General features: G+C 40.1%; 1 protein-coding gene and 2 non-coding genes across 3 annotated transcripts; 1 reads left to right on the forward strand and 2 right to left on the reverse strand.

Annotated features, from left to right (window-relative positions):
• Window positions 1–5,600: 5,600 nt before the first annotated feature.
• LOC120363371 (U5 spliceosomal RNA) lies at window positions 5,601–5,716 on the reverse strand. Its single transcript, XR_005578929.1, has one exon. It is a non-coding gene; the product is annotated as a U5 spliceosomal RNA (small nuclear RNA).
• Window positions 5,717–12,864: 7,148 nt separating this feature from the next.
• On the forward strand, window positions 12,865–32,017 carry BTNL2 (butyrophilin like 2). Its single transcript, XM_003944307.3, has 9 exons — window positions 12,865–13,140; window positions 16,907–16,990; window positions 19,008–19,355; window positions 21,076–21,357; window positions 22,453–22,473; window positions 27,222–27,569; window positions 29,911–30,192; window positions 31,178–31,271; window positions 31,844–32,017. The coding sequence occupies exons 2-8, from the start codon at window positions 16,912–16,914 to the stop codon at window positions 31,264–31,266; spliced, it is 1,449 nt and encodes a 482-aa protein (XP_003944356.3). The 5' UTR covers window positions 12,865–13,140; window positions 16,907–16,911; the 3' UTR covers window positions 31,267–31,271; window positions 31,844–32,017.
• Window positions 32,018–58,924: 26,907 nt separating this feature from the next.
• On the reverse strand, window positions 58,925–59,031 carry LOC120363439 (U6 spliceosomal RNA). Its single transcript, XR_005578990.1, has one exon. It is a non-coding gene; the product is annotated as a U6 spliceosomal RNA (small nuclear RNA).
• Window positions 59,032–72,089: the final 13,058 nt, after the last annotated feature.

Consider the following 72,089-nt stretch of genomic DNA (forward strand, 5'->3'; position numbering starts at 1 on the left):
CATCTATGACCCAAGGAAGGGGTGTAGATGCCTTTAAGAGAACAGAGGTACATGGGAGTGGATGACGATGGCCACATGGTAGAAAGGCATGTTTTCACATAACTGCCGTTCACCTCGGCTGATCTCATCAACTGAAAAAATAACAACCTTATTGAGAGCCTGTGTCTTATACCAAGAAGCCACAGGCTCTCATTGACCTACTGCAAACTATTATTCAGACTCATAACCCCACTTGGGCTGATGGCCACCAGCTGCTAGTGTATCTTTTTAACATGGACGAAAGGCAGAGAGTACTCCAAGCCACTTCTAATTGGCTGGAGGAGCATGTTCCTGCAGAGTACCAGAACCCCCAAGAGTATGTCAGGGTCCAGTTATCGGGAACTGACCCCCAGTGGGATCCAAACACCCTGGAGGGCATACAGAGGCTAATCCAGTATAGAGAAGCCTTGCTGGAAGGACTTAAAAAGGTGGCCCAGAAAGTTACAAACAGTAATATAGTCTCTGAGGTTATTTAAGGAGAAGAGGAAAGCCCCACCCAATTTTGTGAAAGGCTGTGTGAAGCTTATTGCATGTACACTCCTTTTGATCCTGAGAGCCCTGAAAACCAACACATGATAAATATGACATTAGTCAGTCAGTGTGCAGAAGACATTAGACGAAAATTACAGAAACAGGCAGGATTTGTGGGCATGAATGCTTCACAGTTACTGGAAACGCTAACGAGGTGTTTGTGAAACAACAAGCGGTGAGCCATAGAGAAAGTCATAGAGAAAACGAGTGTCAGCCTTAACAAAATGCTGACTTGATAGCTGCTGCTATTAAAGGAGGGCCCCCAAGAGGGCAGGGAAAGAGGGGTTCCTGGAAAGCCACCCAGTCTTCTCACCCATGCCTGCAACGTGATCAGTGTGCTTACTGTAGAGAAGTGACACATTGGAAAGAAAAATGCCCCCGGTTAACAGGAGAACAGGGCAATCCCAAACACGAGGATTCAAATGAAAGTGGAGGAGCTCTGTTCAGCCTAGTGGAAGGATCACTGGATAAATGGGGGGGCCAGGCTCATATACCCCCCAAAGAGCCCATGGTCTGGACAACAGTCTCTACTCCTGCAGGGTCTCTAGTCCTGTAACCACCCCCATCAAAGGAAACAACCAATATTGTTAGAGCTACTTCAGTGTTAGAAAAACAGACTTTCTTGTACTTGCTGGACTGCCCCATCCCCCTTCTCCAGCAAAACTTGTTATGCAAATTAAGGGCTACAACTATCACATTCAATAATGAGGACTCCTTGCAGCTAAAACTGCCTTAGGCAGGGGTTATCAAGGCTCTCACGGTCCCTTCGGAGGGGGAGTGGTGACCCTCCCTAACCAGGGACTGAAACAGCAGACCAGTACAGGGCTTGCATTTGGTTAATCAGACTGCAGTGACTTTGCACTCAACTCTTGCAAACGATTGGGATTATTGCCAGCAGAGGATAGTTGGTTCACTTGATTGGACTTAAAGAATACTTCTCTAGCATTGGACTGGGCTCAGAGGGTCAGAAACTATTTGTGTTTCAATGGGAAAATCCAGAAACAGCTGTGACCACCTGGTACACCTGGACCCAGCTTCCCAGGGGCTCAAAAACTCTCTCACCATCCTTCGGGAGACACTAGGCTGTGACCCCCCCAATTGAAGTTTCTTGCTAAAGACTTAGGCTGCATGCTGCTCCAATATGCTGGTGACCTTTTATGGGGACCCCCCACAGCAGTCAGATACACTAAAGAAACAGATGCCTTACTTTGGCACTTGGAGGACTGTGGGTATAAAGTGTCTAAAAAGAAAGTCCAGATTTGCCAACAGCAAGTGTGATATCTGGAGTTCACCATCTGGCACGGACAGTGCAGCCTAGGAGCAGAAAGAAAACAAGTCACTCACAACCTGCCAGAGCCGAAACTAAGAGGCAGGCAAGAGGGTTCCTGGGAGCCATGGGTTTTTATACATTGTGGATGCCAAACTTTGCAGTACTGGCCAAACCCTTACACAAAGTGACAGAGTCGGGGAGGAGACAAGGAACCCTTTGAATGGGGCAGGAACTGAAAGTGAAACTTTTGTCAGCCCTGGCTTTGGGGCTACCTGATTTAACAAAGCCTCTCAGGCTGTATGTGTCAGAAAGAGGGGGAGGAAATGGCAATTGAAGTTCTAGCATCAGCTCTGGGAAATATTTAAATATCAAAGCACCCCACACAGTAGTGACTCTAATGGATACCAAAGGACATCATTGGTTAACAAATGCTCGGCCAACCAAATACCCGAGCCTGCTAAAGTGAAAATCCCCGCATCACCACTGGGATCTATGCAGCGCCTTAAACTCTGCCACTTTGTCCCCGGGGCCAGAAGGCCCATGAAATAACCCATGTGCTGCTTCGAGATCTCATCCCTAGTTTGGACTACCACTGTGCATTGGATCAGACAGCAGACCAGCATTTTGCCGAATTCGGTCTGGAAGACAGCCATGGCCTTGGCTATTACTTGGAAACTGCACGCTGCCTATTGACCTCAGAGTTCCGGAAAAGTGGAAAGAATGAACTGGACCTTCAAAAAATAGCTGAGGGAAAGTGTGTCAGGAAACAGGATCAAAGTGGGTGCAGGCACTTCCCTTGTGTTGCTGAGAGGATATTCCCCCTATGAAATCTTATACGCCCACTCCCATACTACGGGCACTCCAGGGAACTCCTCGGGTGTGGGAAAGATTGAGTTAGAACAACAGTTACAAGCCCTAGGGAAAATCACTCAGGATATTTCAACCTGGGTAAATGAGAGCTGTCCTGTAAGCTTATTCTCCCCAGTTCACCCTTTGTCACCAGGTAATTGCATGTGGATAAAGGATTGGAATGTAGTCCCTCTGAAGCCACAGTGGAAGGACCCCAGACCATGATCCCGACCACTCCCATAGCCATAAAGGTAGAGGGAATCCCAGCCTGGATCCACCACAACCACATGAAACCAACAGCAGCTAAAACTTGGGAAGCTAAACCAGACCCAGACAACGACTGCAGAATCACCTTAAGAAGGAGGACAACAAACCCGGCTCCAGCCACATCCCGGAAGCTGGCTGCTCCACGCACAGCCGAAACATGAGGAAATTCATCGTGGGACTTGTTCTTAATATTTGGACTTGTACATTAGGGACATTCACTAATTTTGAAGAATGCTCTCAGTGTGTGCACCAGGTTACTGAGGTAGGACGTAAAGTTACCGCCATTCTTTTGTTCTACAGTAATTATGAGTGCACAGGGACACAGAGGGAACCTGTTTATATAATGATACTCAGCATAAGGTGTGTAATCCAGGGTATGGACAGCCCAATATCTGCTACGATCCAACAGAGCCCCTTACACATACGACTTTTGAAATTAAACTCAAAACAGGGTAATAGGACAGCGCTACCAAGCTAATAGCTAAGACAGAGAATGGAAGCCCAAAACAGGTTACACTAAGGTTTGATGCCTGTGCAGCCATCAATGCCTATCATTCCAGCCAGGGGGGCTGTGGTTCCCTCGAATGGGAACAAAGTTATGCAAAAGAGCATAAGTACATCTGCCAGAAAACCTACTGGTGCAGTAAATGCATTGTTAGGTCATGTGTCATCTGGGCCACTTGGGAAAATAATACAAATAATCCCATTTGTCTTGAAAAAGGGAGAGACACCATTCCAAAGAGCAATGTCCCCTGTGTCTCGGGACATAGTAATCCAGTAGAATTAATAATCACAAACCCCCAAGACTCTAAATGGGAAAATGAGAAGAGTGTAATGCAAGGAATTAATGGGGAAGGGCTTGACCCTGAAGTCAGTATCAAGATTCAGGGGGAAATCCAAAAACCCTCAGCCCGGCCCGTGTACCAGCACTTTCATGGTATATTAAATAAGCCAGTGCCAGAACTTCTGAAAAAGACAAAGAACTTGTTCCTCCAACTTGCTGAAAATGCAGCCCATTCCCTTCATGTCACTTCTTGCCTTGTATGTGGAGGAACTGCTATGGGTGACAGGTGGCCACGGGAAGCCCGGAAGTTACTGTCCTCTGACCCTGTCCCTCACCTGACCTCAGTTTGAAGGATTCAAACCAACAGTTTCTGGGTTTTAAAGGTTTCAGTTATTGGATAGTACTGTTTGTCCAGAGAAGGAACAGACTTCACTGTTCCAGTTGGAAAGCTTAGCTGCTTAGGGCAGAGACTATATAATGAAACAGTGGGCGCTGTAACCTGGTGGAGCTCAAATTATACAGAGAAGGACCCCCTGCTAAGATTTCCAAAATTGCAGAATGCTTGGAATCACTCTGGGTCTGGGAGAGACTCAGCAGCCCCGCCTGGGTTGTACTGCCTATGCGGACATAGAGCATCCATACAGCTGCCTGAACGATGGACAGGTAGCTGTGTCACGGGCATCATTAAGCCTTCTCTTTTCCTATTGTCGCCAAAACAGATGGGCTGTTAAAACATCCAGTCCACTCTGCCTGGGAGAAAAGAAGTCTAAAGCTAGTTAAATGGGAAAATAGTAAGTGGCCACCGGAAAGAATTATTGAGTACTACAGGCTGGCCACGGGGACAGAGGATGGCTCAACGGGACACCAGACTCCTATCTACATGCTAAATCAGACCATCCAGTTGCAGGCTGCCTTGGAAATACTCGTTAATGAAAGAGGCAAAGCTCTGTCCATTTTGGCCGGACAAGAAACTCAAATGAGAAATGCCATTTATCAGAACCGGCTGGCCTTGGATTATTTGCTAGCAGCTGAAGGAGTCTGTAAAAAATTCAAACTAACCAACTGCTGTCTGCACATAAATGACCAAGGTCATGCACTTAAGAACATAACCAAGCTAGCACATGTGCCTGTGCAGGCATGGCATAAACTCAACCCTGAGTTCTTGTTTAAAGGTTGGTCCTCAGCCTTGGGAGGATTAGAAACCCTCATCACAAGTGTGATAACAACAGTGGGTGTTTGTTTACTACTCCCTTGTTTCCCCCCTTATTCCTCTAAATGGCTAAGAATCCTTCACTGCTGTAATAGACCAGAGAACCGCATGACAAATGTTTTATATCCATCATTATCAATCAGTTTCTTCAGGGTGAGTTTCTCAAAGGAGAGGGTGGTGAGGAAGGAGACCCAGGCATCTAGGATCACCTCCCCCTTGACGTCCACACTGCATTTCAATAGAAGAAAAGGCTGGCTGACTGGCGCCTCCTGAATCACCTTCCTGTAGACGGCAGGCTTGGTGTGGGGGGATCTCTCCAGAAGGCATTGGTTTTACTTAAACAAGACCAAACCCCCACCCCACTGCTCCATCAACCAAGACCCTTTCACATGTAGTTTCTAAGACTGTAAACCCAAGACCCTTTCGTGCATAGTATCTAGAGTTGTAAGCCTACATAAAGGCAGAGCTTCTCTTTGTTAAACAAGCTTGGCTGTCAGACAAAACACGCTGCCTTGCTCCCGGCCGAAATAAACCACCTCTTCCTTCATAGTTTGGTGTCTGAGAGGTCTGTTTCTTGCGGCTGCTCCTGCTTCAGTATATAGAATTACAATTGTTTTTTTGTATTTTGTCACTACTTTTTTTTTTTAATCAGCCCCGCAGAAACAGGGCCTCAAAAAATTGGATTAAGACTCAGAATTGTTCCTTTCCACAGAAATCTTTAGTAAAAGGTGAAAGATTTATACAATTTGAAGAGAAACTAGAGTATTATTTTGTCACTGTTAAATTCACACATTCTAGGAATTTTCAATAGCTCTCTTAGGGTTTTATATATAAGCAATCATGCTTTCCAGGCTGCAAGGTTTATTCTTTGTCAAAAGGAGTCTGAAATTATGTAAAATCTGCAAATAAAAAATAGTTTAAAAATAGTTTCCCATGCCCAATTTTATGTTAAAACACAACCAGGCCAGGTGCAGTGGCTCACGCCTGTAATCCCAGCACTTTGGGAGGCTGAGGCAAGTGGATCACCTGAGGTCAGGAGTTCGAGACCAGGCTGCCCAATATGGCAAAACCCATCTCTACCAAACATACAAAAAATTAGCCAGGCGTGGTGATGGATGCCTGTAATCCCAGCTACTCAGAAGGCTGAGGCAGGAGAATCGCTTGAACCTGGGAGGCGGAGCTTGCAGTGAGCCGAAATCGCACCACTGCACTTCAGCCTGGGTGATAAAAGCACAGTTCTGTCTCAAAAACAAAGACAAAAAAAAAAAAAAAAAAAAAAACCGCAACCAGACATAGTTAAATGTTTTATATATGGTCATAAAACTAAATTGTCCCCAATTATTTTCATATTCCAGTTTATATCAATTTCAATGGGTAGGGTATCCTTTAATTATTCCTTTCTATGTAACCACAAAGGTCAGAGGTGTTTAAACGGGAGCAACTCCATCTTGAATAGGGGCTGGTCACAATGAGAGCCTACTGGGCTGCATTCCCAGGAGGTTAAGGCATTCTCAGTCACAGGATGAGACAGGAGGTCTGCACAAGGTATAGGTCAGGAAGGTCTTGCTGATAAAACAGGTTGCAGTTAAGAAGCCGGCCAAAACCCACCAACACCAAGATGGCCACAAGAGTGACCTCTGGTTGTCCTCACTGCTCATTAAAAGCCAATTAAAATGTATTAGCATGCTAAAAGACACTCCCACCAGCGCCATGAAAGTTTACAGATGCCATGGCAACATCCAAAATCACCCTATATGATCTAAAAAGGGGAGAAATTCCCTTAGTCCAGGAATTACCCGCCACCTTCCCAGAAAACTCATGAGTAATCCATCCCATGTTTAGCCTGTAACCAAGAAATGCTAAACCTAAATGAAGTATGAACGATTCCTTACATGCTATCCCACGCACCACATCCTCCGGAAAGATTATCTCGATTCCTTCCTAGTTATTGAATTATTATAATATTAGTGCCTATGTTCTCTGCTCTTAAAGGTGTAAATGACATTAAGAACTGAATGTATAATATTTTCTACTTTGCTTCCTTAAGAGTGCCCGGTATTGAGACGTGATCACAGCGAATTTAAGACCATGAAGCAGTCCCCTCTCCCATCCCCCTCATTTCCTCTGCGGCCCTCTGTCCTCTCCCCCTCCCTCTGTCCTCTCCCCCTCCCTCTGTCCTCTCCCCCTCCCTCTGTCCTCTCCCCCTCCCTCTGTCCTCTCCCCCTCCCTCTTTCTCTCCCCCTCCCTCTTTCTCTCCCCCTCCCGCCTTCTCTCCCCCTCCCTCTTTCTCTCCCCCTCCCTCTCTCCTGCACTCTCCCAGCCTGGTTCAGTGGCAGAACTCAGCAGCAGCTGCAGCAGTTTTCCTACTCCTGCCTCCATCCGCAGCTCTGATCTGAGTTTACCACGATATATAAAAACACAATTTTAGAAAAAAAAAGAAGTTGGCAGTTAAGATTTCGAAGGTTTCTAAAATGGGACTTTCAGTCCTTCCCGCCGCTCTGAAATCGCGGTGCAGTCCGAAATCTTGGACAAACCCGCCATCTACTGGTCACCTGAGGAACTGGCCCAGCCCGGCGGGGGATGCGCTTCTCAGAGATGGAGATCCCCCGTCGGAGGCACCAAGAGGGCCAAGTGGAAGAACCCAGGTATGATGACAGGCTGGATGGGTGCAAATGCAGGCGCCTTAGTAGATCGTTGTGCTTTGTTTGAGCCTTCTTTCTCCCGACACTTGATTGGGTCTCCTATTTCTAGTGTGAGACACGCCCAGATATCCCTGTGAGCGCAACTTCTTTGGGGTCCTTCCAGGAGTGTGATGCTACTAACACATTCTGTACTCTCTCTCCCTGCAATTTCCCAAGGGGGGATCTGCGTTAGTTTAGTAGTCAGCTGAGTTGCGTTTCACCGATGCTTACATCTCCTCCTGGGATTCGTCTTACAGATTCCCACCAGCACTAGCATCAATTTTAGGTAATTTCATCATTTAAAAAAAATAGATGATCACATAAGATAATTGTGATTATCTTAAACTTTTATAACTCTTTCATAAAAGTAAATTTTTTTCTTTTTTTTTTTCTTTTTTTTTTTTTTTTTTTTTTTGGCAGAGTCTTGCTCTGTCACCCAGGCTGGAGTGCAATGGCACAACCTGGGCTCACTGCAACCTCTGCTTCCCGGGTTCAAGTGAGTCTCATAACTCAGCCTCCTGAGTAGCTGGGATTACCATGAGCCACCATGCCTGGCCAAGTTTTGTGTTTTTAGTAGAGATGGGGTTTCACCATGTTGGCCAGGCTGTTCTTGAACTCCAGACCTCAGTTGATACACCTGCCTTGGCCTCTCAAAGTGCTGAGGTTACAGGTGTGAGCCACTGCACCCAGCCTACATTTTTTTTTTAATTAAAAATTTTAGAGAAACTGGTTTGTCAGACACTTTTTGTAAAGTATATGACAGCAATGTATGTAAAGAGCTCAACTTAGACTGTAGGTCAGCCAGAACTAAGAATGCTTCAGTCCTCCGCTCCTAAATGTTTGGATATTTTACTATTCAGAAGTTCTTCTGCCCACCCTTCTTCCCTTCTTGTCTTTCCTTTCTTCTTTTCTTTTCCCTCCCTCCCTTCCTTCCTTCTTTCCTTCCTTCCTTTTTTTTTTTTCTTTTTTTTTTTTTTTTTTTTTTTGGTCAGTCAAGAAAAATGACCAGACAAGTCTCAATCACTTCAGGATGTTTATTTGCCAAAGTTAAGGACGTGCGCCCAGGAGACAGGTCAATGCCTTTCTCGGAATACAATTCTGAGGGCTAAAGGGCAGAATATTGAGAAGTACACCATTTTTATATAAGAGGGAGGTAGAAAAAATAGTCATTCATGCCTTCGTCTGGCTCAGTGAATCTGTATTTCTTACATATGATGACATAAACAAAAGGGGTAGAGGAAAAGTGTGGGGAATCTGCATTTTACATAAGTTAACACAGACCAAATGGGGCAGGAAAACAATCGGATATACATTTATGTCTGGCGGCCCAAGGTCACTGCACCTGTAAAGATAAGCTGTCAATGTGCATTGCCATGGTAAAGTTTTAACAGTTCACCAGGAATTGTCTTGAGTGCAAAATACGGGGGAGGCGTCTAACTTTTTACCTTGTAGCCATCTTATTTAGGAACCAAAAGGGGGAGACAGGTTTGCATGACCCAGTTCCCAGCTTGACTTTTCCCTTTGGCTAAATGATTTTGAAGTCCCAAAATTTAATTAAATTTATTTATTTAATTATTTAATTTCATTCTTTCTGTTCCTCCCTTATTTCTTTTTTCTTTTCTCTGTGTGTGTGTGTGTGTGTGTGTGTGTGTGTGTGGCTTCTGGTGGCAAATCTCTGGGAGATTTTGCTGAGAAGTCTGGGTCTGGGTGAGGGCCCTTGGACGGTTACAGTCACCCCGTTCTTGTGACATGAGCTCTAGTAATCACAACCTTCTTCATTCCCCTTTCAGAGAGTTCTCAGTCCTCAGGATCGCACCTTGTGGCTGATTGCCTTCCTTCCTTGGGCTTTGGCCAGATGGCAATGCTTCACCTCCCTTTGACTTGAAAGAACATTATCAAACCCTAAGACCTAGAGGTCTCAGGAGGAGAAGCCCAATTCCATGTCTGTTGTGTCCCCTGCTGAGGCCAAGCTGACGGTGGGTAGGGAAAGGGTTTGAGGAGGAGGGATACACACCAGGAACACTCCATGCTGTCATCTGACAGTTTGCTCCTTTATCACCTCCATCTTTGTGGCCCTGAGATACCACAGAGGGCCCTCCAGGTAGTGATGGACACAGAGTACCTGGTTTCTGTCCCACAGGACTTGAGCTGATTCCCAGGATATTTGGGTAAGCTGCCTTCTGCACCCAGAGCCCCCTCCAGGATCTGCTTCCAGCCCCTACTGACCCTGTTACGGCCAGCCCGAATCCTTCTCCTTTTCCAGAGCTGGCTATCTGCTATCCTGTGTCAGAAAAATACATATGCAAGAGGAACAGATCCAAGAAATACTGTTTCAAAGAATAATTCAGAGCCTCGTTCTTCTAAATAATGGCAAGTCAGACTTTCTTGTCTGTAGAGGCACTAGGGTGTAAAGGGTGATGAGGAAGGAGTGAAGAAAGAAATAGGATCCTTCCCCGAGGTACAGACTGAACCATGTCCACACTGTGAGGAAAGGCCTCCCTCCCGTGAGCACCACCCTCCCCAGTGCCCTCGGGAACCCCAGGCCCACCACTCGCATCTGGGGGAGGAGCTGAGGGCTTCTGCCCGTGCTCTGTCCTCCAATCAGGCAGCAAACCGAGGGGACCGTGGAGGACAAGCCACCCTGTCTCCAGGAGGTGAATGCTGCTGATTTTTCTTTCCTTTCCCCGAAGAAACACAATACATGTGTAAGTCTCGCTGCTGGGGGACTCCACAAAATTATCATCTTTCTGGGGAGCCGATCTGAGAACTTTCAAAACATCTTTCATCCAAGTCCCCAAGACACAGCTGATGGCATCACCGGAACTTCTCCGTATTCATAACACTCCCGACATTGCTTGGATTGAGCTTGTTTTCTTATCTTCATTTCTAACCTTCTCTATTTTTCTATCCACCTTCTTTCCAAGGACTTCCACTCCCAATAATGACACCTTACAGCTCTGTGGGGATTTTGTATCATGATCATATTCTTACTCTATCCTTACACCAGCACTTTAACGTGAGCCATGCACATACTCGCCCTGTGCAAAAACTAAGAAAACTGAGACCCCTGAAAAGAACAGACTTATCCAAAGTAAAGCTTGCCCAAATGTATAGCAAAGCTAGAATGAAAATCTCAGTCAGCCTAAACTCAGGGCTTCTTTTGTCCAGTGGCCGAGGGAGTTATGAATGTGGGCCGCAGGGGACCGCCGCGTTTGAAGAAGTGAATCGTCTCGCAGAACATGCCTGAAGCCGACCGTGAGCCCGTCTCTGCTGCCCGCTGGTGGCAGGCAGATCCCTGACTCCCCTCCCCGCTGCTCTGCTCTCCGGATGCTTGCTCTTCCCTCTCCTCACTTCTAGCAGCATCAGCTTCGTTTTCCCGCGTCTCCCAGAGGTGGACTCTAGTCAGAATGGCAAAGAGATCGTGACCCTTTTCTTCTTTCCCACTCACCAACATCTTCCTGCACAAAACGGCCTCCCGTAACATGTAGCCTAGTTGAGGATACAGTTCTTATCTCAGCACAGGTGGACCTCTGAGAAAGTGCATGCAGATGATTTGTGAGAAACACGCACACGAGTGTAAACAGAGCTTCTTTACGTGGTCAGATGGCGCTGGTGTGACTGATCATTAAAAAAATTCAAATAATTCCAGCACTGGGTACCATAGAGATGATACTACAGAAGGCATGCAATGGGTGGGATCTTTTCACACATTCAGGTGTATAAAGTAAATTTCTGCATTTTCCTATTACGGATTCTAATTTTTATGCCAAGCACTATTGTGTCTTATAACAGAGGAGTTCATCCGGTAATTTCCAGCTAAATTCGCTGGCTTTCACACAATTAACTTAAAAACAGCCTCTCCCTCTCCCACCCTGTGATTTCTAGGTTCTGAGGTGGGAGGAGGGCAGGGCTGGTGCGGAAGGCTCTCCTCACGTTTGCGTCTTCAGCCCCCGCAATATGTCACTATCCCATCGTATTCCCTGGTCGTCACTGTCCTTCCTACTGGTGGTAATTACTGTTATGTCCTTGACACCACTCTCCTCTTGCTGGAACATTCCATGCCGGCATCTTACGCAGCAAATTTTCATCCCACTCTGGAACTTTCCAGAGTCTGCCACTTCTTGCCTTGGGGAGCTTTTCCCTTGCTGCTACTCTGAGAGGGACATCTGTGGGCATCGCCATCATTCTGGGAACAAGAAGTGCGGTGGGGTGCATTTCCCTCTAATTGAGAGAGAAACAGGGTAAAGAGACTCCTATCCTCATGCATGTTTAATTGTTTCTCTTCTCTCCAAACCTCTCATCCTCTACAGTGAGGAGAGGGTCTTTGTCTCCACTGAAGGATGGAGGGGAAGCCCTTATATTAAGAAGAGTAACCTTAAATTGGGGGGCCCAATTATGGGCTGCTCATAACAGGGGAGGGAAAGAAACTTCAGGAAAAAATTGACTCAAACCTTGTAACACCATAATACTACAAAGTTTACATTGACATAAAAATCTACAATTAAATTAAAAATTATTCTGGAAAACTTTTGAAATCCTGAGTCTCTGAGACCCTCTAGCTCAAGGAACACAGACTTAAGGGGGGTGTAAAAGAAAATCTAGCAGAAACAAACGCACACACACAAAATATGCCTGTAAAATCCCTATACTCTTCGTGCCCAAGTATTATGCTGAGAAGCTTATTAAATTTCTTTGGTAAATATCTGAGAGTAATTAAACCCTTTATCACTCGGCAAAGGGAGATAAAGTACCTGAGTAAAAAGAGCACTAAAGTAGCCCACAAGGGACCTTGCCCTAGTGCTCCGATCCTGGAGAGGGCAGTTCCTTTCTCTGGGCTTCTACTTTTTCATCAGTGGAATAAGGCAAGGCACATTTGACATTCAGTTTTGCTTCCAACTCCAGCCCTATGAGTGCCATGCTCTGGTGGAGACTTGACACTAATCTTTGATGTGTGGCAAGGGGGAGGGAAGTGTGAAGACAGCACCCACACGAGGTGCTGCGGGACGGTGGGGTCTGCGTGAATACCTAACTGGGGGGAAGGTGTGGGGGAGTTGAGGGGCTGCAGATAAGGCTCCCATGAATGCCTTGGCTTTCTGGGGAAGGTGAGAACTGCCAGTGTCGTGATTTGTCTGCGGGTCTGCAGAATTCACAACTGAACCCAGCCAAAGTCCACTTGTGCCCTGAGTTTCACTTTCGAGAGGATTACAGCTGGTAGGAGGTGAATGTGCTATTCTGACTTTCATAATGCAAATTTTTCAGACGGCCTCAGGGACTTGGCTCTGCCTTCAGCTCGGGTGAGACGGTTTACTGTCTCCTTCACCCAGAGTCCTGTGGGGGCTGCAGCCACCTCCACACTCTCTGGCTCTCCCACAGTCCTGCCTTTGCTCTGCACACCTCAGGACTCTGACCTGTCTTTGACCCCCTGCTATATGGATGAAGGATACATCTGGGGCCAAGTGAGAAGACCCAGTAGCACCAGGTGTTCACCCTAAAGGAGAGGGGGAGACACGTGAGTGTTGGAGTCCCTGGTGAAGGATGGCCACGGGAAGCTGGGGACGTTGTCTCAGATTAGAAACTAGGACATGTGGACAGAATCAATGTCCTTGAGGGAAATGCTGCCACTTGCTCCACTGCCTCCCACTTATATGTTACATTTATATCCCACTATGCAGGTCAGAGTTGCCATTGCAGCCCATTTGATCCTCACAGTGTTCTTGTGAAGCAGGCTAAGTGAGGAAGAGGCACTAGATTAAAAATAAGAAAACCAGGATCACATTATTCATTTGTCTTGGGTGGTGTGGGGCTTGTCCCTGAGCCTCGATGTCCTCTTCAGTCACATGGTCATGATACAGCTGGGGAAACGTTAGGATGATTGTCTCCACCAGACAGTTGAGAAAATGGAGGCTCAAGAAAGTAAAGTAAGATGTCCAAGGTCACAAAAAAAATTAATTTAAAAAAATTTTTTTAATTTTCCTTGTCTCCTAGAAATCTTATTTTAGCTTTCTCTACAAAAAGGTATTGTTTTGGCTGGGTGCAGTGGCTCATGCAGTAATCCCAGCACTTTGGGAGGGAGGTGGGTGGATCACCTCAGGTCAGGAGTTCGAGACCAGCCTGACTAATATGGTGAAACCGCAGTCTCTACTTTAAAAAATGCAAAAATTAGCCAGGTATGGTGGGAGGCTGAGGCAGGAGAATCGCTTGAACCCAGGAGGCGGAGGTTGCAGTGAGCCAAGATCATGCCATTGCACTCCAGCCTGGGCAACAAAGCAAGACTCTGTCTTAAAAAACAAAAAAAAAGTATTGTTTTAACATATGATAAACTATAGCTGTTTTTAATGTCTGCATAGATACATAAGTTTCCAACTTCATGAACTGTGAACTAATTTAACTTATTCTCACCACTTAGTTACTATGGTTACTTGGTATTTTGAGGAGTAATATTTGAGACTTTTACTGAAAAAAATTCTAATGACCCGTGATACGTAGTAATTTGCAATTTTCTTTGAAATGAATTTTAGTAGTGCAGGATGGGCCTCGAAATCCAGAATTTTAATCATCTAATGCCTAAACATAAGCTGCCACTTACTGTTACACTTTAACACATACTTTTTATCCAGAAAATTAAATTAAATATGAGTTTATGAGAATTTGATGATACGTTTGCATATTAGATCATATATCTTGACAACACCAAAATTTACTATATTTAATAAGAACAGCATTTTCAGAAGATTCTTGCACTACATCCAAATGGTAAAACAGAGGGTTCAAAGCTTATCATTTTTGATTGCAATTTACGTCTAGTTATCTAATTTCAAAAAAATGTGCCAAAGCTTTTCGGCATCCTGACAGCAAACCCTGTAGCAGGGCTTCTCCTCAGCACCATCGATGTTCTGGGCTAGAGGATCGTTTGTTGTGGGGGCTGCCACGTGCATCATAGAATGTTCAGCAGCATCTCTGGTTGCTACCCAATATATGTCCCCTCCCCCTAGTTGTAACCACTGAAAACGTCCCCAGACATTGCCAAATGTCCTCTAAGGGGCCACCTGTTTCCCCATTAAGAACCCTGGTCCACGGTGGTTATTCTCCCTGATACACTCTCTCACCAGTCTATCTGAGCACTAGAGAAAGTTAGGATGTATTTTCCCAACATTCTTCGAAGGCTTCATTGATTTGAGCAATTTTTTTTGAGAGTTCATTTGTAAGCTTTCCCTCCCACTGCTTTGATATAAAAGACCTGCAGGAATACAAGCCTCTAAAGGGGTCTGTAGCAAGTGTGGGTTCATTTTAGTTCACACAGCTGAGAAATCATGCTTGGCATGGATGTTGTAGGGATGTCTTTGCCCTTACTTGGTGGGAAAAAAAAAGTTCCTGCTTTTCACAAGAGGAGGCAAGGAGGCATCAGCACACCCTTCGGTCTAAGGGAAGTGACTGGTAAGTTTCAGGTGGCAAGAGGCTCATGATCTGCACTGACTGTCTTGTAACACCCAGCCCCATTTTCACATAAATACCACACTGCCCTTTTAGATCTGGGTACTGTGATTGGGCTCATGAAAGTTTCCTTAGAAATAATCTTATATGAACGTACATATTTTTTATAAAGCAAACGGGCAATATTTGAGTAACAATAGTCTCCTGACTCATTTGGTTGTTAATCTCCATTTCAGAATGTTGATTTTTTTTTTCCCTCGTCCCATAAAATCTTACTAATATTAGTTTCTGGGAAAGGAGGAAGCAGTAATTGACTCAACATTGCTCCTGAGCTGGCTTTTCTACTTGGTGTGAAGCATGTTTTCTTTTAATAAGATACTTGACTATCACATGTAATAAATCCTAGAATTCTTTGACTCTGAATTGTGTGTTTTTCAATAGCACAACTAGCCTTCTAGCCTTGTCCCGGTAAGTTTTAAACTTTTTAGCTGTGAAGTGTTTTTGTTATGCGGGTACAGTGGGGTTTTGGGGTTTGCCCATTTCTGGCAGTTGGGCTTTTTTTTTATTCATTCCTGTGTTTTTAAGACCATTCTAAAGGGCCACTTACAGATATTTTCCCGACCACCTTTCTAATACTCTTTCTTTCACTATCCATAGCATCCCTGTGCCCCTGGGTTCTCTGAGTGTGAGCACTGAATGTTGGCTTTCTGGGTGCCGTGTGGGGATGCAGGGTCTTCCTGCCCTTCCCTCCACATGTAGAAAACTGTGGCAAAGAAAGGTTTTGCAGGAGGAATTGGGAAGAGGACAAGAAAAAAAAAATACTGGAATCTATAAGTTTTGCAAGCTCAGAACAGATGAATCTAAGGAATTCTGTTTGGTTTGATTTGGTCTGGGTTTTTTAAAATATTATTGTCCCTTTACCTGAAGTGTTTTTCCATTTCAGTCACAAGACTTCCTTATGCATAAAAACTTGCTTAAAATATTGTCTCCTGCAATTAGGGTTGTTGAGGCAGTAATAATTTGATAAAGATTTATTGGAAGCCAAATGTCAGGATTGATGCAGGAAGACACACCAATGAAGTTGAGGGTGTTCCAAAGTCTGTGACAAGTTGGAAGGCTTTTGTAAGGAAGTTTAGCAGGAGGGATAGGGGCTCTTCACATCGGAGTTTTCTTTTTTCATTGGAGGGTACAATACAGAGGTTACAATCACTGGATACAGATGACAATATATAGGCTAAAATATTTTATGCACAAAATAATCAGTAAAACTTTATGATTCAGAAACAAATCCATATCCTTTTTGATGTCAGTAGGTTACATGTTAATCAGTGCATCAGACTAGCTCAGAAGTTACATTGAACCTGAATTACATCAACGTTTGGATGTATGAGCAAATCTGGTCATAGGTTACAGACGTATCCTTCAATCAGACATTATCTTATGTGTAGGAAAAAGGAAGGACTATGATTGCTTATCTTTTAAGAAGTAGAGTGACTCAGGCAAGAGAGATGGGAGGCCGTGTGTTCAATCTTGTTTGCCTTTAAAGCTTCTTTCCCGAGAGCTGCAGGTATTACAGACTCAGGGGCTGTGTGGAAGCATGCCAGCAAGAAGACATGAGCAAACATGGCTTCTTGCATTTGCTGCTTTGTCTCACAATATAACCCATTAGAAAAAGGGTTGGATGTGAACAGTAATTGCAGAAAAATGGAATCAAGCCCATTTCGTGGACTGTGAAGGGGTTGATGTGGATTCTCTGCTAAGACTGCATAACCAGTGGAAGTCATGGCGTATGCTGGGTTGTCACAGTCTCACTTAGGCACAGTGTTTCCTTGTGTTTGTTCCAGGGAGGATGGTGGATTTCCCAGGGTACAATCTGTCTGGTGTAATCGCCTCCTTCCTCTTCATCCTGCTGACGATGAAACAATCAGGTAGGATTCCTTTCTCCCTTTACTGTATAGTCTAACGTCCCAGGGAGCTAGCCTGGGTCCAGAGGTCTAGAAGAACATCTAAGCGTGTAAGTCTGGGGCCTACGCACCTCCGTAGGTGAGTAGAAGGAGGAACTCCTGACTTTTGAGGAGCTCCTCCACTCCTGGCTGAGTCACCTTTGGAAAGTTACTTGAGCACTTCATGCCTTAGTTCTTTCATCTTTTTAATGAGAATAGCAGTAGTAACTATGTCTCAGAGGCCAGCACAGGCTTTAGGACTAAATGAGACATTAAAAGCACTTGAACCAGTGGTTGCACCACGTTAAATTATTAATTCACTCTCCTGCTTCTAACAGGACAGTACTTTGGGGTCAAGAAATGCAGCTGCTTCTTACTATAAATTAAGCTGCAAAAAAAATAAATAAATAAAAATAAGAAATTAGAAGGAGACCTCGAAGAAATGGACTCGGAAATCTCACTAGCCTAATTTTGTCCGTTAAATGTTGCACCTTGAAAAAGAATTATAAAAATTCAGTGTGCCCATCAGTGATAGACTGGATAAAGAAAATGTGGCACATATACACTGTGGAATACTATGCAGCCATTAAAAAGGATGAGTTTCTGTCCTTTGCAGGGACATGGATGAAGCTGGAAACCATCACTCTCAGCAAACTAACACAAGAACAGAAAACCAGACACCACATGTTCTCACTCATAAGTGGGAGTTGAACAATGACAACGCATGGACACAGAGAGGGAAACATCATACACCACGAATTATCAGGGAGTTGGGGGCTAGAGGAGGAATAGCGTTAGGAGAAATACCTAATGTAGATGACGGGTTGATGGGTGCAGCAAACCACCAAGGCATGTGTATACCTATGTAACAAAACTGTACGCTCTGCACATGTAACCCAGAACTTTAAAGTATAATTTAAAAAAAAATTTTTTTTAATTCAGTGTCAGAGGGAGATGTCAGAGCCCCAAGGAAAATGCAGCATGGCAAAGTGGGAAAAAAAACACTGGCCAGGGCATGAGAGGGCACGGGCTCTGCCGCGGCACTGCAGAGCTGGTGCGGCGCAATGAGGCTGCCGCCTTCTCTGTGCTTCTGCTGCAGCCCCAATCCTGTAACAGTCAATCGGATGGGATGTCTCAGTTCTAGCTTCATAATTCGTCAATGAATAACGCAAGCAGATCTCCACTTAGGCTCTTTAGCCACCTTTTGAGCAGCAGCTATTTGATACCCAGAAGCAGCTAAGTAGGGGGAGGTTCTTCTTAGCAGGACTGGATCTGCACAGAGAAAGAGTCAATGTCCCCAGAGCATTTAGGAGGAGAAAGAAAGTATCATACATGACATAAAATGATCAAACATAATAACATACATAACTGTTAAACATCTCTTCAATTTGGAGATGCATGGAAGAGATCAGACATGTCTTCGAATTTGTTTGGAAGACTCAAAATCTCTAGACAAACCACTGTCCTTAATCCAGCACAAAATGTCCTTGTGAAAACTGCCTTGTACATAGTCCCAGTAATTGGCCTCTTGCCTACTCCAGGCAAAAAAAAAAAAAAAAAAAAAAAAAAAAAAAAAAAGCCCACTTTCATATCTAGGAGAAGAGGAATCCTGACAGGCTAAAAAAGCTAATAATGGATTTACTACCTAAATTTTTGGAAAATAAAATGTTAACAACAAGAATAAGGTTTTCAACTTAAAAGTCAATTTACATGAAGACAAATGACTCAAATAGTAAATAATTTACTTGAGAATTAAAAAAACAGGTATGGTGGTGTTAGTATCTTAAAGATGAAGAAATTAAGACTTCAAATCTCAAAATCTTACCAATAATAATAGATTTGCCCCCAAATCACATAGCTGGTAAGTGACAGACAACAATCTCACTCACATTTCAAACTGCATTTATTTTCAGTACACAAAATGGCTGTCTGGACACCCAAAAGCATGCATATTGATTTTCTGATTGGCATTTCCTCGTCCTCTTTTTCACTCATTTTGTAGATGACTTTAGAGTCATTGGTCCTGCTCATCCTATCCTGGCCAGGGTTGGGGAAGATGTCCTGCTAACCTGCCAGCTGCTCCCCAAGAGGACCGCAATGCACATGGAGGTGAGGTGGTACCGCTCAGAGCCCAGCACACCTGTGTTCATGTACAGGGATGGAGTGGAGGTTACTGAGATGCAGATGGAGGAGTACAAAGGCCGGGTAGAGTGGATAGAGGATGGCATTGCAGAGGGAAGCGTGGCCCTGAAGATATACAACATCCAGCCCTCCGACAATGGACAATACTGGTGTCATTTCCAGGATGGGAACTCTTGTGGAGAAACAAGCTTGCTGCTCAAAGTAGCAGGTGAATATCTGGGGGAAGACACAGGGTCTCAGGAGGCAGAAGTATATTTTGTAGTAAGCTTTCTGTCAGTTGAGGAATTCCCTTTGAATCACCAATGTAATTCCTAATGCTTAGTCCTCTGCCCTGATTGATTTTAAAATAAGTGGTTCTTGAGTCTTCAAAGCAAGCTTAGTGTTAAATTATTTTCCCAAATTTAATTTGCACAGTTTTGACTGTTCTTGAGGATGATTTGAAATCCATGACATGCAGTCATTAGCAATTTTGCTGAGACACACATTTGTGCTGCCTGAGGCTGCTGTGCAAGAGCAAGCCAATTGCTGCATGAGTGAGCCCAGCTGACTGCCCCACATCTGTATCTCAGGGCCTCGGGTGTTCTCTACCCAACCCCGCCTATGAAGAAACTGAGATGTGAAAAGGTTCTTTCTTGGTGACATGCCCTCAGTTAGAAAGCTAGCAATGAGACTGAAGAGGCCAAGAATACTGTGCTTTGGAGATTGCCATGTACTAATGTTCAATGAATTGGGGCCTCACAGATTATTTTGGTCACACCCACTGTGAATGGGAAGGTTCTTCGGATTGCTGTTTTATTAGCTAAGCAGGAAGGCGTGGGGAGAAAGGGGACAACTGAAGAATGCATCTGTCTTATGAAATGTAAACCGTGATATGATTCCCTGGCAGGATTAACTCCTCTATGCTCTAAAGAGAAAATCAAGTAAATCCAATTACTAAGGTAAATGGGAAAAAACAGTTTTCTGGAGATGTTAACGTCTCCAGCTGATACTGCTTCCTTCTTTACTTCCCTGGGAGGCTGTTTCCTAATAACTTTTTTTCCTTAACATTCATTACTTTTATTGTGTTCGAGGTGATTCAAAACAGATGGAAGATTCCATGTATTTCTGAGATGTGGGGGCAGGGAACATAGTGCTATATTTCAATATAAGGAACATTTACAAATAAGTCACAAGTTTTCTAAGGCTCCAAGGTAAGGGAGCAAGTCTCTCCTTTACCAGCAAGTGATTAAGACAGAATTCCCATTTATGGAAAATATAGTCCTCTTAGCTTGGGTTTGGGAGTTTCATACTAGAGGGGAAAAAAATCATGATTTCATAAATTGTTCTAAATTAAGATTTCTCAAAACCATCTTACCCATTGAATAGAATATTTAGCTACAAAAAAAACTCATGGATCTTCACATTTCACATACTCCCATTTATCCACCTGCTTTCCAAGATCACAGCCACCAGCAAAAGATGCAGAAGGCACAGGCCCCAGGGAAGTGATTTCTGACTTTATGTTAAATATTCTGTGTAAATTGGAGTTTCAGACATCATCTAAAATGTCAAACAACGTGCCCAATACAGATAACTTTAAGATGAAAAAGGCAGAGTTCATGGCGCAGAGGAATGAATGAATAAATTACACTACATCTCTGTTTACAGTGCTGGAGGCATTGCAAAATGCCATCATGTCCCCCTTCTCTGATTCCCCTTTCTGGATCTGGAGAAAAATACTTGTCTGATACTAAAATGTAAAGACCCAGACTGGGGAACAAAGTGTATCTGTACTCAAATTTGAATGGGGAGACTTTGGTCAACTTTCTGCTCCTCAGACTCCTGAACTCCGACCATCTCTCCCTGTGAGCACTGTCACCGCGATCTCAGTCTCTGTGATTTCTGCCTCCGTGGACTCTGGGTGTCAGAGCTGTGGCTTCCCTCTGCAGGTCTGGGGTCTGCCCCTAACATTCACATGGAGGGATCTGGGGAAAGTGGAGTCCAGCTTGTGTGCACTACAAGGGGCTGGTTCCCAGAGCCCCAGGTGTATTGGGAAGACATCCAAGGAGAGAAGCTGCTGGCCATGTCTGAGCATCACATCCAAGATGAAGATGGCCTGTTCTATGTGGAAACCACTCTTGTGGTCAAGAACGCCTCTGCAGAGTCCGTGTCCTGCTTCATCTACAACCCCGTCCTCAGTGAGGAGAAGGAGGCAGTTATCAGCATCCCAGGTCAGTGCTCTGCCTCTAGGACCAACATGCTCAGATCAGCAGGAGAGGTCCCAGCGACTGCACCACAGCACCCCATATTTTTATCAAGAGACATAGCTATCATTTAGTAATATGTATTGAAAGCTATAAAACATTTATGACTGGAGATACATGCACTCCATTTTAACTGAATAGCTGTTATGGCACTTCCATTATTTTTGAGTTCTACCTTTTCTTCTTCGGCATTGATTGTTTTTACTCACAAGTATTCATTGCATTGTAAAGAAAGTAAAGCTATATTTCTTCAACTGAAATGCCTTCCTATGCTGCATGTATCACATGAAGATAATAAGATGCAGAGAACTATTTGCATAATAGAATACTAGTTACAGCCTTATTTATAAATAGCAGCAAAACAACCCCCCAATACAATAGTACAGTGTTGAGTCTTGTGTTATATACTTTATAGAATTGATGAAAAAATATATTTTTAAATAATTTCAACGGTTGAAAAAATCCTCATGATGTACTATTCAATGATAAACATGACATCTATCTATAAATAGGCATTTCCAATCACATAAAAGTTGTTGGCTTTAAGTAACTTATAACTGCACTACAACTTTCACGATACCCTCCACATTCGGATGTAAGTATACAGTTATTCATATAAATGGATAGATAAAATACTTTAAAGTAAATGTTAAATTTTAATTTTAAATGAAGCTGATTGTATATTATATATAGTCTCTCCATTTTGTAATTATAAGTGATATAGTTTATGTCCATATAATTTTGTATTTTCTGTATATCTATAAAAGGAACATATGTTATTTTCATAACTGATAGTTAAGTATTTATGCCATAAATATCAGAGGAAACCAACAGAATCATGGAGAGATAGAAGTGAGAGCATTTTTGTTGTGCAGAGAAAAGAAAAAAAGCTGTATCATTGCATAATCTGTGGGAAATAATCCATATTTTTCTGCTTTTCATGTTTTTTCTATAAATTGAGTGTTCCTATATAACATATAACTTGCTTTCTTTTTAAAAAAAAGTTTCTCTCCGTTCCCTTACACCAAATTCCTTAATATGTTATTCTTGTTCCTTTTCCAGAGAAACTTCAGGCTGAGCTGGGTAAGTATGAATGCCGACACACACCTGTGCAGGGAGCTTTTGCCCTCCCCAGCAGAGGGAGGGGCGCTACCATGAGACCATGTGATCAGAGGAGAAACTGAGGCACGACTTTACCAGGTCTTATGTTCATTAAATACCAGAGGGGACCAGCAAAGTGCAGCCTCATTCAAGACGTTTCCACTGTGTAACCTGACACTTTGGGGCCTCATGGGGATTCCGGTGAGCATCAGATGGACACCTAGAAGGAGCACGGCATCGTCTCTACTCTGTGTGTTGAGGGGAAAGGGAGTTACCTTGGAGTGTGTGGGATGACAGCAGACAGCTGGCCAGGGTCTGGAGGCCCTTTGAAAACATTTCAAGTGTGAGCAAGGGCAGCATTATTATGATAACTGGGATTTGCACCCACCACCTCCCCACTCAACCCTGCTGTGAGGTCCTGCACCTGCTTCTCACCACAGCAGGCCCCTAATCTAATCACTATTGGGAAGGAACTGTTACTTTCTGGGTGCAACCTGGGATCCTGTCGCTGTGGCAATAATTTTTGTCTTTATAGTTGAACTGAGGGTATTATTTTACTGTACCTGAGATAAGTGGTTTAAAACATAAACCAGCTCATGTCTGAGCCCCTTTCAGTTTCCCCTTTACCTCCGTACGATCTCCCTCCTTTCTATGGCCTCTTCTCCCAGCCCAAGGCAACCTGCCTGCTCCCTGCCTAGGTGCATAGAACCTGGATCCCTTATGTCCTCCTTCCGTTAATACCCTGCTCTCCATCAAGTCACCTGCTCCAGGAATGCGTGCATGTGTGTGTTTTAGGTGAGCTTAAGCACACCTTTCAGCCCACAAAAGAGTTTTTGAGGAAAATCAGGGTAACAAACACAACCCAATCCCTGCCAGAGTCTAATGTGGCACCTTCAATCCCATCAGGCCATAAACATAAAGGGAAGGGTCTCTGGAAGGCGCAAGGTAACTTCACAATCTGAGGAGAGACACACACCTGTGTACCTTACCCTTCTGAGATTAGGAAGTCAAGCTAGTGTTTGGGGCAGGTTGACACAAGTCTGTCTCTCAAGAAGGTGTTAGGAGAAGAGTCACTCCTCTGAGTTCTCTGAGACCCACTGGAGACCCAACACACAATACGACCCCATGTTGTGTTGCTCCTAAGTCATGCTGACCTTCCGCGGCCACAATTAACCAAGGTGGAAAGATGGAGCTTCCTTTGCTTCCGGTCAGGTGGGAGAGGAGGACTCTGAGCACAGAAGCTCTGCAGGTGAGCTCTGGTGATGGGACACACAGCCCTCTATGGAAATCCTAAGACTGAAATCCCTGCTCATACTCTAGTAATAATGGTTTTCATTTATAAAGATAATGATTAGTTTTCTTGACATATCAATTGTATGCCAGGCACTATGCCAAATGTGACACAGGAATTGTTTCATTTTTTTCTTATAGTTATAAAGTTTAATTGCTTTATCCTGATTTTACAGCTAAGAAACAATCTTAGAGACATACATGGTTTGCCAAAAATCAGGAAGAAATGGTGATGTTTGCCTTCCAATCTACTTCTATCTAACCTAAGAGTGCAAGTCCCTAACTACTTATGTGTGACTTCATCAGCTCATTCATGTCTATTTTTCTCATCTTTAAAGTGAACAGGTTGAATTTCACCTGTAATGTAGTGTCCAGTTCTAAGAGACTAGATATAATTAGCGTATTTGAGAAATGAGGTAGGGCATTAATTGAATACACTGAATGAAAGAGGATTATGTGGTTTGATGATGAAATTATCAGGTTTCAAGGAATCAGTGTATAATTCAGTGTATTTCACACTCCAGAAGGGATTTAATTTTTCAGTGGATATTCAGAAAGCATTTCAGAACATACACACAGTAATCAAAAACAAAACAAAGCAATACATTTCAGCACAAAACCGTCTGGAAGGTTGTGTACAAAACTGCATAGAAAAAGGAGGTTAGCAACTACTGCATGTTCACACTTATAAGTGGGAGCTGATTGATGAGAACACCTGGACACATGGCAGGGAACAACACACACTGGGCACCTGTTGTTGGGTGGAGGGAGGGAGAGGATCAGGAAGAAGAGCTAACGGATGCTGGGCTGAACACCTGGGTGATGGAATGGCCTGTGCAGTAAACCACCACGGCACACGTTCACCTGTGTAACAGACCTGCACTTCCTGCACGCGTACCCCTGAACTTAAAAGGTGAAGAAAAAAAGTTAGTTAGACATAGTGACTCCCAAGCAGCTCATATTCTAGTAGAACATCAATTATTAACAAACAGGGCTGCATAATTTTTCTAATACTTTAAACTTCAGTTTTACTTGGACAAAAGGAATTGTGGCTATATCTATAATGCATCAAATTAATTGAATCTGTATACTTATATTTTGCAATGTAATGGAGTTACAATGGAATTTAGTCTCCATTGAAGTCCATTTTAGCTCTTAATTACCTATGTCAGGCAGGGCAAGCCAGTTTAAGATCTGATATGTGCCACAGGTCACAGACAGGGAATAAAACCCTCATATGAATGAAGAAGATGAGGAAACAGTCTGTTTTATTACGTAATTTACTGTAAGACATGTGGATGGAGAAACAGCCCCAAACTAATCCCTAGTCCATTTTTTCTGATTCTTATCTTCAGACTTTAATAGATACATAGGGGAGGAAGATAATATTGTTTTAGGTAAAATTACAGGACAAAGCAAACAAAATGCTAGAAATAACTGGGAGTCAAATATTACCTGGAATAGAAGGTAATAATCTGAAAATCAGAATTGAGTTAACAGTGATTTTCCTCTGTACAAAGATAGCTGGCAGTTTTCAGCCAATAACATAATGGGATGTTAACGCCTTTGGCCAGTGACTCCATGCAGAGAACCTACAATCTGATGCTTGTGTTTCTATTATAAATGATCACAACTTATGCAAAACCATTTTTATCATTTAATAGAAAAAGACGACACTTAATTTAGAATAGAGAAAAACTGGCATGGGCAGGCCTGATGAGAATGAAAATGTAACATAGCTTGGGTCCAGGAAGGCCCTCAGATAGCATCTTTCCCCACCTTGCACAGTGGGAGAATTAGAACCCTTTTTCACAGTCTTCATTGTTTCTCAATTTGTATTTTGCCAGCCTTCCCAATTCTTGATCTTAAAATGTTCATCTTAATTTTCAAAATTATTCTGAGGACATTCAGTTGGCATGTGTCTGTAACTCCACTATGTAGAACATGGGGAAATAAAATTTAGTGGCTGGACCAGACTTACAAGGTACTACAAAGACTACGTAGATGAAGATTTCTTCAAATATCATTACCAAAAGTCCACATGAGACTCACTTTCAACCCCTCCCTATTACCAAGTCAGAGGGTGGGAGGGGCTCCAATGCCCTCAGGTCTCACAGGTCTGTGCCCCTCTTCTCACACTGAGTGGGTTTCCGGGCACTTTATGGAAACTATTTTGTTCAACTCTAAAACAATGTTACGATTTTGGTAGTTGTATACCAAATTCATAGTTTAAGAAACTGAGGCATTAAGAAGTAGTTTAAAATCATACAGAATTGACGTGTTAGAAGAAAAACTTTAAACAGACTAAATTTAGCAGAGCCTAACTAAGCAAAAGATGGCTCATAAACAAGGCATCCTCCAGAATCAGAATGGTTTCAGCGAATTTAAAGCAGCAATTTGGTCAGACAGCAGTTATAGGCAGAAAATGGAAATGAGGTACAGAAAACAGAAGTGAGGTGCAGAGACGGCTTTACTGGTTGCGGCTTGGTGTTGCTGATTTGAATAAGATTTCAAGAGTTGGCCGCTGCAACTGACTGAAGCGCAGCAGCTGCTCCTCAGTGATTTATTACAAAAGTACACTCCTCAGTTAGGCTTAGCTCCTAAGTTAGGCTTATCCATAAAATAATTTTGCAATTAAAACTCCCAGAGTAAAATGAGCAATTTATAAAGTTGGCCCCAGAACACCTCTGTACCTGAGTGCCTATGTAACAAACTGCAACCTAAGATAGGCCTTCAGTGGCTGATGTGCTAAGTTAGATTGCAGCTCGTCACATGAGGCATCCAGTACAGAGGCATCTGGGCCAAATTCGTAACTGTTCATTTCATTCTGGGAGATTTGTTTGTTTTAGACAGAGTCTCTCCTCTTTGTCACCCAGCCTGGAGTGCAATGGCATCATCTCGGCTCACTGCAAACTCCACCTCCCAGGTTCAAGTCATTCTTCTGCCTCAGCCTCCTGAGTATCTGGGCTACAGGCATTTGAGACCACACCCAGCTAATTTTTGTATTTTTGTAGAGATGGGGTTTCACCATGTTGACCAGGCTGGTTGAACTCCTGACCTCAGGTGATCCGCCCACCTCAGTCTTGCAAAGTGCTGAGATTACAGGCATGAGCCACTGTGCCCAACCTATTCTGGGAGTTTTAATTGTAAAATTGTTTTATTATTGGTCTATAAACTGAAAAAATTACAGGCAGAAGCAGGCAGGGATTCAATTACCATTTTACTCGGACTGACACACATCATGGGCTGATTCCTCCTTAAAGAAGAACAACCTCTATTCTGAGTCTGTGACACCCTCACCTCACCTAAGGATGACCCTGAACCTCACAGCTTCCCTGGGATGCTCATGGTTTCTAAACTCCAATGGAGCTGTTCTTAGAGATGACATTATTGGTTCTATTTTGATTCTTTCATTATGTTTTTTCCACTGTATTTAACAGCTTCTTTAAAAGTAATTGGACCTTCCCAGCCCATCCTTGTCAGAGTGGGAGAAGATATACAGCTAACCTGTTACCTGTCCCCCAAGGCAAATGCATGGAGCATGGAGGTGAGGTGGGTCCGATCCCACCGTTACCCTGCTGTGCATGTGTATAAGGATGGGGACCATGTAGCTGGAGAGCAGATGGCGGAGTACAGAGGGAGGACTGTGCTGGTGAGTGACACCATCGACGAGGGCAGACTGACCCTGCAGATACTCAGTGCCAGACCTTCAGACGACGGGCGGTACCGCTGCCTTTTTGAAAAAGATGATGTCTACCAGGAGGCCAGTTTGGATCTGAAGGTGGTAGGTAAGAAGTCTAGATAGATATTTTGTATTCAATACCTGCTCCTACCCCTTTAATATGCTAGTTCCTGGACAATTTCTCTGACATTTGAAATTTTCTTAATGCTCATTTATCATCAAATTTTTCTTTCTTGATTGGTGTGGGGAAGGGGCACAGGCCAAATCTGTCTATTTCATGAGTAGGAAAAGGAACCCAGAGATATCACTGTCCCATGCATAGATTTTTATTTACTTCTCTCTTTTTTTTTTTGAGAAAAAGAATAATAAGAAAAAGAATAAAGAAGAGGAAGAAAGAGAAAGAGGAAGAGGGAGAGAGAATGGGGGTATTGCTTTGCTGCCTGGGCTAGAATGCAGTCTAAATATGGGTATGCCTATAATTGTCCTTAATGATGGAGACATGAAAGAAAATGAGGGAAGAGAGTAACAAACAAGGAGCCAACCAACATTTCGTTTAAACTTCTAAGTTGATATGATGTGGTACTGATAAGAGTGTATATTTTGTTGAAGTGGAGAGTTCTATAAATGTTAATTACGTTTACTTGTTCCAGATCTGAGTTCAAGTCCTGGATATCGTTGTTAATTTTCTGTCTCATTGATCTGTCTAATATTAATGTTGAAGTCTCCCACTATTATTGTGTGGGAGTCTAAGTCTCTTTATAAGTCTTGTATTCTGGGTATTCCTGTATTGGGTGCATGTATATTTAGGACCTTTAACTCTTCTTGTTGTTGCATTGATTCTTTTATCATTATATAATGTCCTTCTTTGCTTCTTTTGATCTTTGTTGCTTTAAATACTATTTTATCAGAGGCAAAAATTGTAACTTCTGCTTTTTATTTATTTATTTTTGCTCTCTGGTTGGTTGGTAAGTCTCTCTCCATCCTTTGTTTTGAGTCTTTGTGTATCCTTGAATGTGAGATGGGTCTGGATGCAGCATACAGTTTTAGTTTTTTGTCCAAATTGCCTGTCTTTGAATTGAGGAATTTAGTCAATTTGAATTTAGAATTAATAATGATATATGTGAGTTTAATACTGTCATTTAATATTAGCTGGCTATTTTGCCCATTAGTTGATGTAAATTCTTCATTATATCGATGTTCTTTACTTTTTGGTATTTTTTAGAAAGGCTGATACTGTTTGTTCCTTTCTATGTGTAGTGGTTCTTTCAGAAGCTCTTGTAAAGCAGGCCTGGTGGTGATGAATTCTCTAAGTGCTTGCTTGTTCACAAAAAACTTTATTTTTCCTTCACTTATGAAGCTTAGTTTGGCTGGATGTGAAATTCTTGGTTGAAAGTTCTTTTCTTTAAGGATGTTGAATATTGGTCCCCACTCTCTTCCGACTTGTAGGGTTTCTGCTGAGAGATCTGCTGTAAGTCTGATAGGCTTCCCTTTGTGGGTAACCTGACCTTTCTCTCTGGCTGCCCTTAGTATTTTCTCCTTCATATTCAACCCTGGTGAATCTGACAATTATGTGCCTTGGAGTTGCTCTTCTTGAGGAATATCTTTGTGGTGTTCTCTGTATTACCTGGAGTTGAATATTATCCTGCCTTACTAAGTTGGGAAAATTTTCCTGAATAATATCCTGAAGCATATTTTCCAGCTTGGATTCTGAGTATTTCACTACATATTTCACAAAAGATTCATTGTTTTACAGTGTGTTATTAGAATTTGGGGAAATGTGATAAAATTCTAGAAAGTGTAGTTATTTGAAGACTAAACTGGAGCCACTGTGTAAGCAAAAATTATAAAGATTGACAGCTTTGGCAGGGACAGGGGAGGAAAGATGAAGTCATTCCCTGCAGCATCATTTCCACTGTCTATATGTGTGAGAATTGACACGTCCAGTGTTAGCAGATGCCACTGAGCACATATAGGCTGAAGTCTTGGATATGCCACGTGTTTATCCCATGGATTTTGATTCTAAATTAATAAACATGTTTAGGAAATAGCCACAGGAATGCATGTTGAGAAATTACACGAGCCTCATGTTTTCTGCCACTGGACATAGACATTTATAAGGTTTCGATTTTTAAGAATATCCTCCTACTCAATATTTTAATCCTGTCCATGTGACCCAAAAAGTTATTTTGTTCTCAGGGACAGAATAAATGTTGGATTTGAAAACTTACCCTACTTCTTAATCATCCCAGAATGATTTAAGTATACAAAACATAAAAATAAGCAAACAAACAAAATAGGAAAATGCTCCAGCCAGCCTCATCCCTCCCCCTTAAGCTTTTCTCCCTTCTCCAAGCCCCCACACCACCATCTTTTCTCCCAGGGAAATTGCTTTCCACTCAGCCACTTGAAAGGACTCTTTGCTTCGGTTTCTTTTTCTCTGTCCCCAGGTCTGGGTTCTTCCCCACTGATCACTGTGGAAGGGCGAAAAGATGGAGAAATGCAGCTGATGTGCTCTTCAGATGGCTGGTTCCCACAGCCCCACGTAGAGTGGAGGGACATGCAAGGAAAGACGATACCATCATCTTCCGAGGCCCTGACTCAAGGCAGCCATGGGCTGTTCCACGTGGAGACATTGCTATGGGTCACAAACATCTCCACTGTGAACGTCACTTGTTCCATCAGCATCCCCTTTTTGGGTGAGGAGAAAAGAGCAACTTTTTCTCTCTCAGGTTGGTGATTCCGTATGTTCCTTCAGGTTTGGAAAATAAATATGAAGACCAACTCAGACCTACTCACTCTTCTTCCTTTTTGATTTTTATTTGCTTCTCTCTGACGAGGTCTCCTGCTCTCTTCTGCAAAGCTGGTTTTCAGGACACCCAGGGATTGTACTCCTCTGAGTTTCTCCCCGACACCCTGAACTAGAGCCCTGCAATTATATTTATCATTGGATACACACTAAATTCTCATAATTGAACCTGTCTTCACTCTCTCTAAATTCTTTTCTTCTGATGTGAAAACAATTACAACACTTTGTGGTTTTCCCCTCACGGGAGATTTTCTTCTGAGTTAGAAACTGATTTTCATTAGCACCATCTTCATAGTTACGGCTTCAGTAATTTTATCCTTCTCCCCCCAAGTCATTCCAGTGATTGTGTGATGTAGCTGGAAGAGAGAAGGAAGACAACTTGTCTGTGCGTGTGTGCATTTCTTTTTTTTTTTCTTTTTTTTGAGACAGAGTGTCGCTCTTGTTACCCAGGCTGGAGTGCAATGGCGCCATCTCGGCTCACCGCAACCTCCGCCTCCTGGGTTCAGGCAATTCTCCTGCCTCAGCCTCCTGAGTAGCTGGGATTACAGGCACGCGCCACCATGCCCAGCTAATTTTTTGTATTTTTAGTAGAGACGGGGTTTCACCATGTTGATCTGGATGGTCTCGATCTCCTGACCTCGTGATCCACCCGCCTCGGCCTCCCAAAGTGCTGGGATTACAGGCTTGAGCCACCGCGCCCGGCCGCATGTGTGCATTTCTGAGACGAGCAAATACAAATATTTCCAGTCTCTCCTCTGCATCTCCAGAGCAGGGAGGAACAGGCCAACTGTCTCCTGAGATGCCCAGTTCTCTCCCTTCTCTCCAGCCTAGAAGCTGCTCAGATGAAAAGCACAATTTTGATTTTGTTTCTGTTTCAGTTTCATGGGATTCTTGGGTTTCCATTTTAGAGTCCAGGATGACTTTTTTATGGAAGACACTGCTTATTTTGGGATTGCTTCTTGCTGTGGCTGTGGGCCTGCTCAGGAGGAGGAGCTGAAAGAGGTAAGTCACGGAAACAGAAACAGCAGAGCACATGCAGTGGGAACCGTACTGCGCACTTCCCCGGGCCTCCCTTTTCAGAAGTCACCCATGGGAGACGTTCAGTGACTATTCAGTAACTAAGGAAATGTGAGAAACAGGAAAGCACAGGGCTTATTATGCATTACAGGCTAAGTGATGAATGAGGTCAGAGTTTCCACTTGTAACAGAAGCAAAAGGATTAAAAGATAATGATTTGATCCCCTGCTGCCCATTTCCCAGTGATCCAGCTAAGGAGGAAGATGGAAAAAGTTAGTGGTATCGCCATCCTTGTTTTTGAGGCTGAGAGCTGGTGTTCACTGAGACTTGTTGGCATGAACATTGTCCTATGATCTTTAAAAATGTGGTGACCTCCTTGTTGGTGATTTCTGTTTTGCTAGTGATTTCTCATCTGTTAGGGAGGCTGCTTTGGGTGCTCTAGAAAGGGCTTCCACTTTTAATATCTGATGTCCGTGAAACACTTGTGTTCCTGTTTGGCTGTTAATAGCATGAAGTTATATTGATTAATTATCAGAATGGATTCTCTTTCTTTGCAGTGAATGTGACACTGGCTTCAAATACAGCTCATCTGAAACTGATTTCTCCTGAACAAAACAAGAGTGTGATCCATGGACATTCGGGCAGCCAGACATCCCACAGAGATCTGACTGTCTGCTCTATGGGGCAGCCGGAACTCCTGTCAGGGAGCTGGTACTGAGAGGTGGAGGCCAGGGACAGGGTGCAATGGGTCCCGAAAGTTGCCAAGCACATGTTGCAATGAAAGGAGTCATCTCTGTGTCACCTGATAGTGAGTTTTAGGCAAAGGATTGCAAAAGAAAGAAGTACTGGGCCATCACCTCTCTTCCAAGCCTCCTCTCCTTGAAGGTGGCCCCTGAACAAGTCAATCCCCCTGACCTTGCCTCTGAATACCTCTTCTCTTATAATGTGATCGGTAAGTGCCCCATCTACACCTTCCCGAAAACTTCCTTCTCTGGGACTCCACAGCCCTCTTCATTCTTTGGTTCCCTAATGTAGGTTCTCTGGACATTTTTTTTGTACCCACAAGAACATCTCCAACATATCCAAGGAAAATAACAATCTGGGATTCTGGAAACCAAGATGATATTCTGAGTCCTAATCACTTTCTCCTTTCTCTAACTGCTTGAAGGGGGCTCCCATGATCATCAGCATACCAAGTCAAGGGTGCTTTAATTCTACTCAGGAAAATCTGCTAGAGACTGATCCCTTCAGAGACCTATTCTGTCCCATGTTCTCTGGGATTCAGCCTACCAATCGCAATCTGACATCTGATAATCAAGGACCCTTAGAAAATTCCATGAGAAATACAATTTAGCCTATGGGAAGAAATGAAAGAAATAATCAAGAATTTGATCAGTTCCTTTTTTTCTTTTTCTTTTTCTTTTTCTTTTTTTTTTTCTGAGACAGAGTCTTGCTGTTATCACCCAGGCTGAAGTGCAGTGGCGTGATCTTGGCTCACTGCAACCTCCACCTCCCAGGTTCAAGCAATTCTCTTGCCTCAGTCTCAAGAGTAGCTCGGATTACAGGCGTGTGCAACCACGCCCAGACTATTTTTGTATTTTTAGTAGAGATGGAGTTTCACTTTCTTGGCCAGGCTGGTCTCAAACTCCTGGCCTCAAGTGATCCACTTGCCTCAGCCTCCCACAGTGCTGGGATTACAGGCATGGGCCGCCGCCCCTGGCCTGATCAATTTCTTTAAGATAGTGACAATTAATTGTTCACATAGGTGGAACTGAGATAAAAATTTTTTTAAATACAGTTTTAAAAAGTGAGTAAAAATACAGCTGCTTAAGAGGGAGAAAAATCTGATCATTAAAATATAATTTTGGAAATCTTATAAAGTGTTGTAAAATCCCTACTCCAGATTTTTTGAGAAAGTTAATACAAGAAATGGAGTTAGGAAAAAATTTTAGACTTTCCAATCCAGGAGAAACATTATGTATCATCTATATGAACATGTCAATTTTATTGTTAGAACAAAATAAAGTGCACAATTTAGAATTAATAATTACAAAATAAACACATACAAGCAGTACATGTAACACAGTAAAAATATTTTAAAGTCGTGTTTCAAGAACATAAACTATATGTGGAAAAAGGAAGAAGGTCAACGAGAAAGACCCTTGGAAAGAATGTTTTGAGGTGAGAAGAAGAATGCCTGCCGGTGGCACTCTGGCTTCCCAGGACAGCAGACCCCACACAGGCATCGCAGTCCTGTGGATCACTCACGTACAGCACTCTGGACTTGCTCTTCTGGGCCATCATTTTTTATTCTATTTTTAAACTCATAAATTTAAACTCATAAATGTTGGAAACTCTGCCTTCTTCTTCCACAAATGTACACATTTATTTTATTAAACATTTTTTTCAATTGTGGTAAAATACACAGAACATAAAACTTACCCTTAACCATTTTAAAGTGTACACTTCTGTGGTATTTTGTATGTTACATGATTGTGTGATCATTATCATCACTTTCTAGTTCCAGAATATTTTCATCACCCTAAAGGAAACTCCATACTCATGAAACAGTTACTACCCATTTTTCACCCCCGACTCCCAGGTAATCTGCGTTCTGTCCCTATGAACTTTTCTCTTCTGAATATTTTATATAAATGGAATCATAAAATATCTGTCTGTGTGTGTGTGTATGTGTATATGTTTGTGGCATCTTTCACTCAACCTAATATTTTTAAAGTTCTTCCATGTCATAGCATGTACCAGTCCTTCATTCCTTTTTCAAAAAAATTAACAGACATTATTTTTAAGAACAGTTTGAGATTTATAACCAAATAAAATGGAAAATCCAGATAGCTATGTCCCTCCTCTCACTCCCCATATTTCCCGTTACTAACATCTTACATTGGTCTGGCACATTTGTTACAACCCTTGAAAGAATAGTGACACATTATTTTCAACTAAAGTCCACAGTTTACATTAGGTTCACTTTTTGTGTTATGTAGTCTCTGGAGTTTAACAAATGATTTTTACATTTACATTGATATATCTTTATGAAGACTTAAATTTATTAGTAAATATATAAGGTTTACTTGAAAACATTTTAAACATTATTTTGATTTAATGTAATTTAAAATAATTTATTGCACAACATCTAAAGGTTAACTATTATTTTTCACTTACTTTTGAGTCTTCTTTCCTAGTTAATGTAGCTCTTTGCTTGTTAGTCTGTGCTTGTGAAGGCCCTGTGAATAAATAAATTCATTTTCCGGGGAAAAGTCTCATGAAAATTGTTTTTTATCAGTCACGTTCTCTCACTGTATATTAAAAAACATACTTTCCTATAGCTTCCGAAATTGGTGATTAATTTACCTTCTGAGTTCCAATTCCAGTTGGAAAAGCCACAGGAAGGAGAGGGGTTGGTGGCGTGAGGATGATGCCCCAGTTACCGGAAGTCCCTATGGCTGATGGGTGGGTAATTGGGCTGGTGCCTCAGGATGCAGTTCCCTCCCCTCCTGGTGTATAGACACCTGGGTGTAGTCATTAAAGCGGAGCCGCTCTCAGATTAGATGTCCAGATTGGCTGGATCTCAGTTTCAGGGAGAGAATGGGGCGGGGGGGAGGTGGGGAAGCCACAGAGACTAAATTGTTAACCTGCCTGACACTTTCCTCCTTTGTCAGTACAATTTAACTTCCATGAGGACAGTAATTTTTTTCTTCTTTTTTGCCTAGCCCCACAAGCTATAAAAGTGACACATATTGATTGATCAATAAACATTTGTAAAATGCACGAATTGTGTCATAAAGTGATATTTATTGAATATCTTACCTGTTGCATGTGCTGTGCTAGGGCCTGGAGCTGCAATCCTTAATAAGACCTAGTCCCTCCCTCAGGTCTTTCTTTTTGTGACAGTAGAGTCACTTTGTTTTTGGAATGTCTGTGAAATGGAAAGTTTATACCTGCATAAACTTTACTAAAAACCCTAGTACCGAAGTAGTCCAGCAGTAAAGAATTAACTGATGTAGCCACGTGGTGAATTCACTTTTCCAGAAAGGATAGGCTACTTGGAGACCCTACACTACTTATTGATTTGCTCAAAGCTGCAAATGAAAATAAGATAAACACTGTCATACCTAACATTCCTGAAGCTCTGAGTCCAACAGACCACCTACCTTCATCCATTTTCTACCCTGTCTCCCACCAGCCACTGCTCCCCAGTCCCTAAGCTTAGAAGGACAAACACCCATTAAAATGAGTAAAGAAGTGACAAGTGGGAGAATCTTGCTGTAGGAAAAAATATGAATTTAGACTCTGAAGAAGAGATGGTAAAAACTCCTCTTGAGCCTCACACTGAATGTTCTAAGTGTATAAGAAGTAAAATATCTAAGGCTGAACCTGTTACGTTTCTTGTTCTATATCACAGTTCCACCCCATCTGCTCCTGTTTTGTTGTTACCTCATGTTTAGGGTTCACATATCCAGAAGTCCCTCCTCACCCACCATGTCTATTTGATTGTAACGATTAATATTTTATCACTGTTTATTTACCTCTGTCCTGCCTTGATCATTTCTTGATGAATATGTAAGTCTCCCTTTAGGGTCAGTGAAATTAGGTCTAGGCTCTGGGCTGATTCTTCCTGGCTTCAAATACTGGCTTTGCCACTTAGTATGTGCCGGGAAATTTTACCAAGGAAATTTTACCAAGCTTGCAGGAGAGTTTGTTTAGAAGGTCTTGTGGTTTACAGACCTGCAGATACTGTAGAAAAAAATCTAAGGGGATCTCTTCCATCATCAGGAAGAAAGGATTCAACAGGAGAAGCTCGGCCTCAGGGGGTGGCTCACACCTATAATCCCAGCACTTTGGGAGGCTGAGGCAGGTGGATCACGAGGTCAAGAGATCGAGACCACCCAAGCCAACATGGTGAAACCCCGTCTCTACTAAAAATAGAAAAATTAGCTGGGCGTGGTGGTGTGCACCTGTAGTCCCAGCTGCTCGGGAGGCTGAGGCAGGAGAATTCCTTGATCGTGGTAGTCGGAGGTTGCAGTGAGGCGAGATCGTGCCAGTGCACTCCAGCCTGGAAACAGAGAGAGACTTTGTCAAAAAAAAAAAAAAAAACTGGAGAAAACTCATATTCTATATATTTGAAGACAAACTTGGTGATAAACAGCTGGAAAAGTCTTAGATGCAGTAATGACAAGGAAAACCCTCAACAGTGGGTAGAACAGGTGAGGAAGAAGAAGAATGCTGGCCGGGTGCGGTGGCTCACACCTGTAATCCCAGCACTTTGGGAGGCTGAGGTGGGCAGATCACCTGAGGTCAGGAGTTCGAGACCAGCCTGGCCAACAGGGAGAAACCCCATCTCTACTAAAAATACAAAAAAATCAGCCAGGCATTGTGGTGGTCACCTGCTACTTAGGAGGCTGAGGCAAAAGAATTGCTTAAACCCGGGAGTTAGAGGTTGCAGTGAGCCAACTTTGCACCATTGCACTCCAGCCTGGGCAACTGAGAGGGACTCCATCTCAAAGAAAAAAAAAAAAAAAAAAAAGAATTCTAATGTTAGCAATGACTTGCTACAGATGTTTCTTTATTTCTACTTTCCTGCTTTCTCTCCTAAAGTATAAACTGCAACACTGACTCCTCTTTCATTCACATTCTCATGTAGGATGCAATTCTGGACTTGCTGACCAGTGAGAACTTGTAAAAGAAAATGGCTCTTTCCTTCCAGAAGGCTTGGGCTCCTCCTCCAGTGATTTACAGTTATACATGAGCCTTCCCTCTCTCTTGACAAAATCCAAGATTAGGAAGTGATGGTACACTAGAGCTTGAGGAGAAAACACACTGAGCTATTTAAGGACTTGAACAGATTCCTGTGTCTCCAACAGTGGTAACGGAAGTGAGAATTCACTCTATTGCAATAGTTCCCTTCGAACACCACCCTCCTCCATATTGGATAACAAAAACAGCAAGAAGAGATCTTCCCTGTAAATGTAGCTTTAAAAATCATTTACTTCAACACATACTCAGCATGAAATTTAGATGAGAAACCCATGCACTTAATTTGGAGTTTTCTTGTGAGAAATTGTTGCTGCCCACAAACAGTCTGTATTTCCCCAATGGTAGCACTGGAGGAAATCTCCCTAGACATTTTCCAGTTCACTCATTTCACTTTCTGACTCTCCCTCTTTGATAGAGGCTGAAATCACACCCAGTGATATTGACTTACTCGCCATCCAAGGACAGCTTTCCTGACGACGTACTTAGAAGACACTCCAGCGGAGACACAGTGGTGCCAACACTTTGCTGCCTATTATGCTAACAGAAAGTTAGCTTCCCGGGCAACAACTCTATCATGACTCATTAAAGAAATTACAGAGGTAACTGGAAAAGAATCAGGACCATTTTCACCATGATCTAAGCAGAAGAACACAGATGTGTGGGCACCCTGAAGGCTAGAATTAGGATGGAAAATCCCACAGGTGATTCCAGTAAGGGAATAGATGTGGGAATGATCAACTTTGTTGTAAAAGGACACATCTCCAGCCTTGCTGTCCTGGAAACCTTCTTCTATCCTATGGGGAGATAGAGGAGGCTCCTGACAGAGTCTCTGGGCAGGAAGTTAGAGCCATGACCCTTCCTTCTTCACATGCCACCATGCAGAAATTCTTCTCTGGACTTTCTACAAACCACCCCTCTCTCTTCATTGTGCTGAACAAACACCCAGAGTTCATCTTGTTCCTGGTCCAACTTCTCTTCCCATTATTTACTTCTACCTCCCAGTAATGTCTGTCTCCCCTGCGGTAAACCCAGAAAACTGAAGTTTCAGATTCCCCTGGTCCTTAGTGTGGGGAGGGCCTTACAGTTCCGAAGAACATTCTTTATTGAAGAAATGTATCTTCTACCCTCAGATAGGATGAGGTCAGGATGAGCTGCATCTGGATCCAGAGATACAGCCACTGCACATATAGTTGGAAGAAAGGAGGAAAGCTGCAAATACTGGGAAGGCAGGTAGAGAAAAACAAGAAGGAGAAAAGTGAATGGATAGGTCAAACTGTGTTCCATCCTAGGAGACACAAGACGTGTAAGTCCTAGAAGGCTAGGGTTGGACAGAATCTTCAGTAACCATCTATTCCAGACAGGCTGGGACTGTCTGGCCAGGATGACTGTCACATCTTCCAGGGTCAGGTTTTCAGGATGGGGTCCTCCCTATTCTTCAAATGCCTGTTACTTTATTGCTTGTTCTTAAAATTAAATCTTACAGTATCTCCGGTCATGGCGTGTCTGCTGTCATTTGAGCCTCTTCATTTTCATTTTCTGTGGGTTTATGTAATAAGTGGGCCATCCACTTCTCATACACCTTTATTATATTTCTAGTGATTGAAATCCCAGGCCTTGTAGTCAAAAAGATCTGAATCTTGATAATTGCTCTTTCCTTAATAGCTCTGATCTTGGTGACATTATCTTCCTTCTTTCAGGCACACTTAACTCTCATAATGATGCAAATAATTATAATACTCAGGACTATCATGAGAAATAAATGAGATAGTATACACAGAACGTAATACTATGATTTCTCCGTGATGAATACTTGGTTCATTTTAGCTTCCAATATTTATAGTAACACTAACAGCAGAGGAGATCATAGCAATAGTACTAATACTGGTAGTAATAAATCTTTTCAAACCAAACATCCTCAGTAATTAAAATTTTTCTCATCAGAATTTGTATTTGTAAATTAGAATATGTTTGAATTTGAGGAGGATTAAATTAATTAGGAAATGTTTGTAGGTGTGGGGCTATTTAGAGTAAAGTGACATGTATTAGAAATTGATAACCCACAATTCTAGAAAGGTTTTCACTTCACTGAGATGCAACAAGCTCTTCTCCATCTCAGGCTGGTTAAACAATAGACTTCCTTCTGACCAAATTATCTTACAACGTTATTCACATGAATACATCCACCATGTTGCTCAAGTCTCAGCTTAAGTATCACCTCTTTGGGGGAATTCTTTGAATACACTATTTTGTCTCGTGGCGATCTCTTATTCCTTCATAACATTTATCATAATTTGTATGTGCACTTTCCCATAAAGCCAGAAGTCTGATCTGCTTTACTTATTTGACATTGAATAAATGCTTGCACATATTTTTGCTGAATGAACGAATGCTCTCAGAACATAAAAAATGTGCTAACATTCCAACATGAAATAGACAGAGAATGAAAACCATGGAATGAATAACCAATAAACAAATGCAAAATTTTCCCATGTGTATGGAAGAGATTATGTGGGACAAAATAATAAGGTAACTCACCTGCTTCGAACCTTTCTTCAGTCAAAAACAGCAACAACCACAAAATCACATGGGAAATAATGCGAAGAACACATCTTATGTACTACAGGAATACTCTCCTCCTTCCTCCCTGTATCTTTCTGGTCTCCTAGCTTCAAAATAAAATTTCCAGAAGATGACACATCTCTGGAAAATGCCCAGGAAATGCCTCATTAAATCCTGGAGCAGAAAGCTATACTCTGACACTTACTTAAGCTGTAATAATACTCCTAAACATTGTGAGAGTTCTTTAGTGAAGATACTCCTGCTCTGCCACTGTCTGCAATCAGCTTGGAGCAGAGAGCTCGTAATGTGGAAAAATAACAATAGCAGGCAGCGTGTTTAGAGAGGGTGGGAACCCGCAAATGACAACTGTCTATGGGGTGAGTATAGACGACTCAGAGAAAACAATTATCCTGGATAAACTACGTGCAGAGTGGGAAGAGAAAATACCATGACATAAATTAAGGTGTTTTAAAGAAGTATGGGGCATGATTTTATGCAATTGCTAAAGTATAAGAACAGATACATCATTTGGTCTAGTACCAGGAATATTTTCCATCAAGAAATTTTGATATAATCATTTAATATGTGTTCTCTGCCAGTATTCAGATTTTACAGATGACCAACGAGCAAAAGGTAAGACTCTTGTCATTTCAGGAAAGAATATCAATATTAATATCCATAACAATATAGAAGTAAAAGTGTAACTGTTGAAAAGTGGACAGACACTTTTGTGTGGGTGTAGGAAGAAAATGCGGAGGAATGTGAGAAGTGAATATCCGCACAGAACGTGTAAGTCCCAGCAATGCTGATATGAGTTCTACAGGCGATTGTCCTCTATTTGCAAAGTGTACTGCAAGTACATAAGCCTAAGAGTATTAGCTAAGCACATGAAAATGTGTTTCCAGTGTGTTTTAACCTGTTGAGAGATGCTAAGAAAGAACCAACTATTACAGTCATATAAGGATATCTTATATGAATGCATAAATTTAAAATAAATTCACTGTTTTAAACTTACCAATAAAACAGGTGTTACCATGAGGAAGCAGCAGCAGGAAGGAGGGAGCCCTGAGGCTGTTGTGTATGGGAAGGGAATGTCTCATAAGAGACATATGCACACACATATACATATATACATATATACATTTACCACTGGGTTTTATACTTTTTCTGTTTTTATGTTGTTACTTATTATCTTTTTGTGTCAACTCCAAGAACTCCCTTTAACATTTCTTGAAAGCTAGTCTCATGGTGATGAACGCCCTCAACTTTTGTCTTTAAATGTCTTTATCTCTTTATCTCTCCTTCATTTCTCACAGATAGCTTTGCCAAGTATGGCATTCATGGTTGGTATTTCTTTTTCTTTTAGCACTTTAAGTATGTAACCCCACTCCCTCCTGACTTGCAAGGTTTCCATTGAGAAGTCTGCTAATGGGCTTATGGGAGATCTCTTATATGTGATGTTTCTTTCAGAATCCTCTCTTTGTCTTTGACCTTTGACAATTTGATTATAATGTATCTTGGAGTGTGTCTTTTTTTAACTGAACTTGCTTGAGATGCTTTGATCTTCTTCAGTCTGGATGTTCATGTCCCTCTTAGGATTTGGAAAATTTTCAGATGATATTCCATTGATTAAGCTTTCTGCTCCTTCCCCTTTCTCTTCTTCTGGTACTTCCATAATTAATATATTTGTATGTTTGATGGTGTCCTATAAGTATGCATAAAACACTTATGGAAAAATAATCTCAAAAATTTTGAGAATTATTTTTGGCAGGTAGAGCATCCTAAAACTAGAAGGCATCACTTTCCTCTTCAAGTGACTGACTTCTTACCCCAGAAATCACCACCACATGATGCATATAAGACTGAAACAAAATGTGGCTTTGTGAATATAGTACAGGCTTTGGAGTCAGAAACTCTGCCATTTGTTGGCTGGGTAACTCCTAGTGTCTCTCTCCATCTTTAATAATTTTGTAACATTTATTGAGGATTAAACAAGTTTATGCTTACGAGGTACCCACTCTAGAGCCTCGTAGTCAATAGACACTCCGTAAAAGTGTTTGTTACTCTCCCTGTTCTCCGCAGTGGCTTATGAAATCCCATGTACTGACTCACTCTTCCTAGCACCACAGACCTCTGGACTGGGTTCCTTCTTGCTGTCTAACCCCAACGCTTGACTTTTTTGTTCACCTTCATTTGTTTCAAGGCCCTTCTTTTTTTAACTTTTAGGTTTAAGGGTACATGTCATTGTTTGTTATACAGGTAAATTGCATGTTGTGGGGGGTTAGTGAACAGATTCTTCAGTCACCTGGCTAATGAGCATAGCACCCAAGTGATATTTTTTCTCCCTCCTTCTGGCCTCCATCCTCAAGTAGCCCCGGTGTCTGCTGTTCCCCTCTTAGTGTCCGTGTGTTCTTGTTGTTTAGCTTCCACTTGTAAGCGAGAACATATGGTATTTGGTTTTCCGTTCCTGCTTCAGTTTGCTTGGGATAGTGGTCTCCAACCCCATCCATGTTGCTGCGAAAGCACGATCTCATTCTTTTTTATGACTGTGTAGTATTCCATGGTGTATATGTACCGCTTTTTATTTATGCAGTCTACCTCTTTTTAAATATAGACATTTTTCTCATTTTTAATTATCAAACATTTATAAAGTACCTATTCTGTGGAAGGTTCTCTGCCTCAAGAATTACAAAGATTAATGGTATACAATCTCTGGCCTTAAAATCTCTGAAAAAGTAGAAATAATTCTAAAGCCCAGATAGAGTGAGTTCCCTTTTATCCTTAAATCTTCCTAGCCTCTTGATCCTCCTCTGCCTTCTCTCCTGCCTCTCTCATGTTCTAAGCCTCTGTTATGACACAGATTCCAGAACCTTCACAAGCCACACTCCCATAAATGCATAGGTCTGATCAATCTGCTCCACACAATTTCTCAGTGCTCCTCTGCATCTCCGCCTAAAAGGGCCTCCCTGACACCCAAGTTCATACTGCTCAGAAACAGTGAACTTGAGTTATTCATTTTATCTTGATCTCTCTCTGACGAAGAAATCCAGACGATGCAAGACCCGCTGAAGACAATACCTGGAAAATGATAGTCTTGGGTATGGACTAGCTCCATCTTTGAGGCTTCCTTAACTCTAATGGCTCAGGAGTCTCCTCTTAGGGACTTTAGCACAACTGCTTTATCTTCCTTACCTGCTCCTTTCAAATTCAGTATTTTTTCTTTCACTCTCATTGATTCCTCTAGAAGCCTGGGGCAAACAACCCACAGTTAACTAAGCTCTAGGCTGATAGTGGTGGTTTCTCCTTTGGTATCTAGAGTTTAAATTGAACAAAGAAAATAACCATCCTCCATAGCACTAGGAAAATTTCTTCTCCCATTATCTCCCTTCCTATCATATGATCAATCTGCCTCAACTCAGAAATAATGATTTCCTCTTATTTTCCCTGTAAATGGGATGGGCCATCTTCTAACCGCCCTATAGATGGCATTTCAGACACCAGAGGAAGAAAGGGTATAGTATACAGTAGTATACAGTAGTTCTGAGTATACCATCTGGTCATCCTTCCCTCCCCTATGGGTTATTTAACACTAGGAAAAAAATCTGACTCACATGATGGAGTCCATATTGACTGCTTGCTGTTCATTTTAGTGGCACATTAGGAGAATATCTACAAAAGTTGATTTGGAGAATTTTCTCACAGGACCAAACACCTAGAAGACTCAGTAGACAAGTGCCTGATCTGTCCTGATTGGAGGTTTGCTCTTACCTCTTGAGGTGGATTCACCTATTGTTTGTTTGAAGCAGTCTTAATCTGGGCGTAATCTATTTCCTTAGTCTTTCAGAGCTCAATATTCTTCAGAGATTTTACTTTCACCAGCAGATTGGTTGGTTTTTTTCTTCTTTCCTTTCTCTCTCTCTCTCTCTCTCTCTCTCTCTCTCTGTCTGTCTCTCTCTCTCTCTCTCTCTCTCTCTTCATTTTTTCCTCTTCCAGATCCTTCATATCCACTGCCTTTTACAACCATATGATATTGTCTATGATTTTTCTCTACTATAACTGCAAGACTCTATCTTACATCAATTGAATGCAAATTAATGACACATAAACAAACACAAGTTAAGGAATCCCAGCATGTTTTATCTGACCAACCACAATAAAAAGCTCACAAATATCTGTCTTATGAGGGGCATGGTGAGTGATGACTGAAAGGTTTTTCTGTGATAAGAAATTTCTGTCCTTTGCTGCGGCTTTCATTAATAAAACCACCTTCAGACAGCATCCTTCAGTCAGGGTGCTGAAAGTTTTTCAATAATTCACTCATGAAAATGTTTTGAGCATGCATTCCCTATACAAGTATATTTATAAATGTTATAAATTTATAGCTATACGTGTGTGTGTGTGTGTGTGTGTGTGTATATATATATATATATATACACACACACACATATATACAGAAAACCTTGCAACTTTAAATGTATGAGTTTAAATTACACAAAATCTAGAAGTTCTAATATTCTCCCCTGATACCCCAGTGGGTAGCTTTGTGGATTCCCTTCAACATTCTTCCTGCCTGGGGAGTAAAGGGTTCAGTTGATGAGGAAATCTGTTAGATTGCCAACTCTAAACCAAGGGTACACAGTATCTGAGGTTCTTAGTATATGACCAAAGAACCAACATAAGAGCTAAAAATGGGCATGGGCAGGAATGTGAAGATAGTAATATAAAGCAAATAAAAGAATAAAAGAGTTGAAGTAGCAGAAAGGGGGGAAAAGTGTATCTGGTGGATAGTAAGAGGTGATCAGGAGTTGTTTCTGGTAATTACCTGGTCTAAATAAGCTTATCTACAGGTGAGTTTTTGTTTTCAGAAATAACTTTGGCTATCATCCTGACTCTACTGGGACTTGCCATCCTGGCTATTTTGTTAACAAGATGGATACAACGTAAGCAAAGTGGTGAGTAATAATGAGTCAAAATGAAGATTTCTTGTGAAAACTGTGGAGGGAGGGATGCCAAGATTTTCAGTCTAAGTTCATCTCTACTTATCAGACACCTAGAGACTTTGCCAATATTCTGGGAATCTGTTTCAATACTTGAAAAAAACCCGTGACCTATTAGCGATTCTCCCTGCACTTTTAACTCCCAAAGTTTACATTATCAATAATGTCAAACAAAAAAATCACAGATAGGCTGGGTGCAGTGGCTCACACTTGTAATCTCAGCACTTTGCGAGGCTGAGGCAGGCAGATCACGAGGTCAGGAGGTCGAGACTAGCCTGGCCAACATGGTGAAACCCCGTATCTATTAAAAAATACAAAAATTAAAGCAAAAAGAAAAAAAAATACAAAAATTAGATGGGCATGGTGGTGGGCACCTATAATCCCAGCTACTCAGGAGGCTGAGGCAGGAGAATCGTTTGATCCTGGGAGGCTTAGGTTGCTGTGAGCCAAGATCACACCATTGCACTCCAGCCTGGGTGACAGGGTGAGATTCTGCCAAAAAAAAAAAAAAAAATTACAGGTAGAGTTTAGCAAAAGTAATGAGAATACTTTAAAAGAAAATTGCCTGGGCTCTAAGGGAAATTACCAGAGTTAAAAAAAAAAAAATAGAAGTGTGAAGACAGTATGTTGGTAAACTCCAATATCTAGTATTATATAAAGAAAATTGGAGACTTTTAGTGACTTAATTTGGGGAGATGATAAGAAGCGACAAATACAGAGTAGTACTTGTCAGTGAAACAGAGATGGAGCTCGTAAAAGTGAAGACCTATTTCTATGCCATAAGATCACTATTTCCTGGGTTTTTCTGTTTCTCTCCCACAACTTTCCAATCAGCTATATTCCTTCCCTGTTTCCCACCCTCAGTGCCTGTGAGCCCTCAAAGTGTAAGTAGTGTGAAACGATAGATAACACAGGGCTGATGCGAGGTGTGGAAAGCAGGTGAGAACAAAACTGCACTGTATCAGGAGGACCACCTTGGGGGACGAGAAGAACAGCTTAGAGGGAGGAGAGTTGGGTCGGAGCAAGAACACTTCTCACAACTAACTAATAAAAACATTTTGCCTGATTCTTCCACAGAAATGTGTGTCTCCAGTTACTGTTCAGAGCAAAGTAAGTGCTTATAAGAAAAAGAAATATAGTATTTATAGAATTTTCACAAGTCAGGAATGAAATCTTGTTTACAGTTGTGTTTCCAGAACCTTACATAGTGCACCATTGCATGAACTGAACTTCTAAGTGACTGGGAGAAATCTACCAGAGATTTCTCAGTGGTACTGAATGCCAAACCAGAGTTGGAAAGAATTGATTAACACTGGGTAGGCCTGCATAATTTTGAGGCTTTCTTCAGATGTTTCCTGCAGTCTGAGAGCGGCAACAGAGACACTAACCCATAGAAATAACAAACTCCTCAGGAGATGGAACAGATGGTTCATTAAAAAACCAAAATCCATTATTGCAGAGGGTCTAAGTAAGGTGGCTGGACAGAAAAATCTAATGTATCCTAGAATAAAGAGAGTGAACACAGTTAAGGTAATTATACTGAGAAGAGTACCAACTTCAGGAAGTGAAGAGGTGAGGAAGACTTCATGGAAAGGTCTGGAGAGATGCCAAACTTGCTAAGAAAGATAGAACAGGATTGGTACAAGGCAAGAAAAAAAAACAGGAGACTAGTTTCTGAAGTATCAAGACGCAAAAGAAATTTTGAAACTCCTGATTATTTAGCCTGACTATTATTATAAAACCGGTGATTGGCACAGTCACTTATCATCAGCAGCTCCTGCAACTTATGCACAATTCCTAGTTTCTCCAAAGTAAATTAATTCACATCGTTATTCACCATTAGGAGTTCATGTTTACATTAGTTCTCAGAGTCTTAAATAAAGCCTCATTAATAATCATGAAACAAAATCATGGCTCTCCTTTTTTTCTAGGTGCTGGACTTCTGGACTGTGAGGATGGTAGAGGTAAATAAATTAGGAACTACTAGAGAGTTAATGGAGAAATGAAGAGAGTAAATCAACTCATCTCCCTTTGAGTATGATTGTTGAGTCAGGATATATTTCCTAGTTATAATATCCAAATGCTTATCACTCTTCTCTCTCTCAAGAAAAATTGTGCATTTTTCTCAGGGAAGGTAAATAATTTTCCTTCTTAAGACCATCAAAATAATTCATTTCCATTTTCTGTTTACCCCTAAGATGTTAGAAAGGTTAAGGAACCTCTCCAAAATAGTTTCCTGGATGTTTAAAATGTGGATAAAATGAATATGAAATGGAATAGTATATGTAAAAATATACTTTGAAAGCCATACAGCATAATATAAGAAGTAAACAAAGCTTGTCCCCATTTAAGAAACTGAAATTTATGCTCAAAAGATTGAGACTTACTCAAGTTCACCTAGCTGAGGAAGAAGCTGGATATCAAACTCAGGTTTTGAAATGTGATAGTTATGAGAAGACAGCAACGTACTGTCTACTTTTTTGAAGGGACACACCAGTACCACTATTTTCAATATACCGTGGCTACCCTTAACCCTCACACCCCAACACTCAATGCTCTCTTTCAACATCCACTCACTAGGGCTGCGTATAGATGTGCCCTTGGCTCACTCACTCTCTCCCTCTCTTTTTCTCTCTCTCTCTCCTCCCTCTCTCTCTCTCTCTCTCTGACTAGTCCTATCTCCAGAACTCAACAAGAACCACTAGAGCTACCTCTCATTCCTGCTGGAAGTCACTAAAGTTGTCCACACCAGGCCCACCAGCTACACCAGAACTATAAGGTTAAGAGATTGTAGTCTTCCTTCTCGCCGGACGCGGTGGCTCAAGCCTGTAATCCCAGCACTTTGGGAGGCCGAGGCGGGTGGATCATGAGGTCGAGAGATCAAGACCATCCTGGTCAACATGGTGAAACCCCATCTCTACTAAAAATATAAAAAAATCAGCTGGGCATGGTGGCACATGCCTGTCATCCCAGCTACTCAGGAGGCTGAGGCAGGAGAATTGCCTGAACCCAGGAGGCGGAGGTTGCGGTGAGCCGAGATCGCGCCATTGCACTCCAACCTGGGTAACAAGAGTGAAACTCCGTCTCAAAAAAAAAAAAAAAAAAAAAAAAAAAAAGATTGTAGATGTGGATATGTGGATATAATTCACACACACACACACACTACAAACACACAGATCCCTGAGAGTTGAGGAAAGAAAAGAGGAAGCAGCTCAGGCACTTCGCTTGCTGTCCATGCCCCACACTTGAACTCTTGGTCCATCCTTCTCCTTCTTGCCTCTATGACTCATCTATCATGAAGAACGAGAGAGAGGAACAAAGTGCCATGGCATTACCTCTTATTTTCTGAAATAAAACCCAAAGAAAATGGGAATATCTGGGAAATTAGCAAATCTTTTAGTAGTTGGGTTGAGACGAATGATAAACTTATTTTTTAATGAACTGTTGGTAAAGTTAATGTGTTATTTTCTTCCCTAAAAGATTTTTCTTCTCGGAGATCTAAAAGAGGAAGAGGTAAACAGATTTTTATCTAACGAAAAATAATACAGACTTACTTGTTGAGGTAAAATCTCATTACGTTTTTAATCTTCTCTTTTAGGATCCCGACACACATATTCAACAGAAAGTGGTAAATTATTGTATTGCTAAGAAATTAATATAGGATTCTGTTTATGAGAAATTAAGAATATTATAATTTTTCTGCAATTCTCTAGATACTTCATATGATAACCAAGGTAAGTGTATTTAGAGATTTTGGCAAAATTAAAGGAAAATCATTGCTTCTTCCTGCCATAACATGAAAAGATATAAAAACCGACCGAAGTCTTTTAAAAAAAAAAAAAGAAGAAGAAGAAGAGGAAGAAATCAAAGTAGTAAAGTAGTGTACAGAATATCCTGAGAAATGTTCACAAACATTCACCATCACACTATGCGGCACCATTTTCCCCAAAGCTCTGCAATTCCTCTCCTATCCAACTCCTAATCATTTAACAAAAGAAATATGAGAGAATGGCATCAGCAAGATAGTAGAATAGGAGCTTTCTTCCCACACAGAAACAGTTGAGACAACTATCCACAGATGAGAAAATACCCTTGTGGAAGTCCAAGAGTCCAGCAGAGAAGTTCCAGCAGACTGTCAGGTTATAAAATCCTAACAGATGCAATAAAGAGGGTAAGAAGAACAGTTTCACTTTACCCACATCACTCCTCCCCCAAGGTGGCACAACTCATTGCTGAGATAGGTGCACTTGGCCCACAATTCCTTCCACAGCAAAAAAGTGGAAAACATAATGAGTGAGTACCCACATCCCTTGGCCATTCAATTCAGGATACTGTCCAGTAGACCCACTTATTTCTCATTCCACCCAGAACACTGAGATGATCAGCATGGTTGAATGGTTAGGAGAGGCTAGGAGCAGGGAAAAGAGACTGCAGAACTCACTCACACCTCATCAGAAAGTCTGTCATCTGAGATCCCTAACCTATGACCCTTGCACTACTGATCCACAGGCATGTCAAACATTCCACACATTTCACTCTCCCACCCAGGCTGAGTTCCCAAATGAGCCACCATGGACAACAAGTTGAAACATCTCATAGTCAGTTTGACTTTGTGGGACTGGAAAAAAGCACACAAATTTGAGAATTCCAGAGAGCCACCCAAGAGAAAACAAAGGGAAGGTTCTCAGAACCTGAAATGGCTTTGCAGGACTGAGAGAAGACACAATCTTAGAAATCCCATCTAGGCAGGGTGTGGTGGCTCATGCCCGAAATCCCAGCACTTTGCAGGGCCAAGGTAGGAGGACTGCATGAGCCCAGGAGTTTGAGACTGGCCTGGGAAACATAGTGAGACTTCATCTCTAAAAAAAAAAAAAAAAAAACTTGTTAGATGTGGTGGCGCATGCCTATAGTCCCAGCTACTCAGGAAGCTGAGGTTGGAGGACTGTTTGAGCCCAAGAGTTCGGGTGCCACCATGAGCCATGATCATACCACTGCTCCAGTCTGGGCAACAGAATGCAATTTTGTCTCAAAAAAAAAAAAAAAAAAATAAGAATTTCCATCTGTGGAGCAGGCACATCCATAGAAAAGCTTTGAGAGAGTCTCAGCTGGGCTGTTTGGTGAAAGCATTTCTCTCCCAATGGCAGTTAACAAATACTGAAGGGAGCGACCATTTCTGCAAATGTGAAAAAGCAACACAAGACTTCAAGGACATAAAAAACAAGGAAACATGACACCACTGAAAGAACACAATAATTTCAGTAACTAACCACCAAAAATGAAGATTTGCCAAAAATCAATCTTCCAGTTGCCTGAGTAAAAATCCAAAACAATTGTTATAAGAAAGTTCAGTGAGCTACAAGACAACACAGATAAACAATTTAGTGATGTCAGGAAAACAACACAAGAACAAAAGTAGAAGTTCAACAAAGCCATAGAAAAAGATAGAGAGCCAAACAAATTTGGAGCTGAAGAATACAATGACTAAGCTAAAAACAAAAAAGGGAATAGAGTTTCAAAGATGATGGATCAAGTACAAGAAAGAACAAGAGAAGTCAAAGACAATCATTTAAAATTATCCAGTCAGAGTACAAAAAAGAAACACAAAGAAAAGAAATGAATAATGTGTACAAGATTTATTGGACACCTAATAAATTGGAAGCTAACTTTTGCATTATTGGAGTCTCAGAGGAAAAGAGAAAGAAAATAGAATAAATGCTTATTTAAGGCATAATTGCTAACAACTTTCCAAATCTGTGAAGAGATACAAACATCTCGATACATGAAACTCAAAACTCTCCAATCATATTTAACCCAATGAAGACTTCTTTAAGACATTATGTCAAATAGTCAATAATCAACATTAAAGAGAGAATCTTGAAAGAAGATTCTACTGGCCTAGAAAATGTCTGCTTAGAAGTCATAATTATCACTTCTAAGCAGACATTTTCTAGGCCAGTACATGGTGGGAGGACAAATTCAAGTTGCTGAAAGAAAAAAACTGTCAACCAAGAACTCATTACCCTGTAAAGCTGCTTTTCAGATATGAGGAAGAGATAGTCTTTATCAGACAAACAAAAGCTGAGGGGGTTTATCACCCATGAATCTGCCTTACAGGAAATACTAGAGAATGTTCTTCAAGCTGAAATGAAAGGCCAATAATTAGTAAAATGAAAACATGAATGTGTTCCAATATAAAATTCACTAGTAAAGTAAATATACAGTCAATTCAGAATATTCTAATATTGTAATAATGGTGTATAAATCACTTATGATGCTAATATAAAAGTTAAAAGACAAAAATATTTAAAATACATGATTTGTTAATGGATATACAATTTTTTAATGTAAATTTTGACACCGAGAATGTAAAAAGTAGGGAGAATAATGTGTAGAGTTTTGTATGCAATCTATTTCAAGTTATTATTAGCTTAAAATAGACTGTTGAAACCATGTTTTATGTAAGCCTATGGTAACCGCAAACCAAAAACCTATACTAGATACACAAAACCTATACTAGATACACAAAACAGAAAGAGATTAAAGCATACCACTACAGAGAATCAGCAAATCACAAAGAAAGACAGGAAGAAAGGAACAAGGGATATACAAAACAGACAGAACACAACCAAGAATATAGCTATATTAAGTCCTTAACTATCAATAATTACTTGAATGTAAATGGATTAAATTTTTTAATGAAAAGACATACGGTAGCTAAATGTATTTAAAAACAAGTTGCAACTATATGCTGCCTATAGTAAACACACTGTAGCTCTAAGGATACACACAGAACAAAAGCAAAGGGATGGAAAAAGGATGCTCCATGAAAATGGAAAACAAAAGAGTGTAGGGGTGGCTATACTTACATCAGGTGAAATAGGCTTCTAGTCAAAAATTATAACAAGAGACAAAGAAGGTCATTATATAATTATAAAGGGGACCAATTCATCGAGATAGCAAAATTGTAAGTATATATGCACATAACATCAGAGCACTTACTTATATAAAGCAAATATTACCATAACTGAAGGGAGACATAGACAGCACTATAATAATAATAGTAGACTTCAGTAACCCATTATCAACAATGAATAGATCATTCACACAGAAAATTAATGAGGGAGAAAATAAAGTTACTCAAAATACACAAAAGGGAAAGGATAAATGTTATTGGGAAAACTGGATATCCATATGCAGTTGTTCATTATCATACACCATACACAAAGATCAATTTGAAATGAATTAAAGACTTAAATGTAAGACTTGACACTGTAAAACTCCTATAATAAAACAGGGGAAAGCTCCATGATGTTGGTCTTCGCAAGTTTTTTTTATTTATATGACACCAAAAACACAGTAACAAAAGCCGGAAACAATCAACAAAATGAAAGCCACCTCACAGAACGGGAGAAAATATTTGCAAACCATGTATCTGATAAGTGGTTAATATTTGTCTTAATCTGTTTCTGTTGCTTATAACAGAATATCTGAAACTATGTAATTTATAAAGGAAAGAAGCTTATTATTATTTCTTACTGTTATGGAGAATGGAAAGCCCAAGGCTGAGGGGGCACATCTGGTGAGAGCCTTCTTGCCAGTGGGAATTCTCTGCAGATTCCTGAGGTGGTACAGGGCATAACATGGCAAGGTGGCTGACATGCTATGATTAGGTCTTTCTTCCTCTTATGAAGCCACCAGTTCCACTTGCATGACAATTCATTGGTCCATTAATGGATTAATCCATTTATGTGGTTAGAACCCTTATGATATAATCATCTCTTTAAGGCTCACTTCTCAATGCTGTCACATTGAGGATTACGTTTTAGTATGAGTTTTGGAGGGAACATTCAAACCATAGCAATATCCAAAATATATAAGAAACTCATGCAACTCAAAAGCAATATACAACTCAAAATACTCAAACAAGCTGATTTATAAAATGGACTAAGGACCTAAATAGACATTTCTCAGAGAAGACATACAGTCAACTAATAAATAAATATAAAGGTGCCCAACATCACTAATCATCAAGGAAATGCACCTCATGCCAGTTAGGATGCATTCAAAAAGTCAAGGGATAACAAGTGTTGGTAAGGATGTGGAGAAAAGGGAACCCTTGTACACTGTTGTTAGGAATGTAAATTAATACAGCCATTATGGAAAACAGTATTGTGGTTCCTCCAATAAACTAAAAATAGAACTACCATATGATTCAGCAATGCCACTTCTGGGCATATATTCAAAGGAAATAAAAATCATTATCTTGAAGAGATATTTGCATTCCCATATTCATTGCAGCATTTTTTAAAATACCCAAGATACATGAATAAACTAGGTGTCTATCAGTGGATGAATGGATAAAGAAAATGTGATACACAGACACACACAACAAAGAGTATTCAGCCTTAAGAAAAGAAAGAAATCCTGCCATTTGTGATTACCTGAATGAACCTGGAAGACCTCATGCTAAGTAAAATTAGCCAGGCACAGAAAGGCAAATACTGCATGATCTCATATGTATATGAAACCTTAAAAAGCTGAACTCAGAGAGCAGAAAGGTGATTACCAGAGGTTGAAGGTGGAAGAAATGGACAGATGTTGGCCAAAGGATAAAAACTTGCAGTTTTATGACAAATAAGTTATGTAGGCCCAATGTACAGCATGGGAACTATGATGTATTGTATGCTTGAAAGTTACTAAGAGAGTAGATCTTACATATTCTCATCACAAAATGAAAAATAAAAGTAAGTGTGTGAAGTGGTAGATATGTTAATTCATTTGATTGGGGCAATCATTTTACTATGTATACATATATATTAGAATGGCACATTGTACACCTTAAATATATATAATTTTTGTCTATTACACTTCAATAAAGCTAAAGAAAAGAAAAAAATAATCTGAGTAGTCAAGAGAAATTCACCATCCCAAATCTCACAAATGCTAACTACTCATTGCACTTTTCTTAATGGAAATATTAAGAAATCAAGGAATAATCCTAAAAGTTCATCACGTTAAAGCATGACTTATGCAATAAAATTCCAAAGGTACAAAGAAATGCTGCTATTGTCTACTGTTGTCATTTACATCTCATATTTCTGGGGAACAAACCTCTTTACTAACAGTCCATCGGAACACCAGATTTAACCAGTGCAAGATGCTACCTCAATGTTAGGAATTTAAGGGTACACAAATAAGCAAAATAAAGCTTCGCACCATAGGAAGGGAAGATAATTCACATGTACTCAGCACCTACTATGTGTTATTCACTCTAGTGGGCATTTTTTTTTCATTTTCTTAATATTTAGTATCTACAAACACCCTGTCAACCACACAAAGATGAACTACAACAAAAATCCTTCCCTGGCAGTCAAAGTCCTTGGTAGCCCACAGGTTGCTTTGGTGCATATTAAGAAAAGGTGTTCCTTCCTCCAGGTGAATGCAGCCCCGCCCCAGAGACACTGTTGGGGATTTCAGTTCCCTTAACCCTTCGTGCAGTGAACAACCTGTATAATCATAATACACTTGTCCTGAAGATATATGAAAGGCATCTCACTCTTAGCATGTCTAAAACCCAGGCCCTAATCCCTTCTACACACTATCGCTGGCACCTGCATTCACCTAATTGTTCAGACTATCTACCTTGGAGTCATATTTAACTCCTTTCTCACTCTCTTCATCCAACCCACCATCAAGTCCTAACTCTGATGCCTTCAAATTATACTCCAAATCAAACCACTTTCCACCACCATGACACTCTCAGCTTAAGTGCCAACATCTCTTGCCTCCTAACTTGTTTCCTCGTATTCCTCTTGCCTTCTTACAGTCTATTCTCCTCACCACAGTCAGGGAGATCCTTAATAAATAGCTCTTAAATGAATAAAGTAATTTACTATTGTTACCCCTAATTCACAGAAGAGAAACTAATGCTGAAAAAACATTAAATGGCTTGCCCAAGGCCACAGGACTTGCAAGTGACAACCTAAACAGGAATTTAGAATTGTCTTGATTCCAAATTTCAGAAGGTTAGTTTATTCTTATATAATTTAGTAATAACTTAAGTTTTAATTTCCTGTTTGCAGATATTTACTGTACAGCCTACAATCTTAGGATCTTTCTAATCTGGGCTCCCTTGCATTCTTAGGGAAAAACTTAAATCAATAAACATTTTATTGCTGTTTTAATAAGTCACATTTAAAATTCATAAAGCCAAATAACTATTTCTCTGACTTTCCAGTCCCCGTAACATAACCTATAAATCTCAGTCATCCTAAGCTTCTAAGTTCCCAAGCTATACTAGCCTTCCCTGTATTATTTCTAGGCATAGGAATATAAATGTACTGGTCAACTTGAGACTATAGAAATTTTCTGGTAGGAAGATGTTAATATTAGATAAGGTCATTATGTCAGTGTCGGTACATGAAATTCCATACTCAAAGTTCAGTTTAATTTAAATATATCACATATAAAAGCTGCCATGGTTATTCCAAAATTTGTTTGAAATTAAATTTATTCTTAGTATTTTTCTAGCAAACGTCTAAGTGTAGTACATGAAACAAGTAACGTTATTATAAAACAGAGAATGTATTTTGTACTCGATTCCCATCACAATAACTATCAAGTATGGAAGGAGAGTGCTAGTTTTCAGAAAAGAAGCTGAAAAAGAATATTGTTGTCTTTACATTTCTGAGTAGATATTTATACTTTAGTAAAATATCAAGTGATGCTATGATTCGATATAATTTAAATCAACTACAAAGTATCAATATTACTATTTACTTTTACACTGTTATGAAAACAACAGTGATAACATGTCTGGTTTGTCATGTAATTTGCTTTGTCTTCAGATCTTTTAGAAAGTCTGTTTCCATGACACCACTAAGAAACAAGTTTTAGATCATAGGATGCACATTCAGTCACAATCAATATACGCATATGTATTCATTATAATTTGCCATATTTTCATTGAACTTGAATTCTCCATCAGGTGAGGAAATATTTTACCATTCCTTGTTTTATTTGACCTCAACTTATTTTATAACTATATATTCTTCTGTTTTAATGTTTGCATGGATAGTTTGTTATTTCTTTAATGTTTGCATGGATAGTGTATTTATCATAATTGATCTCTGCCTGGTTTTTTATGTCATTTAACTTATAAATTAAGTCATGAGGAGATTTTTGTTTTCAGTTTCTTGTCTAATTGGATATTTGAGGGTGTTGATTGGGTGATCCTCTGAAATGATACCAAAACTACAGAAATAAAATATCCAAATTGATTTTTCTTTCTTTTGTTTGTGTTTTCAGAGGGATCCAAACGAGATTACAGTAAGTACTGTCTTGTTTCTCAACAAAAATTTGCTTCCCCTTAGCAACATTCCCCTAGATTGCGAATGCTTTGGAAGAAAGAGAAATCCTGTCATATGTCAAGTCATATGGATACTAAGTTTTCTAGTGCTAGTCTAGAATGATCTGTCAGTAACAAACAGGTTTTCAAATTGGCTGGGAGAAGAGGAAAGCAGAAGAAGTGATGAGCAAGAGAAAAGGTAAGTAATGAAGATAAAAGGGAGAGAGAGAAGAAAATAGAGAGGGAAATGGAGGGAGGAATTAGGACAATAGGAATGGCCTCTACCTACTGAACGTTAAACCCTTTTTTAGAGATCGAAAGCACATGCAGTGGCTCGTGGGAGTGGCCTTTGGTACCCATCACCAGATCAGTGATGACTCCCTTGGCATAGGTGTCAACTCCTGAGAAGGGGGTGACAGTGACTGAAGCTGATATGCAAAATTAGAGATCCAAATTCTCATGATTCACCCATGTTTTCTGTGTGTGTATTTTAGCACCGTCAGCCAACTCTCTAGGTAAGTGCTTTGTGGTTTTCTTTCAATTCTACTGTCATCTGGTTTCCATCCCTATTTTTTCTATATTTTTTCTCTTTTAAGAAAGTTTTTTAAATTGAGTGTAAAAATAATTAACACTTGTATATCTACGTCTTAGATGTGACAATTTGATTATATTCTTGTCATATTTCTCAAGTTATCATAGACTTATTTCACTCCCTTCTTCCCAGTCTTATTAATATATTTTAAATATTTTAAGTCTATTTACATATATTTATAGTCTCTACCTATCACTGAACAAAATACAGTATCTTTTTTAATGGCATCCGTCTGATAGTATCATTACAGTTTGCATTTTTCTCTCAAAATGTAATATTGAAATCCAGGATATACACTTTAACTATTGAATAATATTCCAATTTATGAATATACTATATTTTTCTATTATTTCTCCTATTGATGAATTCTCAATGTTTCCAATTTCTGCTATCACAAATAATGCTGCAAAGAATGTCCTTAAGTAGATGGAAAAGAGTTTATCCAGGGTGCATACCCTGAAGTAGGATTAATGATCACATTGTATATGAACATTTGTATAATTTATGCATATTTTAAATTTTACTAGCTATTATTTAATCAAGCTCCTTGGTAGTTACATAGAGGTGTACAAAAATATATAAAAGTTTCCCCATTTCTCTGCATTAGTAACAATCCCAGATTTTGTCATATTTTTATATTATTGACACTTGAATACATTTACAATTTTTAAAATCTCCATTTCCCTGCTCACTCCTGAAATTGAGTATCTTCTCATAGGTTTACTAGTTAGGCTTCACCTTATATAAATTGCTTGTTCATTTACTTCACCCATTTATGTATTAGATTATTGATCTGTAGGAATTCTTTATTATTATGAAAGATCAACTTTTATATGTTATGTTAAATATTTGCAATTATCTCCTCCAATTCTGTCTCTTAGCTTTAAATTTTTATGGTGTCTCTTGACTCTTAGAAGGCCTCCACTCGCTCTCCCCCAGCACCACACAGTTTATTGTAACAAAACTTGTCAATCTTTTGTTCTCTTCTAGTTTCTGCTTGTTTGTTTGTTTGCTCGGTCTTATCTGGGTATCAAAAATATATTATCTAATACTTTCTCTTAACAGTTTTAAAGTTTCCCTTTCCACATACAGGCCTTTAATCCAAATGGGGTTTTGTTAATTGTTTTTTGGTTTTAGTGAGTGATTTTAGAAATAATACAGGTGAGATCTAATTTTCCTCTCATCTAGAAAACCAACTAGATGGATTTCTTCTCATGTTGCTCCAACTAGATTTATTAACTTGTGCATTCTTTCTCCACTGATTTGTAATGCCGTCTTCACTACATATTTGTTTTTTCCATGGATTTTATTTTCTGTTCCAGTGATCTTTTGTCTTTCACTGAACCAATACTATATTGCTTTCACTACTAAAACTTTATAACGTTTATTATAAGAAATAGCACATTATCTTCATTCTTTTTCAGAAATGTGTTGGCTATTCTTGGACATTTTCTCTTACACAAGAATTTTATAATTTCTCAAAATCCTTGAGAGTCATATTTGACTCTTGAAACCTCATTGAAATTTCATTGAGTCTGTAATTAATTTTAAAATCGGTTCTTCCCATGCATTAGCATAGTTGCCTACTATTTGAATTTTCTCATATACCCTTCAATAATGTAATATAATTTTCTTCAGAAAAGTCTTGCATGTCTTTTCTTGGATTAATTCCTACACACATACTTGGTTTTTCTTTCTGATGTGAATAGTATCTTTATATGGATTTTACAAATAATTATTGCTGGCATGTAAGTTATATGTTGTATATCTGAGAGTAGATTTTATATCTAGCCACCCTGCTGTGTTCTTTGAGTTCTAATAATTTTTAGATTCTCTTGAATTATACATGTAAAAAATCATGCCATCTGTAAAATCTGATAATTTTGAGTTTGCTTTTCCAATTTTTTTTTTTTTTTTTTTTTTTTTGAGATGGAGTCTCGCTCTGTCACCAGACTGGAGTACAGTGGCAATCTCGGCTCACTGCAACATCCGCCTCCCGGGTTCAAGTGATTCTCCTGCCTCAGGCTCCCGAGTAGCTAGGACTACAGGCGCGTGCCACCACGCCAAGCTAAATTTTGCATTTTTAGTAAAGACAGGGTTTCACCATGTTGGACAGGATGGTCTCAATCTCTTGAACTCGTGATCCATCTGTCTCAGCCCCCCAAAGTGCTGGGATTACAGGCATGAGCCAGCGCTCCTGGCCTCCTTTTCCAATTATTGGAACCATTTTCTTGTCATACCTTGGGCTACGTATATCTATGGCTAAAATTCCTTCTCTTTACTTTTGCTTTATTTTTGTTCCTTTTTACTAGCTTGCCATATGAAACTCTTAATTAATTTCCAGAATTTCTTATCTTCTTTTTTATTTTATTTTTATATGAGACACTTCATGAATTTGCATGTCATCTTTACACATAGGCCACACTAATCTTCTCTGCATCATTTCAATTTTAGTATATGTGCTGGCAAAATGGGCACTCTTATTTCCTAATAGAAGTATCTAAGTAACTTCTAAATGCTGCTGAAACTCATATCCTCATATCCACTCATGTCCTCATGACGGTTTTTTTACTTTAATTCTACACTGTCTGATATTAGCATTGTTCTAACATCTTTGTTTTAATTAGCATTTACCTATTATACATATTTTTCATATTATACATATTTTTCATCGTTTTATTTTGAACCTTAGGAGTTTTTGTCTTGTGTCTTTTTAAATGGCATATTGCTTGACTTTGTTGATATTAACAATGTAAAATTTTCTGTTTCCTAATAGATGAATTGTTAATTGTTATGTGTTTATGTAATTTTGCCAATTTATATTGTGTTTTCAACTTACAGTTCTATGCTTTCTTCTTTTATTTTTTAAATCTTCTTTCCTACCTTCTGCTGCTACATTAGATTTCCTTGTTTCTTTTATTTTACTTACTGTTTTTCTGGATTTTGTTTTACTCATCCTTATATTTGTAATGTGTACTATTTAATTTTTCTTTAAAAATTAAAGATAATCAGCATCTTCTTCCAAGAATAGATAATAACCTTTACTGACTGTCTTCCCTCCAAACTATTCTTTCCACATTCTCCATCTTGTTTATAGCATTCATTTTAAAAATAAAATAATCATTTATTTTTCATGATTAACAATTACTTAGACTTATAACAATCAGCATTGTTTTTGCTTAACATTATTTGCTATATCCTACATCTTTTCTCTTTTATTTCTTGCCCAAATATAATCCTTTAGTAGTTCTTTAAACTCCGCATGTGTGTGAAAATTTTTCTAAGGCTTCATATGACTAAAAACAGATCTACTTCACCCTCAGCCTTAAATGAAAACTTAGCTGAGTATAGAATTGAACATTATTTTTTCTCAGTACTTTGAAGATTTATTCCATTTTCTTGTTGTTTACTATTTATTATTGTTGATAAGAATCTACTACTAGTTTGATGGTTCTTCCTACATAAATATATTTTCAAGATTTTGTCTTTGTTTTTGTGCTGTGCATTTTAATTATAATGTTTATGGGTGTGAGATATACTTGTTATGAGTGTAAGATTACCCTGAGCAGGAAAAATGAAGTGAATCTCAGACCCAGAATGGAAACTCTTGAATGTTTCCATTTACTCTGAGCAGGATAAATGAAGTAATCTCACACTCATAAACATTCAAGAGTTTCTATTTGGTGGACTCAGTCTTTCTCTAAATAGAAAAATTTAACTTTAATTGCTGTGAATTTAGCCCATATTTATATCTATATCTATCTACAAACTGTAGTCTCTACTTCTAAAATTACTATGTATATATATAAAGATTTTCCTTCCATCTTTCAGATCTTGCAACTTCTCTTTTGTATTTCTTACCTGCATTAAGTTAACCCCAGATCTTAAAATCTCAGTGGTTTTACCTAATAGAATTTTATTTCTTACTTATGAGAAGTCCAAAACAGGAATTCCAGATTGGTGGATGGCCCTTCTCTCAACGATGTCTTAGGCACTCAAATTCATCTTATCTAAAGTCTCCACCATCTTCAAATAATGGCTCCTACGTTCATAATGTTTGTCCTCCATACGTGAACAGAAAGAAAAAAGCTTGAAGATCATGAGTAGATGATCTTCCAAGATCATCCACTGGATGACTTTCATATCACTTCTAACAACAGTAGATTGGCTAGAACTCAATCATATAGCCACACCTAACTACAAGGGAATTGGGGGGAAATAGTCTAACCATGTTGCATTAGTTTTCTATAGCTGCTCTAGCAAATTACCACAAATTTAATGGCTTAAAACAACACAAATTTGTTACCTATCAGTTCCATAGGTTATAAATCTGTCACATATGTCTCACTGGACAACAATCAGGTTGTCAGCTAGACTGCATTCTTTCTGGAAGTTCTAGGAACAAATCTGTGTCCTTGCTTTTTCAGCTTCTAGAGGCTGACCACATTCCTTGGTTCATGGCACCCTTCTTCTATCTTCAAAGTGAACAAAAAATAAATCAAGTCCTTGCATCACATCATTCTGGCTTTCTTCCATTGTAACATCTCTTTCTCTTACTCTCTTCTACCTCCCTCTTCCACTCTTAAAAATCTTTGTGATTATATTGGACCTACCCAGATATACCAAGATCATTACCCTACTTTAAGGTGAGCTGATTAGCAATTCTAATTGTATCTGCAACATTAATTCCCTTTTGCCATGTAACCTAACACAGTAAACAGGAAGTTCATCCCAGGTTCTTAACAATGCATGACTGTGGCCTTCTGCTGTTGATCAGGTGTTTAAGACTCAGCCCCTGCAATAAGATATCACATGGGTAGTGAAACTTCCCATTCATTACCAAGCATATGGGTTCCTTCTTGATATACTGTTCTTGAATATATTACTTCTCTTTTTAGTTTTCCAGCACAGCTCTACTTTATAAAGTTTAAAAAATACAGTGTTCAAAGTAATCACTTAAATGAGAGGATGAAATATCCCCCTCAATAGTAATCCCCCTTTCACTTCTTTGACTCTTTAGCTTCTAGCATTATTCAAGAAATTCCTGATTTGATCTCTTGCTATTCATCTCTATAGGGCACAAGTGAATTTTGGAAAGTGGAAACCCCTATTGAAGCAGTTAGGTGGTAATTGTTTGGTGTAACAAAAAATATTTTCAAACAAAGGGAAAAAAGAAAGAAAATTAAGGAGACAGAGGAATAGGTGACAGAAAGGTACAGAAGGAAAGAACAAAGCAGCAGAATCACCAAGGAAAGAAGACACATGAACAGAAAAATGTCCATAGATTGAGAAGCTAGCAATCTCCAAAAATATTTTTATTCTCTTAATCACTGAAATTAAAAGATAGTTTGCATAGATCTTGTAGTCAAAAAAGTACTGCAATCCATATGTAGATATCCAGCTGATCACCACATTGCATTCCAATTGATAACAGAAAATGAAATATGACTCATTTCTATCCTCTTTCCCACAACCTTTCTGCAATATAGTGTCTATGGCATCTAAGTTCTCCCTGGACAACCAGAACTCATTCTTGTTTTGATGTGTTTTATTTTAGCACTGTCTCAATCAAGTGTTGGTAAGTTCCTTTACTTTTCTTCAATTGTGCTAACATTTAGCCCCATTTAATCAAGAGTATATCTTCCTAAACTTCCCAGACTTCTTCACTGAAGCCCAGCAGAAGCTTGAGCTTCACATTTGTCCAATTTCTTTGTTCTCCATAACCAGACATCTCAATAATCAGTCAAAAGTACAGAAAGTAAATGCAAGTTTCTAGTGGTTTATTACGATGACATGAAGAGAGCAATTTCCAAACCTGAAGTGTTGAAAAAAACAGAGTAAATGAAGGATGAGAGCAATAAGCTAGTAAGAAAAATAAGATGAGAATGAAGATAATAAAGAATGAGAGATAAATTATATTAGCTGTGTCCTCAGAATTTCAAAGCTTTGCATGGCTGGCAGGAAAGGCTAGCCTTCCTTGAGGCATCCCCAAGTCAGGCTGGCAGCAATGGAAGAGATGCCTAATTCCCTATCTCCCTGAGCTGTAACCGGCACTAAGGGTTTGGTGCTCCCAGGAGTTCTTTGTTCTGCTACTTATCCCTGCTCTGTCCCTGCAAAAAAGAAAGAAATGGATAGTTTTTTGGCCAGACAACCACAGGAATTTTTTATTTGCATTTCTTTTTAGGAAAGCAAAAAGAAAAATTCAAATTTCCAAATTCTCAGTCTCTTTGGTGTGTCGCAGAGCCAAGGAGCATTCCCTAACTCTGCTGAGCTCTGGTCCTTCGCCTTTTCCTTCCCCATCATTGAGCATTTTGTCTGAAATTAATGAGACCTTTCAAGAATGAGAAGTCCACTGATTAAAGAATAAAGAGATGATTAAAATGGCTTAGCTGGCAATCAGAGTTCCAGCAAAACAGTAATAACTTCATTAACTTAGAAATAGGAAGGAAGAAGAGAGAGGTTTGTGAAGACACCAGGGCATGGGAGTAGGGGACAGGGAGAGGGTTGTAATTAAAGAAAGTCATGTTTCTTGACTATTTACAGATATTACACAGGAGGGAAAAATGAAGTTTAAAGATATTATTTAACTTGACCAAAGCTAGAAAAGGAGTAAAACTGGGGTTCTAAAAACTGGCCTTTGGACTCCAAGTCCTGAGCTTGTCTAACTACTCCCAGGACATTATTAAATATATTTACTTTTCCAATCCAAGGTATTCTTTGGAAATAAAATGTTCCAAGGAATTTAGAAAATCATGCATATGTTAAAAATATATTACTTCAATTTTTCAAATGTAATTTGAAAATCTTAAAATGTAAATTAATATAAAATATCAGAATTATTATGCTAATCCAATACTGCACCATAACCTTATCCCATGAACAAGACTATTTTGTTGTATATATAACTGTTAATAGGTGCCCTTAGAAAGCTGTCAAGCTCAGTATTTTATTACTTTTATAATTAAAACGTGTTTTATCTAGTTTTGCTTCGTTTTCATCTAACTCACAGAAAGGGTAAAATATTTTGGGGTTGAAACATGCTAAACAATAAACTCGAAACTTTAATTTCTCCAGCAAAATCTCCAGAGGACCCATGTGAGACACGCTTGCCACAAAAACCCTCCAAAGGGGAAATCATTTAGAGAGTTGTAACTGCTATGCCTAAGACAATACAGTATTTCATAGACAGCGTAGATTCTAGTGAGGTAAGACAGAAAATAAACACACAAACAAATACAATAATTTCCCCTTCTACATAATTCCTACCATAATTACTAGAGTATCATAGCATCATCACTAGACTTTCATAGTAAATACTATGGAGAAAACTAATTAAGATAATATGATAGAGCAAGACCAAGAAGTGAGGGCCTTCAGCTAGGACATTCGAAGAAATTTCTCTGAGGATATATTGGAACTGACATGAATGGTGAAAAGGTGGCAGCCACATGAGGATCTCAGGGAAGAGTACGCCAAGCAGAAAGAATGCCAAGTTCCTGAGAGGGGAAGAAAAGTGGCATGTACGCGAGATTGCAGGAAGGCTAGTTGTGAATGACGGTGGAGGAGTTTGAAAGGTAGGAGAGGCTAGATCACAAAAAGTCTTTTACTTTTTGGATTAATGGATTGGGGGATTAATGCTGATGCTTTTAAGTAGTTGATGTGCATTTACAGATGTGGCTATTTAGCACAACTCACAAGGGAATTGAGCAAGTTCTTGGTTGTTTCAGATAAACCTTTGTCGTCTAGGGACCTCATCCTCCTTATTTGTCTCTTTCTAGGCAGGCCCTACTTCTAGAATGTCAGCCTTTTTGCTTCTCCCACCAAAACTTATCCTAAGGCTAAAAGGCCCAAGAACACAGGAGTTTAGTTTGTGAATTTAGCCTCATTGAATCATACAAGTTGAGCAGAAGAAAAATTATTAAACCCTGTCATAGATTACTTAAATACAGTTCCAAAAGACGGTGAGAATTATCAAACTTTGCACAGTAATTTAACAACTAATGTAAGACAAATGAGACTAATGCCCAGCCTTTCTCCACTGACTGTAGTGAGAGCTCATTCAATGGTAGCTTGTACAATTTACTATCAAAGTTATATTATTAAAACTTCTACAAGCCTTGCCCTAGAATTTAGATCATTTTACAAAAGAAACATTTTAGGCATGAACAAAAAGAACGGAAAAAAATGCTAGGAAGGGAAGATAGTCAGTATGTTAATGAAAAAAAAAAAAAAAAAAAACATTTTAGGGCCGAGCGCCGTGGCTCACGCTTGTAATCCCAGCCCTTTGGGAGGCCGAGGCGGGTGGATCACGAGGTCAAGAGATCGAGACGATCCTGGCCAACATAGTGAAACCCCGTCTCTACCAAAATATAAAAATTAGCTGGGCATGGTGGTGCACGTCTGTAGTCCCAGCTAGTCGGGAGGCTGAGGCAGGAGAATTGCTTGAACCTGGGAGGTGGAAGTTACAGTGAGCCGAGATCGAGCCACTACACTCCAGCCTGGCGCCTGCCGACAGAACGAGACTCTGTCTCAAAAAAAAAAAAAAAAAAAAAAAAATTAAAGGAATATTCCAGAAAGAAGAGAAAATTGTAAAGAATATGAAGGAAAATGTGCTGAACTTAAAGTCAAGAAAACTGGAGGCTAAAACTGCCTTTAATTTTTTGCATACTCAGGCACCGCCCTTCCCTTTCTTGATGTCGGTTTTCTTATAAAATTAGAACCTTTCTAACATTGCCTTTCTTTGGCTCTTGAGGCTATTACATTGTGGAAAGAAGATTCCAAACTGAAAAGATGAAAGAAACAGGGAGGGCGAAATGGAAAAGACAGGAGAAAGGTGGTGAATGAAATCAGAACATTGGAAATATAGTTAACCTGAATATCCCCCTGAAGCTTTCACTCCTGGATAGTGCCTAAGGGGGAAAAGACATGGGACCATCTGCAAGTGTGGCAACTTTAGGGGCCTACCCACAGGGGAGCGGAAAGTCTAGTAACCTGAGGGAGAACATAATTTCTGGGAAGACTCTTGGGAAATTGATGAATTATTGAAACTATTAACTCTAGACTGACTTGAATACTTGTTATTGTTCTTTAGGTTTACCTCAAGGAGCCATCAGTAAGTTTTTCTTCTGGTTTCAAAATCTGGTGTTGCTGGGCTCCTGCACTAGGCAGAGGACTTCTCCCTGTCTTAACTATTGCCTCTTCCCTGCAATGTCAGGGTGACAGGGCTTAAGACTCATAATTCTCCACCTTGTCCTTCATTAGCCATCTTAACAGGATCATGTCCATTTTCATCACCTTTCCCTCTCTCTAAGACAATGAGACCCCCTCACCTTGCTTAACCAAATTCTTTCATTCTTGCCTTTGACCCTTTCCTCTCACCCCTTATTTCTTCAGAAGTCATTACTTCTCTCTATCTTTAAATATTTTCCTCCTTTAATTGCCTCTCTGTAAGGTATAAACAAGTTTGATTTTCTTCCATCTCAGATAGATCCTCCCTTGACTATGTGCCTCTCTAATCACAGCCTACCTTCAAGAGAGGAATTATGCTGTTCACTCTGACTGTGGGCTTGGTGAAAAGTTATTGCTCACTTCTTACCTAAACGATACATTATTTCTCCATGAATTTAGAGTAACATAATAAAACCTACTAAAAATCTCTTTCTTTTTTTTTTTTTTTTTTTTTTTTTTTTTTTTTTTGAGATAGACTCTTGCTCTGTCACCCAGGCTGGAGTGCAGTGGCTTGATCTCAGCTCACTGCAACCTCCGCCTCCCAGGTTCAAGCGACTCTCCTGCTTCAACCTCCTGAGTAGTTGGGGCTGCAGGTACCTGCTACCATGATCAGCTAATTTTTGTATGTGTGTATTTATTTTTATTTTTATTTATTTATTTTTTTTTTAGTAGAGATGGAGTTTCACCATATTGGCCAGGCTGGTCTCAAACTCCTGACCTTGTGATCCACCCACCTCAGCCTCCCAAAGTGCTGGGATTACAGGTGTGAGCCACTGAGCCCGGCCTAAAAATTACTTTCAAAATAAATTTGCTTGTTAATTAAAAAGTATTTTCAATTTACAGAGAACTATTGCCTAGCAGTTAAGCATGCCGACTCTAGAGCCAGACTAACTGGAGTTGTATTCCAGCTCCCTACTTACTCTTTGTTTGAACATAGGCAAATTATTTAATCTCTCATTAAAATTTCAAGTCAGTTACATAACTAATTTCAACAACCAGTTGAAAATTAATCAAATAAAAGAACAGAGCCGGGTGCAGTGACTCACGCCTGTAATCTCAACAATTTGGGAGGCTCAGGTGGGTGGATCACCTTAGGTCGGGAGTTTGAGACCAGGCTGACCAACATGGAGAAACCCCGTCTTTACTGAAAAAGAAAAATACAAAATCAGCTGGGTGTGGTGGCACATGCTTGTAAGCCCAGCTACTCGGGAGGCTGAGGCAGGAGAATCGCTTGAACCTGGGAGGCAGAGGTTGCGGTTAGCCGAGATCACGCAATTGCACTCCAGACTGGGCAACGAGGGTGAAACTCTGACTTTAAAAAAAAAAAAAAAAAAATGCAGAGACTAGGCCAGGCACGGTGGCTCCTGCCTATAATCACAGCACTTTGGGAGGCCGAGGCAGGTGGATCACCTGAGGTCGGGAGTTTCAGACAAGCCTGGCTAACATGTTGAAACCCTGTCTCTACTAAAAATACAAAATTAGCTGGGTGTGGTGGACCAAGCCTGTAATCCCAGCAACTCGGAGGCTGAGGCAGGAGAATCGCTTGAACCTGGGAGGCGAAGGCTGCAGTGAGCCGGGATCGTGCCACTGCACTCTAGCCTGGGTGACAGAATGAGACTCCATCTCAAAAACACAGAACAGAAAAGTGAGGGAAGCTGGAAAAAATAGAGAAGGGAGGAAAATCAAAGAGGTAAAGTCTAAATAAACCTTTTGGAACTGATTTCAATTGATTGTCCAAATAAAAATGAGCACGTTTTCTAAATGAAGGGAAGATCGTGACAGGAATGAGGAGCAGACAAGTGAGGAACTCAACACAAAATCCAAAACAGATAACCCTGGCTGGACGGGATATTTTTCTGAGCTATGTGCTTTTCCTCCAAAATTTTTCATATTGACTATTACATTTATGGTTACATATTAGGGTCACATTTTCTACTAGCAAAGTTGTTTCTTGTTCAAAGACAGAATTAAATAAATCTTAAGCATATCATATTTCATTATTTTTTCTAAAAGCTATCAAAACATCCATATGCTTCACAATCTGAACAAGTTTATCACTCACAGGTTTTAATTAAATGTGATCCAACCATACCAGTCCTTAAAATAAAAGAAAGGGATTCACTTGCCCTATCCCAACTCAGGCCACAACCCATATGATGCTGACCTCAATCTGCACTGCTGTTGGCGTATAGATGCTGCTCACTTAACTGGTCTCTTCTATCTGAAAACAGAGGTCCCACATTAGCCAGCACTAGCCCAGTGCCACCTGTAGATGTGCTTCGTTTGGCCAGCGCAGCATTATTTTAAATTTCAAATTGAATACTCTGGGTAGCGCATGGATTTTCATCATCTCTATCCCTTGTAACTAGCAGATTCACAATCATGAGACCTGCTGGGCCCCTTCATGACACTGAGTTTGTGATCCTCACAGAGATAATCAGGAATTCTGTCTGGTATGGAAAATGTGGTACTCGCTAAAAGAACCAACTCTGACGTTCCCATTAAGAAGAATATCCACAGAGACAGTGTCCTTAATCCAAAACATACAATATTCAGTATTGTGGCAGGAGATATGTGTGTGTGTATATATATATGTATATATATATATACATATATATATACATATATATATACACACACACACACATATATATATACACATATACGTGTGTGTGTATGTGTATGTGTGTGTGTGTGTGTGTGTGTGTATTTACCTCAAGGATCCATGAGTTAGTTTTTTTAACTTTGACAGTAAGTTTTACAAGCTACCATAGAATGTACTCTCACTATATTCAGTGGAGAAAGGCTGGGCATTAGTCTTACTTGTCTTTCATTAGTTGTTAATTGACTATGCAAAGTTTGATAATTCTCACCATCTTTTGGAACTGCATTTAACTAAACTTACTCATGGATCCTCTCTCTCTCTCTCTCTCTATATATATATATATATATAATATATATATATATAATATATAATATATAGAGAGAGAGAGAGAGAAAAAAAACAACTTTCTATCTCTCTCTCTCTCTCGATTTTCCTTTCTCTAGAGAGAGAGAGAGAGAGAGAGAGAGAGTTGTTTTTTTTTTAATCTGCTTCATTAGTCCATAAGACAAGTAAATACCTTTCAATGTCCTAATTATTTGTCTTCTGCTGGGAAAGGACACAAAATACTCAGTTCAAGAATTTCCTTTCTTGGCCCAGTATGGTGGCTCACACCTGTAATCCCAGGACTTTGGGAGGCCGAGGCGGGCAAATCATTGAGCTCAGGAGTTTCAGACCAGCCTGGCCAACATGGCAAAACCCTGTCTCTACTAAAAATACAAAAATTAGCCAGGTATGGTGGCGCATGCCTGTAATCCCAGCTACTCGGGAGGCTGGGGCACAAAAATGACTTGAACCCAGGAGGTGAAGTTTGCAGTGAGCCAAGATTGTGCCACTGCACTCCAGCCTGGGTGACAGAGAGAGATTCTGTCTAAAAAAAAAAAAAAAAGATTTTCCTTTCTCCTCATTATTGCATATTACTTTAGGTCAAGAATGGAATATATATATGACCTGTGTTTCATTTCTGCTCAGGCCTTTGCCTATGCCAGACATCAGTAATTGATCATGGTGCTCTTTCCTGCTCAGTCCATATGTATCCTAAAATTCTTTTCATCTCCAGACAGTCGTTACCAATCGATCAAAATTAAATATGCATAACTCACATATACTTGTCATTCTAAATACAGGTTAATATCATAAATCTTTAAAAATATTAGGTATATGAAAGCTGTCCTTTTAAAATTATCTTTATTTGGTGGTGAGAGTGGTTTCACCTTCTCGAGAAACTGACAATTCAGTGACTGATAGCCTAAAATAACTCACAGAAAAACTGACATCTCTTCCCAAATGCTGAGAGTAGATCCTGTCATTTCTGGGGAAAGCTACTGTTTCCTTCCCAAAAACAGCAAAGTAACAGATAAGCAAAAACAATTATATACAAAGGAAACAAATTATTCAATTGTTTTAAGAGAAAAATAACTGCAAAATTTTCAACATCTTAAAATATGATTAGTTATTTCTCAAGACAGAAGCAACAGAGGTTAAAAGGATGTAATTAAGTACTAAGGTACACAAGAAAATAGGGTGTTGAACAATGAGAACACATGGACACAGGGAGGGGAGCACTACACACTGTGGTCCGTTGGGGGGAAATGGGGGAGGGGCGGGGGGTGGGGAGGTGGGAAGAGATAGCATGGGGAGAAATGACAGATACAGGTGAGGGGACGGAAGGCAGCAAAGCACACTGCCAAGTGTGTACCTGTGCAACAATCTTGCATGTTCATCACATGTACCCCAAAACCTAAAATGCAATTAAAAAAAAAGAAAATAGGGTTATTTTAAAGATTAAAATAGCACAGACTAATAAATAAAAAATAAAAACAATTAAGTGCACGTTATAATGCTCTGTTGTCAAGACTCAGAACTTACCAAATGACGACAGAAATAAGAGGAAAAATTAAGGCAGAATAAAGGAAAATAAATTAGCTTACTACTTTGTTGAATTATTTTATTCATTTATAGTTACTGAATATTTCTTTCCATAATATTTCTAATACAACTTTTCAGCTTTCCCTTCTGTTATTATTCCTGATTTTTCACTGCAACTTCACAATATAAGTAAGACAGGGGATACAACTTCTATTTTGGAGATGAGAAAATTAATGTTCAAAACATTTAGTGACTTGCTCAAAATCACAGAGCTAGCAAATAGCAAAACTGGGACTCAGGTCTTTAACCTTTGACTGTTTGTACCACACTTGGGGAGGGGGAGAAGAGAATGGGATCGTCTATCTCTGTGCCCTCTGGAGGTCTAAATCTAAGTAATATTATACTTTTCCATGTTTATTATAGGTAGTATTCAGTGTATAAAAGGAACTGAAGAACCTCTGTGTAAGTTTGCCATATTTACAACTCAGTCTATTTTTTACTGACACATAATAATTGTACAAATTTATGGGATACATGTGATATTTTGATACATGCATAGCATGTATAATGATTTTTTTTCTTCTACAATGTGCCTGCTACTAGAGGAATGGGGTGGGGGCGGGGGAGAAGGCACATAAAGATGGAGAAAAGGAGAAAAACGTTCAATTTTACTGCTCCCTCTTTCTTTTACCAGTGTGAGGAATGTGAGGCTGATTTCAAGATTCTCTAAGAGGCTGATTACTTTTTTTAGTTGGCAAGATGGAAACTCTGATAATACAAACTAGAATAATCAATAAAATGTGAAAAAGATTCTGGGGCCGGGGAAAGTTGTCTATAACTTTTGGAAGGATTTGAGCAGGAAGATAGTAAAAAGTAAGAATAAGAAAAATAACTGATTTTAACAGTCTCTTAAGGGAAAAAGGAAAATGCCTACTATCATTTTGCTGCCTTTCCATGTAAATCAAATATGTAGTAAATGCTTGATCTGAAACTCCCTGAGATAAACATCCTTGAGTTGTGCTCGCTCCAAACTCACCATTTTTGTTTGTATTTTAGCCAGAACTGCAGGACCTGTTAGTAAGTTCTTTTTCTGCCCTTTAATTATCATGTGCTTTGCTTTACTACGCTGTTAGACTATATAAGACGTTCATATTCCTAGATTTTTTTATTTCCTTCACAAATTGTCTATTCTTTTCCCCTTCTTTACTCCCTATTCCTATCTTAATAAACTGGGGTGCCTCTGTAAGAAAGTGCTATTACCTTTAACTTTTCCAAAATCTTAAGATTCAACAACAAAGGGAAGAGAACAAAAAATGGTCAAGTGAAAGGAAGAAAGATTCCCCTGTGAGAAAACCCAGTAACACTCAAAGAAAGAGGCTTGATGGTGGCCATTCCACTTAACACCCACCAAGAAAACTTCAGTGACATGCAGTGAGTCCCAGCTCACCGACCAAGGGTCCTCAGACTGTCACTGATGTTTGTGGGGGATGTATATCCCCCCGCTATGAACAAGGAATAAATCTGAAAGAAGTATCCAGATAAAATTTTAAATGAAATTATAGCATACATCTCTGGAAGAAGCACTGGTTGGGAATAGAGAGTAAAGGATACGTGAGAGGAAGTTGATTTAGAAAGAAAAAAAAATGGTAAATGGAAACAATGACTTTTATTTGATCTGAGTTTTTTACCTGCCCTTTATGGCCTTGATGCTTAAAGCGGGTCCAAAGACCTGCATCAACATCACCTTGGAGTTTTAGAGATGCAGGTTCTCAGCCTATTGGCCACCCCTGACCTACTAAATCAGACTTTGCATTTTAACAAGATCCGCAGGTGATCT

Source organism: Saimiri boliviensis, chromosome 4 (assembly GCF_048565385.1).
Source record: "Saimiri boliviensis isolate mSaiBol1 chromosome 4, mSaiBol1.pri, whole genome shotgun sequence".
Lineage (NCBI taxonomy): Eukaryota > Metazoa > Chordata > Mammalia > Primates > Cebidae > Saimiri > Saimiri boliviensis.

Coding starts and splice junctions, on each gene's coding strand:
- BTNL2 (XM_003944307.3), top strand. CDS start 16,912: ATGGTGGATTTCCCAGGGTACAATCTGTCTGGTGTAATCGCCTCCTTC. Junction 21,358..22,452: donor GGCAGTTATCAGCATCCCAG/GTCAGTGCTCTG, acceptor TTCCTTTTCCAG/AGAAACTTCAGGCTGAGCTG. Junction 27,570..29,910: donor TTTGGATCTGAAGGTGGTAG/GTAAGAAGTCTA, acceptor CTCTGTCCCCAG/GTCTGGGTTCTTCCCCACTG.